Genomic DNA, 60,948 nt, shown 5'->3' on the forward strand with positions numbered 1-60,948 from the left:
GCCTTTCTTTTCGAGTGCTCTCCATAAAAATTCCATACCGGCCAAAAAAGTTTTGCTTGCCCGGTATTTGGTTGAAGTTGGCCTGTCTTTTACATACAGTTTGTGCAGTGGTTTTTAAATGTTTGCGGAAGAGCATGGGATAAGGAATAATCCAACCGGCACTACAGGATTTGTTTTTACAAACAAATGTCAAGGCAAAATGCACGAATCTTAAATTTTTTTAAAATTTTGGTCGGGTATGGACTCCATAAACAGTCTGGGCCCCCACGCATTACGGGGTCTGGCAGTATGGTAGTTATGTCCCTAGTACTAAGTTAATGGAGACAAGCGAGTTGACGAGAATCCTTCCGTAATGTTGTTGACATGGAATAAAAATGTGCTTTTTTAGATTTAGGACCGTAAAAATAAAAAAAAATAAAAACTTAAGCCTAAAATTCAGAAATTTAATATTTTTAGAATCAATGCTATAAAAGTTGCAGATCCAGAGAACTTGAAAATAATTTGTTGAAATTAAGGCTACATTTCTATTTATTTTCATCAAGCCTAAGTTATAACCCCTATGTTTCACTTTCGTAAGACAAACATTGATTGGCTGTACAGGAACTCCGTGATCGATTTCTAATAATTATTTGTTTACAAAACTTTGCAGATCAAGTTTTTAAATAACAATGCAAATTTAAACTCCATGACCTAGTTTTTCTTTTTTTATCTTACAATGTGTACAATAAAATTTATGGCAGCCTATCGAATAGCAGGATGCCATTGTTTATGTTGCCATTACACGTGAAAACCAAATTGTTTTTGCTTTTTTTTTAAATTTTTATTTAGTTACCGAAAATATTAAAAACATCAAAAATACATCTAATCTTTAGTAAAGTCGGAAAAAAAACAGACAGACAGGATTTTATAACCATATTAATTGTAACTACGCCGTGCATGATTTTTAAATTAATGTATGGACCTCTCAAATACCTTTGAGACTTTTCTCGCTGGCGTCCATTAAAGTTAGGTAGTTAGATCTAAATACAAATCATACATTTTAAAAATAGATTAGGATTAGGCCTCAATTTTCTTTTAAAGAAGCCTGTTTCTTTTACTATAGCCCTAGTCTTTAAATCTAGTTTCAAGTTGCATTTTATTTGGAATGACATATTTTTGTTTTCTGTTTTCAGTCACATGTGAAGCTACATACAACATGGATTATAAATCACAAAAGTTATAAAATGCTTCTGTACTCGTATAAATGTAAAATTTTTATCTTCCTCCTACTAACAACTTTATTGGTTATCTTCTTGACTGTATACACATGTACTGGACTGTCTTGCTTTGGTGTTTCTAGAAATCCACAATTTTCAGCTCAGATTGTACCTTCAAAGAACAAATTATTTGGATACAAATTTAATGCAAGTGTTTTAAATAGAATACACAAATTAGATTTGGAAGGGAGTGATATTGTTGTCTATCTTCATATTCAAAAGACAGGAGGAGCAAGTTTTGGGCGGCATTTAGTACATAATCTTGATATTGAGCCACCATGTCAATGTTTACCAAAAAGGAAGAAGTGTGATTGTTTAACTAAAAATGGAAAAATGTGGCTTCTTAGTCGTCACTCTACTGGCTGGGCTTGTGGTTTACATGCTGACTGGACAGAGTTAAATGACTGTGTGGATGAATGGTTTAAAAAAAATGAGATGCCACCCAGAAGTGAAAGAAGGTAAGTTTCATTATTCAGCTTGGACTATACATTTCTCTCTAGATAGCAATTTAGCAAAAGTAACCCATAATTCATATTATTAATCCTAAAAGTAAAAATGTGAAGGAACTGTCCAACCAATGATTTATGCGCTACACTGTATACTCAGTATACTCTAAGCTGGACAAAATAGAAAAGATAAGATCATTTGTAAATGATCATATGACACTACTAAAGGCGATGTGATAAGTATAAGTATTGTTTTAACACTACCAAAATAGACACCTTCAGAACGAGTATCTACATTTTTTATTGTTTTTGTATATAACATTTTATTGCTTAAATTCCACCCATGATGTCCATCTGATTGGCATAAAACTTTGGGAAGTTGTAAAAATACACCTAGGGAGGATTTTTTTTAATGAAAAATGTAAATATCGGAAGGGTGCTATTTGTAGAAGCACCCAAGTCTCTTCCCTGAGGTCTGTAGCACCTACATTTATTTTAAAAAGTTTCATGCACTTAAAATATGATAGGCTACTAAAATCGTTTACTTGAGAAGGATGTTTATTTTCTGATTTCCAGCTGCTATTTTCCCCTGCTAATTTAATATTCTCCTAATTTCTCCATAGATTTTTGCAAATTTTTGAAGTTTTAAAATAAAAAAAAATGCTGGAAATGACTTGTACCAAAACAGCAGTTACGGGAATTCCACAAAAATCTCTATTAAAGTAATCCTGACCTGTGGGACAAAATTAGTGAAATGAACAACAAAAAAATTGAAAAAAGACAAACATATTATGATCTCAAAGATTAAAGGAACATATAGAAAATGGATACAATGTAAAAGTAATAAAAATCTCATAAAGGAAAGGCAAATACAATTACCATGGCATTCTAGCCCAGAATGCTGAAAATTTAGAGGTCCAGTGTTTTATTGTTAGTTGCTTGAAAGAGTAAATTTAGTGAACAACTAGCCGGGACGGCTAGGCCCTGCACTGGCCTCTGTGAAAAACCGATCTGTAAGGGACCATGACTTGTGTGTTTAGTAATCAGCATGTACCCGGCATTGCCCGGATTGAGCAAATGTATTACTTTTTCAATAAACCCTAACCGAAACCAACCAAAAACAAAACAAAACAAAAAACTGCAAACATAACACAAATGCAAATAAAAATACAATCAAAGAAGCAAACGAAAACAAATCTAAACACAAACCCAACCACAAAGAAAACGCAAACAGAAACGCAAAGTGCTCACAGTCTAGCTCGAGGCGCCAAATCGCAGCGTGCTGGGGCGTCAGCGGAACTGCCTTTTTCAGCTTAGTAAACAACTTTAGTACCCCAACTTATTCATAGTCTTCTGCACTCACTTAAATGAAGGTAAGCACCATAGTGAACACGGGAAGGCCCAGGCGCCAAATAGCACCCTGTCGAGTGCCGGTGGACGCCAGGATTTGTTTCACTTAAAGACAATAGTAACCTTTCTTATCCATAGTCTATCGCACTTTTTAAAAGTAAATTATGCACCATAACACTCACAAGATAGCCCAAAACGCCAAATCGAACCCTGCTGGGCACCGGGTTAAGCGTCTGATTCAATTTAGTGAACGACTATAATAATAATACACCAAGCTTATCCGCAAATGGATAGATAGAAGTAAACATAGAGGACATTTAAGAGCGGCTTGTAAACTAATTGATTATAAATAATATTTAGTAAATAAAAGGCAGAATTTAAAATATGTGTGTTTTACTTACCACATTGCAGTTGATCAATCCACGCTAATTATGTAATTATTTTTTTCCCAACACCAAAACAAAGTAATGAAAAGGTAAAAAATCCCCCCCCCCCCCAATGTAATGTTCTTTACTTTAAATGGAAGTAGTTGTGGTTTCCTAATTTATCAAGGGACGTAATGAGTGCTAAAGGACTAAATGTAATTAATTTTCAGACAAAATAAGAATTTTTGTGAAGGGTGATACATTTTCTTTAATTGTTTTTAATACACATGCAGTGAAATAACACTATGAGTTTGAAAAATGAAATTTATTTTATAACACCTTCAATATTAATTTTTTTATATCATTAATTTAGATGATGAGCACTTTAGATATATCACACTATGGTGATGAAGTAAAAAATTTTTCTCTACTTTTTTTGTAATCCGCTGTTAGCCCGCCACATACCGAATTCAACTTTATATATTAGACTAAAATGCCCCATCTTATCCATAGCATATCGTGCTGAGAAAAATTGCAAAATCATAGAGTCAGTCAATCTCTTCCTCTGGGCATATCCCTACCACCCCCACATGGTCTGGTGAGCTGTGGTTCATGCTAAATGTTTACAATCGTATAGAGCTGGGTTTAGTGACAGCTATTAGAAGCAAATATTTTCAGTGACAGCATTGGTAATGTCGAATTTACAAATTATGGATGACTGAAAAGTAGAAAATGAAACAACTAAATCGTGGCGTATGATACACCGCGGGTCAGCTCGTTAATTATAATTAACATAAACTTTTTGGTAAAAACTGCTTAGCTTGATGGTGAATTATTTTCTACATTTTGTGTCTAATTTTGGAGTGGACGATTTAATTGGGAGAGATCACATTATTGCACATAAATCAGCCAGTCACAAATTTTTAGCATTACATATTAGAATTAGATTGTGTGTTTTGATTTTGTATTATAAATTATGTATTTTTCATTGCATATTCTTCTTCTGCCCTGTTATTTTTGTTATTCTGTTTGGATGTAGTGACATTATACAGCTAAGCCTACTAATTCTTTACTACTTATAGAAGTAACTAGTTAAACCACATAATAAATTTTTAAAATTTTGCAAAATTCCATTTCAGGTATCATTACATAACATTTCTTAGAAATCCTGTGGACCGATTTCTTAGCGAATGGCAGCATGTTAAGAGAGGGGCAACATGGAAAGCTGTAAGACTTCATTGTAATGGGAGAGATGCTACTTTGGATGAAGTCCCATTTTGCTTTCGAGGCTCAGACTGGTCAGGAGTGTCATTTGATGAGTTTTTGTCTTGCAAGTAAAAAAAAAAACTTTTCATCCTTTTAATTATTCAAATTTTATTATACTTGTTGTAGCTATAAGCCTGCCTGTATGGTATAATTATACTGTGGATAGGTTGGTCTAGCGGTAGAACACCCTCTTGCTAACCCTGAATTCATGAGTTCAGAACTGCCCTTCATATCCAAACTAGATGGTGTGATGCGCTGGGAAGAAGCAAAAATATGGCAGAAGCCTAGCTGAGGAGTGAAGATTTTGAGCTAGTAATTATGTATGAAAGAGTATAAATATAATTACTAACTACTCAGATCTTTTCTTATTATTTTTTCAGGCACAATCTTGCATTTAATCGGATGACTCGTATGTTGGCTAACTTGTCTAAAGTCAATTGCTATAAAAGAACAGGAATGAGTGAACACCTTGTGGGAGAAACTCTCCTTAACAGTGCAAAGGAAAATTTGATCAATTTAGCATTCTTTGGTTTGGTAGAAGAACAAGAAAAGACACAATTTCTGTTTGAAAGATCATTTGGGATTATGTTCATAGACAATTTAAAGCAAAAGTTAGGCACACACATATCTCAGATAAAAATTGATACTGAGATGAAAAATAAAGTTATTGCTTCTAACCAACTAGACATGTCTTTGTACCATTTTGCTAAGGATTTATTTTTTCAAAGAGTTGAGGATTTAGAAAAAAAGTTGGGATATACAGTTCAGGAGTATTTCGCACACATCAGAGATTCAGATAACAACAACGCAGAAATAAATAGCCAGGAAGAGGAGTATGAAGATGAAAATGAAGATACTGAAGATGATGAAGAAAATCATACGTATTATCCAAGTAAAAGTACATTTATTAGTTCAAGGTTGCGTGAATATCAAGATCACAGATGACAAATGACACTAATTTTTGTAATATAACTTACTGCATTTTTTATCTAAATTATGAAAGTTCAGCAAAAAGGTCTATTGATATTGATTTTGAGAAATTCACTATTTATCATTTATAATATAACCTTGATGGCTTTGTTTTTACTTCAACAATATAATTATATTACTAAATTATGAGGCTATAAATAAACTGAAAGCTTTCAGGCTGCAAGATAAAACAGATCTGTTAACATCTGATGTCACTATAATTCTGTTTAATTTGTTATTGTTAGGTGATAATACAGCAGGGCTTGGGTTGTGATAAAACAATATTTTTTTTAAAATCAACTCTGATTACAAGTTACAATTCACTTTTGCACAGCTTGCCTAACACCAACACTTAAATACTACTAGTGACTGCCTGCTAAAGGTTAGCATAAAAATGCCAATTATTTTTTAATAAATGCTTGATCAAGCAGCTTTTTATTTTGCTGTTATATGAGCGTTAATGTTTAATGATCACTTTGTTTAGTCTATACTTACACAAGCTACGGGTTATTTAATAAGATGGGAGACTCTATTTATATGGTGTTTACCTAATTTTGAAAGTGTGAGTCAACCTTCCTCACATTACAGGAAAAACTAATAAGCAAAACACTAAACAAAAACTCTTTAAAATTACAGCATGTAAAAGATCTAACTCCTCACATTTTCCCAATGCCTCTTTAAAAGCTGTCTGTGACCCCACTATATCTATTTTATTTGCTATGTGAAACTGTTGATGTTAATTTAAAAAATGCTGTGAAATTTTTTTTATCTTAAAAAAATGCACACATTTAAACTTAAAGAAAATTCTCCATGTGAGCACTACAGAAATGTTTGTGAAAGACCCTCATCATTGTGTTTTGTTTTCACAGGTCAGCATTTAACTCATTCATTAAATATAAAATAGGCACTCGTACTGGTAGTCAAAATACAAATGAAATTAGTTTGTTTTATTCCCGATTTGGTGTGTGTTTTTTCAAATTTTTACTGTGCAATGTAAAATACCCTGAAAAGTCGTTTTTAATCAGTAATAGCATTCTTGACTTTGATAATAATTTTTAAAATTTAATAATATGCTTATCAATTAATTAAAAGCTTTTTTTTAGCTGTACATAATTTTTTGTGACAAAATATTTCTAGTCATCATTGTACAATCATTTATTTTTCTTATACTTATAAATAAATCACTATATTCTTTTTAAAAAAAAATACTAATAATAAGTAAAGATTCCTCTTTAGACATAGTTATTCATCGTGCAGATGAAGTAGAGTTCAAATGTTTCTTGAGCTCGGCATATGAAAGGTGGGTGTAGTCAGCACTATGCCCAGCCACCATTACTTTCCTCAATGTAAGTACTAATCTCTGCTGGGTGGACATCCTACAGTCACAAGTCCGAACCATGATCCGAACTTGAGACCTTTGTGCCAGCATCCAAACACTACCATTTGAATAAGCCATCCCAAAAATACATATACTACTTTACTACTTCAGTAACTTTAGAAATCTTTTCAATACATCCTGCTACCAACACTTTCATTTTTGCTAAAAATATAGCTTAACTTAAGAAAACTAATTTTGTGTTTATTTTTAATTGCATTCAAAAGCTTGTCTGATAAAAGTTTTTATCCTTTTAATTTCTATGTTTTAGTATTTATTGTAAAGCAATAACTGATATAAAATATAACTAAGAAAAAGTTTTAATCTTTTTTTACAATTACTAATATAATTATTCTTTGCTTCAACACCCGTCATGACTAAATTTATATTATACTAGCCGTCCCGGCCAGGCCCTGCTCTGGCTTCTGTGAAAAACCTTTCTGTTAAAGACCATTACCTGTGTGTTTAGTAATCATCATAAACCAGGCATTACCCACCCAAACCACAACCAACCAAAACCAAAACAACAAAACGCAAAAATAACGCCAACACAATTACAAATACAAACGAAAACAAAAATCTAACAACAAACCCAACCACAAACACCAATACAAACACAAAGAAAAAACAAACAAAAAAAGCAAACAAAAACCTAACAACAACCACAAACACCAATAAGAACACAAAGAAAAAAACAAACGAAAAAGCAAACGAAAATAAACCAAATCCAAACGCAAAACCAACCACAAACACAAACCCAAAGAAAAAAACACAAACGAAAAAGCAAACGAAAACAAACCAAATCCAAACACAAAATTAACCACAAATACAAACCCAAAGAAAAAACACGAAAACGAAAAAAGAAACAACAAAAACGAACCATATCAAAACGCAACCACTAACGCAAACCCAACCTAAACACAAAGAAAACACAAACGCGAACATAAACGCAAAGTGCTTAGTCTAGCCCGGGGCAGAATCGCCTGTTTCAGCTTAATAAACGACTATAGTACCCCAACTTATTCATAGTCTTTTGCACTCACTTAAACGAATGTAGGTGCCAAACCAAACCAAATAAACAATTGCGAACATAAACGCAAAGTGCTTAGTCTAGCCCGGGGCAGAATCGCCTGTTTCAGCTTAATAAACGACTATAGTACCCCAACTTATTCATAGTCTTTTGCACTCACTTAAACGAACGTAGGTGCCAAACCAAACCAAATAAACAATTATAATACTCCAAGCTTATCCGTAAAATACCTACAACATTTGCACTTGATCAATCCCCGCTAATTATGCAATTATTTTTTTCCCAACACCAAAACAAAGTAATAAAAAGTAAATTCTTTTCCACTAATGCAATGTTTTATAAAGGTAAGTAATTGTGTTTTCCTAATTTATCAAAGGGAAGTAAGTGCTAAAGGACTAAATATAAATAATTTCCAGAAATAATTAGAATTTTTGTTATTTTTTTAAAAGTGTGTTTAATGAAAATGCCGACAATTATTACTATCTGTTTGAAAAATGAAAATTATTTCCCAACACTTTCAATCGTAATTTTTAAACTCATAAATTAAACTATGAGCACGATAATAGTCTAACACTTAAATCCATAGAAGTATGTCAACGACAAATAACTTATTTTTTACATACAGAATTGAGCTTTATGTATTAGACTAGTCGTCCCGGCCAGGCCCTGCTCTGGCTTCTGTGAAAAACCTTCCTGTTAAAGACCATTACCTGTGTGTTTAGTAATCATCATAAACCCGGCATTGCCCACCCAAACCACAACCAACCAAAACCAAAACAACAAAACGCAAACATAACGCTCACACAATTACAAATACAAACGAAAACAAAAACCTAACAACAAACCCAACCACAAACACCAATACAAACACAAAGAAAAAACAAACAAAAAACAAACGAAAACAAAAACCTAACAACAAACCCAACCACAAACACCAATACCAACACAAAAAAACAACGAAAAAGCAAACGAAAACAAACCAAATCCAAACGCAAAACCAACCAAAAACACAAATACAAACCCAAAGAAAAAAACACAAACAAAAACGAAAAAAGAAAGAACAAAAACGAACCAAATCAAAACGCAACCACTAACGCAAACCCACCTAAACACAAAGAAAACACTAACGCGAACATAAACGCCCGGGGCGGAATCACCTGTTTTAGCTTAATGAACGACTATAGTACCCCAACTTATTCATAGTCTTTTGCACTCACTTAAACGAACGCGCCTGTTTCAATTTAATGAACAATTATAATACTCCAAGCTTATCCGTAAAATACCTACAACATTTGCACTTGATCAATCCCCGCTAATTATGTAATTATTTTTTTTCCCAACACCAAAACAAAGTAATAAAAAGTAAATTCTTTTCCACTAATGCAATGTTTTATAAAGGGAAGTAATTGTGTTTTCCTAATTTATCAAAGGGAAGTAAGTGCTATAGGACTAAATAAAGACATAATTAGAATTTTTGTAAAAGATGATATTTTTTAAAAACTTGTGTTTAATGAACATGCCGAAAATTATTACTTTCAGTTTGATAAATTTAAATTATTTCCCAAAACTTTCAATATTAATTTTTTATAAATTATAATTTTTTCATAAATTTAGACCATAAGGACTTTAATTATCTAACACTTAAGTCCATCTAAGTATGTCAACGACAAACTTATTACATACAGAATTGAGCTTTATATATTAGATTCTTAGTCATGTCACCAAAAGTTAAGTGAACAGTTATCATTAAGCTGACTATTTTCCTTTCCATTTGTTATTGAATCCAGTAAACTTTACATTTAGATTAAATTTTAATTACTTACAGATGTAATATCTTACTAAATTGAAATATTCTTACCCCCACCCGATACTTAGATACTTACGCTGGGTGGTGTTAACTATACCGCACCAGATTTCAATGAACTTTGATGCAGACTTCAAAGACGTTTCTTTTTTATTGTTTTAACTTCAGATTTTTTGGTCGCTAGGCATGCTGATGATTTATCTACTTCTTTCTTTTATGTCGAGTTAAAATAACACCTTCTTCTAAACCACTTGAAATTAGTTCCCTTCGCTTCTTTCGTGTAGAACACCGAACACGCCCATTATAAATTATAAGACTGGTAGAGATTACTAAGGACGATATGTATTTAGTTGGTATTGACGTTAGGGCTTTTTTGATTAGTTTAATAGAATATTATTCAGTGTGAGTGTGGCGCGACAATATAGCGATGACGTAGCAGTGGGGTAGCTAGGATTTTCGGGCCCCTATGCAAACATTATTATTGGGCCCCTAAGTCAATCTGTAAATAGTGTATTTTATACGTCCTAATTGTGTATATATACGGCATTATTATGTAGTACCCCGTAACGTAAAATATCATTGATTATATATCACTTTTATATAAAAACAAATTAACAATTTAACTGTAGCACAGTAGCGTCACATGGCAGGGGCTCACAATTTAGGCGTGATACCGTGACAAAAACTCGTAAAATTCACTGTCAAAACTATTTTTATTTAGTTTAAAAAATTAAATATTAAGGAGAGGTGGTTACACTCCACCGGAAATGCAAAATTGTTAGACGGAATGGGGGTGACACTCACTAAACGCACAGGGTGATACCAAAATAATGAAATTATTAATATGTTACTTAAGTCCATTTTAGCTGCTTCTGTATGTTGGATACTTAAGATGGCCAAATTACTGACCCAAAGGGCATATCTACAACTTGTTTCATAACATCATAATAATGGCGGGTTTCGGAGCGGCTTATTGGCCTAATCGTATACTGCTGCCGGGGCGGCCGAAGGACACCTCTTATTTTCTTTAGTCATTGATTATAGTATCCCTCCGTATCACTAGGGCATGGCGCTCATTAAAACAAGTGTATGCGCCGTAGTGCTCACGGGCGGAGCCCTGGGCGCCGGTTGCTGCACCTGTGCAGTTTGACCGTTGAATTAAGCAGTAATGAGTAATCCTGACCCCTTGTGCAGGACACCCAATTAACTGACCCCAGGTGCTAAGAAAACCGCTGGGAAACTCAGTGTGGCTAACCGAACCGCCTTACTACTGTCAAGGGGCCGCTTTTGGAACGAAATTAAAAAAATATTTAATGGCAGAAAACTTTGCAGGAGTCAGATGAGTTTCTTCCTGGCTTCTCTTCGAGAGGGGAGGCACTGCATATTGATTAAAGAAAAATTAGATCAGCAAACAAACTAATAAAAAAATGGTTCAATTGTAATCATGGATGGATGGAATTTCGGTGAGGATAGAGAGTTGAGAGGGGAGGGGGTGCAGAGTTTCTTCCAGGCATCGCTTCGGGGGGGGGGGGGGGGGGGGGGGGGGCTGTGCCCCCCGAATTTTTTTTACCGCCACCCCCCCCCCCCCCCCCCCCCCGAATGAAATTTATATAATTTATATAGAAAATATATACTTTTAACAGTGTCCGCCCCCCCCCCCCCCCGAAGAGATGCCTGGAAGAAACTCTGCTTCGTATATACGAGAAAGTAAAAACAACAAACAAAACCAATACACATATCAAGTTTCCACGATTCATAGTCTTTGACAGACTTGCCAAAAAAGAAGGAACACTATTCATAAATTTCGTTTGGCGGAAATAAGAAATTTTAAAACTTGATTATTCCAAGCCAGAAATAAGTTCGAGCCTATTTGTGTGTGATTTGTTGTCTCATGATGAATATCCTTTGCAATGAAACGATTTAATTTAGAATTTATGTAGACAGTCTTCTAATATATATATATATATATATATATATATATTAGAAGACTTATTATATATATATATATATATATATATATATATATATATATATAATAAGGGCCCAAAAAATTCGAGTGAGGGGGGGGGGGGGGGCGTTTTAATACGTTTTACCCAGGGACGCAAAATAACCTAGCGCCAGTACTGACGACGACATCAAGGTATACAAATGATTCGACAGGATGACATTATTTAATTCTACTATTTATTGTACTTTAAAAAATACATAGGACGACTTGAACGAACGATAGTAAGACTGGACTACATTACGACATCCGCAATTCAAGACCAAACTAGTCATAAATAATAAATATATGGAATAAACTTTAAACTACCCCATTCGAGACAACAATGAGTAAATACAAGCAGCGGCCATGTTTCAAAAACAATAAAAGAGTAGTTTCCCTTGAAAAATTGTCTATTTGCATGTCTTTTGTGTTGATTTTGTGATTTAATATGATTGTTTTGTATTGTTTTAATATATGCCTGTATAGTAATTTTTCTTTTTTTTTTCAATATAGTTTACATGAATGACTAATAGACCTTTTTCAGACTTAATAGTGTGTATCCAAGATCACAACAATTGTTGGGAGGTCGAACTTTTGAACACTTTATTTGCAGTAATCAAATCAGTATTAGATCGCTCATAAATGACGTCGCTCTTAAGATAGTATAATAGTAAGGACAGCGTGCATTGTTACAGAACAAAAATATGAACAAATTGTTTCAGATAGAAATTGTGATTTGTGGTGGGAAGAGGTTGAGTAGAACTCAGCGATGTGATTTTGGAGACAGGTCAGGTTTTTTTTTAGTGAAAACAGGGGATGGTTGTGGGAGAAAGACCAGCTGTAGAAGTATGACACGTCATTCATTGGTGATCCATTTTCTCAGTGAGAACGATAGAACTATTAAGAAGGGTCAAGAAATATAAAAAGCATGCTGAGTCGCATTTCTTGAACCCCACCTTTTCATTCCCCCACTTAGCACATCGTCACCGAGTTAACGCTCGCGCGTGATGTCATGTACCGGTACCGCCAACCGTTAGGCTAATTTTATAGAAAAAAAACAAGCACTGGCGTTTTCACGCTTATGCGACGTTTAATTTGATTACATAAGTTGGTGTTCATTAAACAGCCCCTAACACCTATCACTCGTCCATTTAAACGTACGTGGTTATTTCTGCAAGCTTGCTGTCTTGAGACTTTTGGCCCTTTAAAAATGTATTAAGCTCTCACCGTATAGAACTAGACTACCTATATTAAGCTCCAAAAGAAGCTTGGTGAAAACAGGATGGCTTTCCGATTTTGAAGCTGCTCTGCGCTTTATAAAAAGCACAATAAACAATAAGATTACACTTATATTAAAGTAAATTATAGTTCTGAATCTTGATACATTAAAAGTGATATTCGGAAATTAAGAGCCAGACAGTCAACATGATATTTCAATTTAAGTCCAAGAAAATAAATTTCCCTCAAACTATGGAACATTTTCGCGCAGTTTTGCGAAATTGAATTTAAGTATTTACGTCATCTTACAAAGCGCTGTAGCCTACTGGTGCTCTAACGCGGCCCATGCTAAAGGCCGTATTCCTAACGCCCCGCATTAGACGCTGCTTATTCGTCGGCAAGCCTTTTTGACGGGGATAATGTGTTGAGGCCGTTTTGCCAAATGTCTTAAACTAGCAGGCTTGCAACATTTGTGATGATTCGTTTTGAGCAAGGTATACGTATACTTATGCTTATTTATCGTTATTTTGATTGAACAAAGCATTATAGAGGTTCTCCATCAACCACCTAGGTATTTTCCCCGTTCACCTCCTTTCATGAGACCGACACACTTCATAAATTGCGGAGCTGCCTGAGTTGACGTCACAAATCTTCACTCACTCCCGTAGCAAATCATATGTGACATCATTTATGGACAACCCCATATCACTCACTTGGGTACTTGAGTTTGACAATTTGACAACAAAGGATAACCAAAATGTGTCTGGCAGGTGGAGACTTGCGATCGACCATAATGACAACACGCACTTAAGGGTTGGACTGGCTCATTGTTTTAGATGATGTTTTACGAGGGAAGCTGGTGAATAATACATTTTGTCTCTCTTTATATATATATATATATATATATATATATATATATATATATATATATATATATATATATATATATATATATATATATATATATATATATGACAAACATTTAATGTTGTCAAAATTATGGTTAGAGATCTTAGATAAGGCAGAGTGAAGCGTGATTTTTTACATTATGACTTGTTGTGACATTGACAACAAAAATATAACGGAGGTTGGGGTTTAATTAAGGTAAAGAGAAGTAAAAAAATGTCATAAGTAACGATAGAATCACTAATTGATGAAAAGAAAAACCTGAAATAATAATCATTAAAAAAGTTTTAAAAAACCCACGTTTTCTGATTGAACTAAAAAGTAGAAAATAAATACTATACATCACAATAATGCAAGCGATCACTCTACTATAAGCGATCAAAAACGTGGGGCGCCGAAGTAAAAGTTATATTACTATTGATTAGATAATACTATTGACTTTTATTAGGGAGCTTGTAGAGAGTCAACAGTATTAGAAACTGTAAGAAAATCACGGCGCCCCACGTTTTTGATCGCTTATAGTAGAGTGATCGCTTGCATTATTGTGATGTATAGTATTTATTTTCTACTTTTTAGTTCAATCAGAAAACGTGGGTTTTTTAAAACTTTTTTAATGATTATTATTTTCTACTTTTTAGTCTTTGTCTGTTTGCATTAAAATCTTGCTATCTATTTTATCTTTTCACTTTTTTTTGGGTAAACGAAGACAACTCGTAAAAAGACAACTCGTAAAAAGACAACTCGAAAAAAAATCGTTGTGTGAATACGTTACTGACTAGAACACATAGATTTGAACCCGTGTCGAGTGGGATAGCAATCGTGTGCCCAACCACTCGACCATATCGTCTTCCCCAAACTGGCCTACATCCTGTAAGTTTAAACTCGGTTCAAAGTAAATTATTTGCCCCTAAGCCTGTGGCAACGTGGGATCGTTCGCTTCACTGCGCGCGAGGTACGCGTCGCTGGTTTTTTTACTAATGGCTCGCAGAGGAGAATTATATATATATAGATTATATAGCGGTCTAAAATGCTCAATAAAATGTTTCCATTGATCAATTTAGTAATAATAACAATTGCATATTCTATGGTCATCCAAAAGAAAGCTTCCCTGAAAATTTCAGCGCGCTAGCTAACTGGGAAGTGCCAGAAATTTCGATCGCAAGATTTGATTGGAAAGACAAACAAACACAGAAAGACACAGAGAAAGCAAGTTAAAGAAAACGTGGGAATAAAAATAGTGAACATTCAAACAATAGGCAAAAACTCAAACTATATAGTAATAGTAAGATCAAATAAACATTAGTAAAAAAAAAACATGATTTAATACATGGATACAAGTTGCATCTCGCAATGCTTCTAGAATTAATAAAGTTGTTTGTTAGGAAATTCAGTTTTTAAAGGGCAGAATTAAAAAAAAAAAATGCTGTGTAATACGGACTATACAACAAGACAATCATATTTAAATACATTTTCTTACGAATAGAAATGAAAGGGAAGCTACTCTAAATAACATTTTCTTAAGATGGCTGCTGTTTTTATCTCGAACAGGGTTGATAAAAATTAATTTCAGGATATTTAGATCTAAATTGATTTAACCATAAATGGTGATCTGTTATTCAATTATCTATAATATTTTATCAAAATATACGAAAATATACTTAAGGCCTAGGGCCTAGATCTATATTTAATGACATATTTATTAATTCACTCTCTCCCACATTACTAGTCTAGTTTTGGCCGAATTTACGACGCTAAACTAAGATTTTACCTAGATCTAGATCTAGATCTAGATCTAGTCTAGATCTAGATTCTAGATGTCTAGATCTAGATTCTAGATCTATTATTAATTTATTAGTGTAATCTATCGCTTTAGAATTTAGAAGTTAGGTACGTTAAAATCGGCCGAGGCTAGTAATGTAAAAAGAAGGTGCCATTAAATTTTAGTAGGGCTAATCTAATTTGCCCTAACCTAATATTATTACGCTAAATATTATTTCACATTTTAAGGAAGATTTATGTTTTGAAAGTTACAAAAATGTTTCAAAGTTTCATTCATGTAGGTAGATTGTAGATCTACCTACCTGTTTTAAAAAATTGTATTAAAACTTTCCAGTAATAAAAAAAGACTAGCGATGTTTTCACCAGATTTTGCACTGCTCTCTTTATCTATATTCTATACCTAACTCCCCAGTCACAATAAAATAGAGGGTGTTGGGAAATTGCAAGGCGAAATGACAAGGCGGTAAACTGCGAGAAGGGCCAGAAAACCGCCTGTCACATGACATTTTTGCCTCGCATTTTACCACCACCCAATACTTACACAGGGTGGTGGTAGGATGCGAAGAATCTGCGAAAATTTTATCGCGACCAATTTACAGTGATATTTAAATTAATTTGATGCAGACTTCATCAAAGACGTTTCGTTTACACTGTTGCTAGATATTCTGATGATTTGTCAACTTCACCATCTTTTGTGTCGACTTAAAATACCACCTTGTTCAAAACTGCCCGAAATACCGCTGACGATTGATCAACTTATTTCTTTTGTGTGAAACACAGTGGATGTCTGCTGCCACAAACATATATTGTATTGTTGTAAAGTAATTTAGCTTTATTACGTAGCAGAACGAACCCCTGGTGTGGCCTCTACCAACAGGCGGGTTTGTTGCATTGAGTTAAATATAAACTCAAAACAATAATATATTTAATAGTGTGTCATGCTTAATACATTTAAACTAATAAACTAAAGAAATAAGCTATCTCCCTTTATTTTCTTTAGTGATAATTAAATGAACTAATTAATTAAGTAATGAGATTACACATTTCCTGTATAATTTATTTTTACTATTAAAGAAACAGCTGCTTTGTTTCAATACCACCCACTCCCTTTCTTGACTCAAACGTTACATTTTTTACCCCAACTGCGTTAGTAATTATTTTTAAAAATGAGGTAGAGAAGAGGGGGAGGGCTGTATACTCATTGAAGCCGAGCAAAAAATAATTCACCGAGGTATTGACCTTAAATGAAGTTGTTCTTATAAATGTGTAAATATCATTTTGAGTACATTTCGGTAATTAATTATCAAAATGTTATTTATGTCACTCCACATCGAAAATCAGCTATTTCCGATAAATCCTTAAAAAAAATGACAGTGTGCCCTGACGGTACTTATAAGTCCACTAGTTAACATCGATCTAATACAAAGACATTTTTATTAAAATTGTACAACTAGAAGCTAAACACATTTGCCTGATTATTGAAAGTGCCAATAAAAAATATTTGGGGTTGAAACCTTGAAAAATAAGGTAAAACAAAAGGAATTCCGGGATGTGTGTGAGAAAAATTGTAAACTACGGATACAACAAGACATTGAAAATAACGCCACACCAGAAATTGTCAAAAAACACTGATCCCTCCAACTACCGGCAACTCAGGGGAGATAATACTATTAATTACATCAATAATTTTTAAAATTCTTATTAAATTAAAAATAATACAGGTACTTGATTAAAGTGGTACTTATAAGTACCGTCAGTAGATAAAGGGTTAATCTACAAAATACCTAGTCTTGTTTTTAGATGAATTAAAAAAAAAGTAGAATTTATTAGTTGTTATTTCTTTAACAGTTTGTGCTGTGTACACACTTTCATATGTTACAAGCTATCAGGCCTCATTGGACAAAGTGTTCTTCATTAAATAATCCTCATTTTACACATTGATGACTGGTACACACACAATCTAGTGTTTTAAAGAATACTAAGCAACATAGCTACTTTAAAGCTGGCATAAGCACGCATAGGGGCCACGGAACATAGGGGCCCTGTTCCCTATGAAAAACTGCATGTATAATTATTGAGGGAGTTAGCCTACAGAAAAGGTGTTGCTGGGTGTCACTTAACTGACAACTTAAATACAGATACAAAACATGCTTTTTTGTGAGTGCATCAATGTCATGTAATGTTATTAAACTGTAACTTGGGGATCTGGTTCCTGTAGATGTACATACAAATAACTTCGCCAAAAACCTCAACGGCCGGGGATATTGCCTACCCCACCATCACACAAGGGAGAACCCTAGTACAGGGGAGCACACCACAATGCTCCTGACACCCGGTTATACTCAAGGATTTCATCCAGCACACCCTGTGGCATCTAAACTTAAATGTGAACAAAGAGGCGTAGCGAGGGGGGGGGACGACATATGTCCCCGGGCGCTGACCTTAGGGGGCGCCTAATTGAAAGTTTGAGGGGGGGTGCAAATCGAAAGTTTGTCCCCGGCGCCGAGAAGGGTCGCTTCGCCTCTGAACAAACAACCAAACATACGAAGATCTGATAAATATATTGGCAACATTGTTTACATTTGAAATCGTCAGTTTTAGAAAACTATGTCTAAAAAATACCATTGGTTAATTGTTGATAAAACCCTAACAAAATGTTTCATCACTCTAGTGTGTAGGACTAGACAGCAGCAACGCGAGTTATAAAATAAAAATCCTTGATCATTCTCATTATTTGCTCATTATGATGATGTAACAAATTGTAGATATGCCATTTATGTCATTAATAATTAATTTGGCTATCTTAAATATAGAACATTCAAAAAAAGCTTAAATGGATCACAAGGAACTTGTATGTGGAAACACTAAAAGCTAGAAAATACAAGCAAAATAAACATTGAGTTTTTGAAATATTGTCTTTGATTAGTTGCATCACCAGACTTTGCATTATCTAGGGTGTCCCCCACCTTCCTCCAAGAATTTTTGGTGTCACCCCTCCCCCCCTACTATTTTAATATTTGAAGTGGATAAAACATTGTTATGACATAAAATTACAACTGTTTTGGTCACAATGTCACCTACCTAAATGGTTGTCACCAGATACAGATGGCACCCCTCATTCACCCTTGTGACATTACTTTGTTTGGTTACTAAGTCTTACAGTTAAATTATTTTTTCACATAGAAGTGATATACAATAAAAATAGCTTATGTCTATGTTACGGGGTACTACATAATAATACATTATAAATGTACAATAAGGATGTATAAAATACAAAATGTACAGATTATATTATTGTAAACCCTTCTCTCATTGGTAGTAGTTGTTTTTTTTATCTGCCCACATTTAATTCTCTTGTAGCCTAATGGTTGACAAAGGGGCCCACTGATAATTTTTGCGTAAGGGTCCAAAATCCTAGCCATAAAATACATAAGATGCTATCCCTAACATGCTATGCTTGGCTAAGATCTAAGAGCAGTACTGTAATATTACCTATTTAGGGATTGACTTAATCTTTGTTACTCCTTGTGGAGCATAAAGCCTCAACCATAACCTTCCATTTTGTCTAGAGCCCAGCTGTTGATTTCAGTCTCCCAAGGCACCCCTGCTGTGTTCAGTTATTTAAGAAAACTCCAGGTATTTAGCCTTCCTTGGGGGCTCCACTCAAGCTCCTGGCATGTCACATTTGAGTGAGCCTTTTGCAGTGTTACTTCCTACTTATTTGTACTATCAAGAGTTACTGCCTTCTCCTTTTTCACAAGTCTATGTTAGGCACTTTGTCCTGCCTCCTCAATTTCAGAATCTCTCTGTGACATTTGTTAATGAGGGTCTGGATCTTGTTTGTGCTGGTCTCTGTGACACTTTATGTCTCTGCTCCATTAAAACTGCCTTGACATTTGAATTAAGAATCCTAACTTTTGTTGTGTTGGAGGTGGCAGAATCACAAAGGGATTAGAAGTGTTACATTTATAGTGATAATATTACGATTGGGTGTAGATCTAAGAGGAATCAGTACCACTTCCCTTCCATCAAAGGTAGCAAATAGTCACAGGAAAAAAATCAAATTTTTTTATTTGTGTCGAATTGGCTAATAACATTTAGTCCTATTTACTACATACTAACGTGCTTGTCCAGTGCGTTGTTGCAGGCTCACACAAAATTTTAAGAGGATTTCAGCAATGATTTACCATTAATGTATTTTTAAATGTTCAACCTTTTTTTCTAAAACTGTTTTTTTTTTACGTGTCAACAATGCTATGTTAGACCTTAGATGTTGGGTGGGGGGGGGGGCAATTTGGTTTATACTCCTGCCTAAAATGCTTGTAGATGTGTGGTATGTACACCTACAGTACAGTGTACTTAACATTAATCACCCTGCATAATAGTGAGGTAGAACATATCTCAGCGACTGTACATGAATCAAGGGAGTTATGGGGTGCTCTCATAATATCCTACCAAAAGGTGCTGGTTGCGTCTTTAGGTTCAGTTTAGTCATCGGATGTAGTAACCTACCGTGTCCCTATTGTAGCGTCCTATTTAAAACCGTAGTTCTCACATGGAAGCCTGCAAAGGCACTGATGGACGTGTCTTGTTTGTTTTATCTGGCAGATATGCCTGTATAGTTTTACATTTTATTCAAGCAGTACCTCTGATCCTCTAAGCAGGGACCCAATCAATGGACACCAAGTGCTGTGGTAGCCAAAGCGCATCTGACTAATAAAAATAAAATAATTTTCTAATTAGCTTTAACTCCCCTTAGTTTCATGCTTATATGATGAAAGGAGTAGCAATGCATAAAGGACATACACACAGATCAACATACTTTCATTTTAAGTATGTAGATTGGAAAGTTCGAATAAGCATAAATTAAGTTAAAATTAATGTCGTTTAAAAAAATATCTTTTAAGTAAGCTGTATTTTTATAGTATTGTCGTAGTCTGAAGTATTTGCTGTGTCCAACGTTTTAATAGTATTTTGTAAAAATACCAACTTTGTATTCACCCAATATGAGAAGAATAAAAAATTATGTAGGATCTGCTTTCCTTAAATCAGCTCATCAATATTTAAACAACATTATGGTTTGGTTTAAGTCGATGTGTGGTTTGTGGTTATGGTATGTTTTCCCCTTCTATTATTTGTTTCTTTTATTTAATTTTATAATAATTTAAGCTTATGTTACAAGAGATTAATATATGTATGTGTGTATGTATATATATATATATATATATATATATATATATATATATATATATATATATATATATATATATATATATATATATATATATATATATATATATATATATATATATATATATATATATATATATATATATATATATATATATATATATATATATATATATATATATATATATATATATATATATATATATATATATATATATATATATATAGTGCTTTTTTGTGACGGTGCACACATGCACCTTTTTCAATGTGTGGAAAATTATTACTTTTTTTGTATTTTAACGTTTTTTTATTTATTTATTACATTTTTAATTATATATATATATGGGCCTATATATATATATACTAGCTGTATACCCGTGAATCTTTTTTAAATGTACCAACTTGGGAACAGAACAAAACACACAAACACAAAAGAAAACGGAAACTAAAACAATGCAAACGCAAAAAAACACAATCGAAAACATAAATGCAAGTCTCAAACACAAAAGAAAAAACAAAGGCAAACACAATGCAAACACAAATGCAAAATAACAAACGAAAACATAACGCAACACGCATAACATAAACACAACTTAAATGCAAACATAAACACATAGTGCTCACAGTCTAGCCCGATGTGCCAAATTGCACCCTGCCGGAGCGCCGGCCGAACCGCCTGATTCAATTTAGTAAACAACTATAAATACCCCAACTTATCCATAAAATAAACAAAAGGCAGTACTGAAAATATCCATGTTTTACCTACCACAGTGCACTTATTCAATCCATGCTAATTATAATAATCCAACAATAATGTCCGCTTGGACATCTGCATAATTTACATTAACATCTTTCTATTAGTGTTAGTTTAATTTCTTTTAAAATTACCTCCCTTGGCATAATTATTAAACATTTTGATTAATTAGTTTTTTCTAAGCAATAAGTTTAATATGTTTATGCAATGTGCGTGTATTTAATAGTTTGTTTACGTTATGCAAAAAAGTAAAAACTGTGGCAACTATACAAAAAGTTTTAAGTCGTTATATAAACAAGCGCTGCTCTATTACTTATAATAAGACAATGCAGTGCAATTTAAACTCTATGGTTGAAGTTAACTTTTATGGTTCCAAAATCTATAGCGACAATGGTAGGAAGGACTGACACACTACTCTTATATTATATATGTATATATATATATACACACACACATATATATAAACATACAAATATTATATATGTGTGTGTTAGGCACTTTGTACATGATCCTTCTGAAGTTTAAAATTAATGTTAACAGTGAATTGTAATAGCTACTTTTTAATATTTATTTCATTTACTTTTAGTGTGGTTAATAGAGAACCACCTAATGTGGAGGTGTAGCATGGCTGTTTCAATGCAACAACCTTTGGTTTTACCTGGTCAATATGATTCTGTTTTTAAAGGTAAATACTAACACTTGTGAAATAAAATTAACAATTCAATCTTACAATACTTGATATTCTAAGATTGCCAACAGGATATTGTATTATTTTGTGCTGATATCGTAAGCAAGTTATACTAACAGAGCAAAGTTATGTGGTATGTAATCATAATGATGAACATCTAAGGATGTAAGGAAGGCTTCTGATAAGAATTGGGGCATCAGGCATTTTAGTCATTGGTTTAGTCATTGTATGTAATGTCAGTAGTTTTAGGTTGCTCTTTAAAATAAATTTAGGCACCATAGTGCTCAAGGGGAAGTCCTGGTGTTCCCTGTCACCCGATTGTCATAGCGCTGGCAGATGCGCCTGATTCCATTCAGTTATCTCTCATGTAGTCCATCATATTTAAAACCAACATAGACACCGGTGTTCTCACTGGGTCGCCAGCTGATGCATATGGTACAGTTTGACAGTTGAATCAAGTAGTACCTCTGACCCCCTATGCACGGCAATCAGTCAAAGCTCTCTAGGTGCTAGGATAATCACTTGAGAACTCTGGGCATTCCGCTTCACCTTCAAAATTTAATTTATTGATTACGCTTATAGGAGTATTCTCAACAACTTCCTAAAGTTTCATGGTGATTGAATGAAAGGTGTAGTAATGCATAAAGGACAGACACACAGATTCATACTTTGATTTTTATCTATATACATGATATGTTTTAATACCAATTCAATATCATTTTTGAACTACCTTTAATTAACATCCTGGTTTTAAAACTATTTTATTGTATACATTTTCTTTTATAGTTGATTAGCTGTAATATAGATTTTCATTTATAGTTGATGTTATGCTACATGCTCCACTGAGATGTTGTAAAAAGTCTCTGTCAGATGTTAAAGTAGATTTGATGATGCTCAGTTTGCAGCTTGATACTTTATGCAAACAAGATTTGGTAAGTTATTATTATATTAACTTTTGCATAGAATTTACTGTTTGAAATAAGTTGAGGAGAGCCAGCTATTGACTTTTTAAAATGTATTTTGAATTTATCCAGGAGTACTTGCCTCACATGCTGTTTTATTATTGTTGCCGACAATATAAAGTTTAACATGCCCTTTAGATTCTTAATTCAGTTTTTCATCTCCCTCAACCCTCTTTACTTTTGGTACCTTACTCTAATGAGGAAAACGTTGGGCATAATGCTGAAATGAAAGACACTGATGAATTCTATATCTCCTATAGTTCATTAGGTCTGAAAGTGAAAGGGTATCTTAGTTTTGCAATTTTGGCCGGTTGTCTGTGTGTATGTGTGTGTGTCTCTCAACATGATACCTTAAGCATGGTTATAGCTAGGTTGATGGAATTTCAAATATAATAATTATAATATATAATAATTATATCAAATTTGTAGTTCTGTATCAACTTTTCAGCCATTTCCGATAATCTGAAGTGGGACTTATTCTACTTTTGGTTTTTCAAAAGCCTATATAACTTGAGTATTGTTTCAGATAGATAAACAAAATTTCAAATATAAGTAAAAGATCTAATTTTCTGCCTTCTTTCAAATTTTGAATAATTTCCGTTGACCGAAAGTAGTTATTTATTTCTGATTTCTCAAAAAACACAAATGAATTTGTTAAGTACTAATAATCTTCACATATTGTTTGCCGTTCACTTGGTGCATAATTCTTTTTTCTACGAGATTCTATTCTATTTTAAAAAGTTTCAGTAATAGTGATATCTATAATAATAGTTTCGCTGTCTGTCTATGTTTGTATGTATGTATGTATGTATGTATGTATGTTTGTATGTATGTATGTATGTATGTATGTATGTATGTATGTATGTATGTATGTATCTATCTATCTATCTATCTATCTATCTATCTATCTATCTATCTATCTATCTATCTATCTATCTATCTATCTATCTATCTATCTATCTATCTATCTATCTATCTATCTATCTATCTATCTATCTATCTATCTATCTAACCTAACCTAACCTAACCTAACCTAACCTAACCTAACCTAACCTAACCTAACCTAACCTAACCTAACCTAACCTAACCTAACCTAACCTAACCTAACCTAACCTAACCTAACCTAACCTAACCTAACCTAACCTAACCTAACCTAACCTAACCTAACCTAACCTAACCTAACCTAACCTAACCTAACCTAACCTAACCTAACCTAACCTAACCTAACCTAACCTAACCTAACCTAACCTAACCTAACCTAACCTAACCTAACCTAACCTAACCTAACCTAACCTAACCTAACCTAACCTAACCTAACCTAACCTAACCTAACCTAACCTAACCTAACCTAACCTAACCTAACCTAACCTAACCTAACCTAACCTAACCTAACCTAACCTAACCTAACCTAACCTAACCTAACCTAACCTAACCTAACCTAACCTAACCTAACCTAACCTAACCTAACCTAACCTAACCTAACCTAACCTAACCTAACCTAACCTAACCTAACCTAACCTAACCTAACCTAACCTAACCTAACCTAACCTAACCTAACCTAACCTAACCTAACCTAACCTAACCTAACCTAACCTAACCTAACCTAACCTAACCTAACCTAATCTAATCTGTCTATCCATCTGTCTATCCATCTGTCTATCCATCTGTCTATCCATCTGTCTATCCATCTGTCTATCCATCTATCTATCTATCCATCTATCCTTCTGACAACAACGCTATTGAGAAAACACAAGCAAAATAAAAACTTTTATAGTAAAACAAAAACGAAACATGACGTCACATTGAGCATATAGTAGGAAATAGTCGAAAGCCTTGAGAGTGCACACAATAATATGACATCATTGATTCTCGAGTAAATATTGAAACATTTTTTTCTAATCTTAAAAGTGGTTTGCATGAAGAGTTTCTTCCATATAATTCTTCGGGAAGGGGCGAAGCCCCACCCCCGCGTAAGAATATCTAAGCCCCCCCCCCCCAACTCAATAGAAATGTCGTCTTCGATACTCTATAATAAAACTACAGCCTAATTCATGTGTTTAATCTAAAAAGTGGTTTGCTTGCAGAATTTCTTTCATGCATCTCTTCGGGTAGGGGCGAAGCCCATTTAACCCAACCCCTCACCGGCTAGAATGTCTAAACCCTCCCCCTAAAAAAACGAAATATAATTTATATAGAAAATATATTATACTTTTACCAGTGTCCGGCTCCCCTGCCCCGGATAAATTTATTTGCCTCTGCAAAAATTCAAGTGCCCACCCCCAGAAAAATATCTGAAAGCAACACTGTCTGCGAGAGTGAGGTTTATCGGCCAAAAGTAGGAAACGATGTAACGAGTTTAAATTATAGAAGTAGGCTCTACCTTCAGTTTGTATGATCTACAAATACGACCAGTGTTTCTTTCAGACTTTTTCCTCCCCTGAGAGGGGTGGGGGAACTTGAAATTTTGTAATCTAAAAAGTGTTTTGCATGCAGTTTCTTTCATGCATCTCTTCCGGTAGGGGCAAAACCCCTCCCAGGCTCTACCTTTAGTTTGTATGATCAACAAATGCTACCAGTGTTTCTTTCAGACTTTTTCCTCCCCGGAGAGGGGTGGGGATGCTTGAGATTTTCAGGGGCGGGGTGAAATTTTCTGTGAAAGGGCGGACTGGAAAAAGTATAATTATATATCGTCAAATGAAACGGTAGAGGTGCTTTGGTGTGTGTGTGTGTGAGGGGGGAAGGGGGGGGGGGGCTGTGCAGAGCCCCTTCCTCCCAAGTAGTTGCCTGAAAGAAACTTTAAACGTGACTTTTGTCATGATTGAGATTAGATGCAAGATGCATGGTTTAGATAAAAATCCGTTTTCAATGTCATTTTTCGTTTCCGGTTAATTTAATTAAGGTGGTGATTTTGGTTTTGGTTTTAGTTTAGAGAAAAGAGACAGCACTATCAACCTAGCGCCCGTTGTATCCTTCCTCAACGGGCCATTTTTCTCATATAAGAATATTTGAGAATGTTCAGGGGAGATCACTCCTGCTTATTTAGTTTTATCATCAACCAGGTAATAAAAAGTAATGTAAAAATTGATATGAAAATATTGTGTAAATGTAGTAGAGCAGTGAAATACATTATTTTTGCTGATTTTCTTATTGCAGGGACAAAAAAAAGTCTTAAGTATATATGGAAACAAAAGTAAGTAAACTTATTTTTAAAACTGTTTACCAGCAATAGAATCTGTAGTGACAAAAATATTCACTAAATTAGTGTTATTTTTAAAATGAGCTCTACTCAGTTATAATACAAGCATTCATCTTGGAAATTTCCTCCTACAAAGTTATCATTAGAGTCAACATGTTTGCACTATGATGTCTGTTGGCTCCAACTTCAACTTGCTTTTCTTTCTGGATTTGCTTTCATAGCCTTTTTAAAAAAATACTCAAGAACAATCTGCTAGGTAGCAGTTCTTTGATTTCACAGTTCTCTTTCCTAGATAGGTTGCTGTAATGAGCCCTATCTTCCCAAGAGGGTCTAAAATCTGGTTCTTGAGAGTTAGCAATCGTGCGCCCTTCTGCCTGACAACACCTCCCCTATGGGGCTGTGCTAGATCAATGTATTTGATGTTGAAAGTAAAAAATAATTGGATAAAAACCCCATATATTTTGTTTTTTCTAACTTGTACATAGTATAAAAATAAAACTACAATGTAATTATTTAATTGTAATGAGCTATAGCAATAAAAAAGGCAATCCTTTTTTTATTTTTAATTTAATCTACCAAGATTCATTTTTAACAATAAATGTAACTGTAGTCTCTAGTGCTATACATTAGTATCGAGTTTAACTAGTACCTCATAGAACAAATATCCATCATCAGTTATCTTAGATCAAATACTAGGCATCCGTATCCTGCACACAGCTAGATGTGCAACTAATGTCTTTTAAGTCGATAATGGCCTGTCCCATTTCAGGTGTGGAATGTCTCACTAACATCAACATGCTCCTATATAGAGGCATGCTTTAGAAAAGTACCTTATAGCTCAAATATCATTGTTATTAACCGCTTTGCATTTTAAGTAAACATTCTATTCATTGATAAGTATTTTCAAGGCTAGTATGAAATGTAGATATTTGATAGATTAAATAGCAAAATGTTTAAAATGACAGAAGCTACATGAAGATATACAATATGGACATTAGATTCTACTGTTTGCAAATGTTTTAAAAACAAAAATGGAAAGATAAAACATATTTAAAAGTTGTTTGGATTAGGTTTAGAGTTACATTATGGTTGGGGTTAGTTTTAGTTTATGGTGATGTTTTGCATAGTGTTAAGATTCAGGTTAAGTGTGTTACATTACTTAAACAGACATGGTTCTTAGTTAATTCTATTACTTTATTCTTATATACACAAAGCTCAGACCACACATCCTGACCCTGACTCTACCTTATGTTAACTTAACTAACTATAAGAAGTACACATCAACTACACATCACAGAAGACACAGTGAATACTCAAGGGACGTAACCATGATATACATAATACTAACAAGAGATAATATAACAAAGGGTCTGACTTGTATTATTGTTGCACAACAGAAAAATGTGCTAACAGCAATAATGCACCTACATAAATTAATGGCAGGGAGGTGAATTACCTGTAGCAGTTTTTCAGACCTCTTTTATTTATTAGCAGCTAGTTTATATCTGTTACTGTAATCATTGATTTAGAAGCTATATGTAAGACCATGTTACAGTCCACTTTTTAAAAAACTTTACTGTGTATAATACAGTAGTAAAGTAGCTCAAAATGAGCATTTTAAGTATTGACTCCCTTTAGTGGCTCCTCCATGTTTGTTCAGCAGGCATTCAATCCCCCCTCCCCATTTAGAGCTACACCTCATGTCGGAGATCCATTGTAGACATTGCAACTTGGTTGATGCTCTAGGTATATCTCCTCCTTTCATTTAAAAAAAGTTGCAGTCACTATGGGCAAAGTGTAGGCCTATATAAACTAACTGCAATAAATCAGTGTTTGTTATTCTGTTCCATGTTTTTCATTATTTTTATTGCTTTTATTAATTATTGTAACATCAAACTGTATACTTTATACTATTTTAAAAAAATTCTTTGTACTATTTTTTAAAGTATTGTTTCATTATATGTTTTTATATAGATTGTATTTTTTTTATGTGTGTTGTAATTTTTTCATTGATTTTATGAAAATTTTGCCTTTTCTCTGAAATAAACAAGTTCTTAAATGTCAATGTCAATCATGTTTCATACCATGAACACTAAAGGGCTGTCACATAGGACTTTCTTTGTTTTCAACTGTACCTCTATCATTATTTGTCATGAACAAATATTGAATATTTAGCTTTAAATCAAAGATTTCATTTCAAGTTAATGCATTTTTTAAAAACATATTTGCATGATTTTCATTTTAAATTCCTAGAATGTTACATTTATAATTTTAAGTGTGACTTCACTCTTTTATTAAAGTTTTAGACTACTGAAAATTCAAAATTAATATGCATAAGATTTTCCATATCTACTATGATAAATATTAGAGGTGGATATAATATAAATAGAATGTTTTTGTATATTTTCAAAGGCTTTACTATTAAGTTATTAAGTGATCATTTTGTAATTTTTAACATGAATAAAAAAAAAACACAATACACTAATAGTAAAAAAATAAAGTAAAAACATTTTCTTTTTATTCATGCAGTCCAGTTGATTGGCAAAAACATTCAGGAGCTACTACATTTGTGCAGTCATTTACCAGCTTTTCTGGTTAGTGAAAAATTGTCCTAAATTAAAACATCTTTAGGAATCCATCTAGTAAGTACAATCTCAGACCTGAATGTCAATATACTAGATCATGACTCAAATTATTTAAATGTAAACGTTGGCACCACATTTCTTATTTATATATGTGTGGGTATGTCCTTTATGCATTACTATATCTTTCATCCCTTCGCAGTTAAACTTTTGGGAGTTGTTAAGTATGCAAAAAAATTAATTTAGGCCCACAAGGGCTCAAAAAGGTCAGCAGAGGGCCCCAGAATAAAAATAAGAAATATTATTGAATTTCAAATATTCAGAGGAATTAACCTTGCTTAGATATTTTGCAAAAATATTAATGGTTGTTACCCTATGGGCCTACTATTTTAAAAATAATGATTAGTAGTACCTTAAGTAAAAATATGATAATTGAAAATCTGTTGGTGTGTTTGTCTTGATCCCCCGCGAGCACTATGGCGCCAACATTTATTTTCAACAGCACAATCCGATAGGGATAGGGTGGCACATGCCATTCAGTAATTTAGCTGAACCACGGGCTGTAGCCAACACCCCAGCAGTAATGTAACCAGTGACTCCTCAGAGCGCCCAGCGATGCCCCTGACACATGGGCGGTCGCTGAAGGGTCTCAACCACACTGTTACGGATGGGTGACTCAAGACTTTCATACAACACGTAATAGGTGGTAGTGTGAAAAAACTAGCGCCATAACAACTCAGATCCAAGAAATATAGTGCCTGCCATAAATATATATAATGTACACTAATATACTAGCGATCTTGTCAGCAGGCTGATGCAATACTTTAAGAAGATTACATCCATGCCTTACCAATTATGTAGTTTTGTTTTCTAAAGCTATTTAAAGCAGGCATTATATTTTTTGGATCTGGCAAATATTGTTAAATAATATGATAAAGGGAAATGCAAAGAAAAAAACTGATTTTCTAAAGTGTATTTCACTTTTCACTTGAAAACCAACTGACTTTATAGTTGACACAAGATGCATGTGTTGGTGTAGAGTCAGTGCAGGATGGAAGAGTTAAAGAGAGGAGATTCACTTTGTTCATTGTATCACTGCTAATGCTAAGATAACTCATTACACTCTTACCTCTATACCTTTACACTTGTTCCCTAAACTTAACATAGCTTAATTAAACCTCCCCCAACATAACTGAACCTACATGCTTGTATATAAGCTGTTCTTACTTTCACTTAATTTTGCTTTGGTCTTTGCTTTTTTCTGTCACGGAATGTTTCAAGTCTCGAGTTTGAACCCTCGGGCAGATGAGGCTCTTTAGCTGGGAAGAGCCACTCTTCTGGGAGAGACAACTCCAAAATCAAACAACTGTTGCCTTGTAGTTTGTTCTTGGTTGGACAAAGGCTATGGAAGCAAATCCAAAAAAGAAAAGCAGGCTGGAATCTGAGTCGATGGCCTCAATGGCGCATAACCAGTTGACACGTATACTTAATTGTGTTGGAGGCTTGGTCGAGTCCGCAAAAAGCTCATGGTTGTTAAATTAAAAAAAAAAGTCTCGAGTTCAAAAACTCTGGCAGATAAGGCTCGATCCCTTCCAACACTTAAAATTAAGAACAAAGAATGAGTTAGATAAGTGTTACTAAATAGCGCCTATGCTTGTATTTCAAAGGAAATTTAAGCTTTCTTCACAGCTCGTATCTAAAAAAAATCTCATATGTCAGGACATTCGAATGTAGAGGTACCACTGTATATATATATATATATATATATATATATATATATATATATATATATATATATATATATATATATATATATATATATATATATATATATATATATATATATATATATATATATACATATATATATATATATATATACATATATATACATATATATATATATATATATACATATATATACATATATATACATATATATATATATATATATACATATATATATATATACATATACATATATATATATATATATATATATATACATATATATATATATATACATATATATATATATATATATATATATATATATACATATATATATATATATATATATATATATATATATATATATATATATATATATATATATTATATATATATATATATATATTCCTGACTATGCCCTTGTGGCACATGATTTGGAATTAAAATTTGTATTTAACCAAAAAAGTAAAGTATTCTTGATTAAATGTCCCCCTACCTTTTCTTTCCCCAATCCAAGTCACCTATAAGAGCAGTTGCATTTTAAAATATTTAATTTTCTTTTTAGTGGAAGTTGCTTTGTTAGTTTCAGTTATTTTTTTCCTTTAAAATATTCTTATTTAACATCATAACATTTTGTTTGTTTACTCATATTAAAAATGATTCCTTAACATTTTGTTTGAGTCCTGAGATTTTATTCTCTACTATACGTCCTTTGTTTTCATTTATGTCCCAGAAAAAAAATGAGGCATAGTGTGGTTTGTAGTAATTTGTAGCTTCTGATCATGCCATATGTATTCTCTACTTTTAGTAGAGAGTTATTACAAATTCGGTTCTTTTTAATTTCAGAATAATTTTATGTTCTCCTGATTTTACTCATTATTAAGTTTCATTTTGGAATATGAATACAAGAAAGTAATTTTTATTTTCTTTGTAATTAGGTGTTTTCTCAACTGGGATTAGCAGAATTGTTTCCCCATACAGCTGCTTTTTTAAGGCAGTTGAATGTTTTAGATGTGGTCTGCAGTGAATCTTCAATGAATAGTGGGTATCAAATTCTCAAACTTAACAGTTAAATGATATAGAATATACATTCTTAAAATATAATTTTAAATGATACAGATTTGGTAACTTTGAAAAGCTTCATCATAAACCTTTTTGAATCTGCTATAATTGTTTCTAATATTTAAGCCACTACAACTAAATAATTAAAAATTCAAAACACAAATGCATTTCTTTTTACTAGCTTTTGTTCAATAGCTTTAAGAAAAACTATTTTTTCAGAGTATTTTAACCAGGTGTCATCTCTCCATCATATTCTCTTTCTATCAAGACAAATACATCATGATGTAGCTAACCAAGTTAGGTTAAAGTATTTGGCACACCAGCTAGCAGCTCTTTATGTAAGTACAAGAATAGTCACATACAATATTTATTTAAGTTCACTAAGTAGCCTGTATTAGACTATATATTTATGAAATAATAATTAACGAAATGTATAAGAAGGGTTTCATCAATGCGTAAACAATCCTATATTCTTATACGCGCGACCTTGTTTTCTAAAACTGAGTTATTTAAATGTAAACAATGCCTATGCTTGAATCATAAATATTGGGACACGGGTTTACCTACACTACTACATAAACCTTGAGTGTCGTTAACTATTCACCGAAATAATGGAGAACACACTTTGGTGACTGCCCATGTGTCAGGGAGACCCTCAATTACACAACCACAGAGGCGCCGAGTACGGCCCCTGTCTCCTTAAAACTAACAGGCACCATAGTGCTAACAGTATAACCCAGAGCGCTACAAATCAGCTGGATTATTTTCTTTGATGCGTACACTGTTATAAACAGTGTGACTGATGCAATTTGTTAGTGTTACTAATGGTGTATTATTAGAAGCTCGATCTCAATTTCTGATTGGATTGCAAAATGACGAAACTGGTTGGATTTTTTGACGGACAAAAGGAAACAACCCAGTTAATAATCTAACCTTGGTTAATTTATCTGAATATTAAAAATATGCATTACACAGCCTTCAGCGGCTCATGTGAGCCTTTGGGGGCCGAAACTAAAATTTTTGTTCACAGCCAAATCGCACCCCACCAGGGCGCCGGCGGACATGCCTGATTCATTTAAGTGAGCGACTATAACGCCCCGTCTTATCCATTGTCTGTTTAGAACTAACGTAGTCACCATAGCACACACGGAAAGACCAGGACACCAAATCGCATCCTGCCTGGGGCCACCCGTGCGAAATTAAACCCCCCCCCCACCAGACACCTTCTCAAGAGTATTAATCAACTCCCTAAAGTTTTATGGCACTCAAATAAACGGTGTCGAACCATGTCTGACTTTCATTTTGTAATATACCGTATATAGAGCAGAATCGCACCCTCTGGGGGCACCACCCTTGCGAAATTAAAAAAGATTGTATTACAGAAACTTCTCCTTGAGTGTTGTGATCAACTCCCCAAAGTTTCATAGCACTCGGATAAAAGGTGTCAGATGGCATTCGACTTTAATTTTAGAAAAATCGCACCCTCCCGTGGCGCCGCCCTTGCAAAATTAAAAAAGTTTTTTTTTTTTTCACAACCCTTCCCTGCAGTGTTCTTATCAACTCCCCAAAGTTTAATGGCAATCAGATGAATGGTGTCAAATAGCAATCGACTTTTATTTTTATGTTCCGTATATAGAGTAAAAACAAATCGGGCCCTGCCGGGCCTGCAAATTTGAAAATGTTTTTTGCACCGAAACCTCTCCAGGAGTATTCTCAATATCTTCCCAAAGTTTCACGGCGATGTGATGAGAGGTGTAGTAATGCATAAAGAACAGACAAACAAACAAACACACACACACACATACATTGCTTTATATATATATATATATATATATATATATATATATATATATATATATATATATATTTATATATACATATATATATATATTTATATATATATATATTCATATATATATATTTATATATATATATATTTATATATATATATATTCATATATATATATTTATATATATATATTTATTTATATATATATATTTATTTATATATATATATTTATTTTTATATATATATATATTTATTTATATATATATATATATTTATTTATATATATATATATATATATTTAAGTATCTATATATATAAATGAAAGTATGTCTGTGGGTTTGTCAGATGTAGGTTGCTATTCTGCTTCCAGGCGCTCTCCCTTTACCACCCCCCCCCCCCCACTTCCCTCCTCACCAAAACACTAAGCGCCTATGTTTGTTTTATAGAGTATGCACTATGGATACTATTGGCCACTACAATTGTTCATTAAATCTAATCTGGCTCGTGAACTAATGCCCGGTAAGGTGTTGCTGAGGGCCTCAGGCGTCCCTGTGAGCACTGGAGCTTCTGTTCAATTTTTAAAAATGTGATACACTATGGGTATGGTGGGCAATCATAATTGTTCACTAAATAGAATCAGGTGCATCTGCCATTGCCCTGGCATTTGGGTAACCTGCAGCACTTAGGGCTCCCCTGTGAGCACTATTGCACCTTCATTCATTGTAAAAAGCACCCTACAATAGGGACATGGTGGCACACAACATTGACATTTGATAATTAAACTGAACCAGGAACCGTATCTGCGGTAGTGTAACTGGTGGCTCATGTGCGCCCCAATCACCTGAGTGGTCACTGAGATGTGTTCTACATCTATTATGGAGAATGACTAATGTAAACTTAATGCTTTCATACGTCTCGCCCTTAAACAAGGCCACGTGTCTAAAAATACACAGTTTGTAGTGCATAGCTGACCTCATGCAGAGGTCATTGAAACAGATGAACTCTATTTCATCTGCCCCTTGTGTCTTAGGCAAAAAAGGGAAAAGATGATAATGATGATATAACTTTGGCTATGAATTGGTTTAGGGATATGGATAAAGACAGGGTTACATATTGTATCATATGTATTCAGCAAAACATTTCTGTTAAAATTTAGGTTTAATTTTAATTTAATACATATGTATGAAATTCTTAAGACCTTTGGACTTCAAGTTAGGTTTTATTATTGTTTGTGAACCTGTACATATTATTTAACATCTAAAATCTAATAGGTGCTGGTTGCTTTTATTTTGTGTTTGTGTGTGTGTGTTGCTGCTGGTGGCCGGAAAGAACCGCAACGGAAAAAAGCGCAACGGAAAAAAGCGCAAAACAAAAAGCGCAACGGAAAAAAAGCGCACACGGAAAAAAGCGCAAAGAGAAAAAAGCGCACACAGAAAAAAGCGCAAACAGAAAAAAGCACAAAGAGAAAAAAGCGCACACGGAAAAAAGCGCACACGGAAAAAAGCGCAAAGAGAAAAAAGCGCACACGGAAAAAAGCGCAAAGAGAAAAAAGCGCACACAGAAAAAAGCGCAAAGAGAAAAAACCGCACACAGAAAAAAGCGCAAACAGAAAAAAGCGCAAACGGAAAAAAGCGCAAACGGAAAAAAGCGCAAAGAGAAAAAAGCGCAAACGGAAAAAAGCGCAAAGAGAAAAAAGCGCACACGGAAAAAAGCGCAAACGGAAAAAAGCGCAAACGGAAAAAAGCGCAAACGGAAAAAAGCGCACACAGAAAAAAGCGCAAACGGAAAAAAGCGCAAACAGAAAAAAAGCGCAAACAGAAAAATTCGCAACCAGAAAAAAACAACGAAAAATGTGCAAAAGAGAAATTTAGCACAAAGACCATATGGACTAGATGACACATTTATACATGACTGTTAGGTTTGCTGTGAGAGTGTCGTGTTTGATCATGTGATCTACTACCATTTAAAGCATACCACTACCATGTGCATTTCTATCACCATGATACAGGCGATAATCGCTTTACACAATGCCTATTATTTTCTTGGTCAATAATTATTCAACTACTATTCTCGTATAAATAAACATAAAACTATCGACATTACACGAAGTATCTTTCACATTTTCCCTAGTCCGAACTACCTAGCTTGCATACCATAACAACCCGTTCCTATGGCAAAACTTCACTCTCTTTCATCCGCGTCATCAAACATGCATTCGTCATATCTCTCGTAACAACATTCATTCGCACCACAATAACCATTATGTATTTAATATTTTTTTCACATCATGACGCACCTACCTACCTACCTACTACCCACCTACCCACCTACACACTTACCTATCTACCCACCTACCCACCTACCCACCTACCTACCTACCTACCTACCTACCCACCTACCTACCTACCTACCTACCTACCTACCCACCTACCCGCCTATCCACTTACCCACCTACCCACCAAAAAAGTATCGTCGAAGTTCGTAAGTAACTGTACTAGACATCTTTTTTTTAAAATGAAAATTCAATGACATCATTGACATATGTTACAAATGTGTTACATTTTGCGACAACCTTAATTAGTGCGTTGGGCTTGTATGAAAACTCACTTCGAGCTAACTCAATTACATGCTATTTATTTTAACATTACACGGTAAGCGTCAGCCAACTGTTGTGATGTGAGGTGAGGACAGGTTCGACAATTAACCAACACGAAAGTACGAAAGAGACATAGACTGCCTATTAGATAATGGACCCCTTAACTTTCCTAACCCCACCATTTATTATACCGTACCTATCCTCTAAATTTCCTGCGCTAAATGTCACTTCCCTCCCAATCGTTCCTATTCTACAGAATTGTGTGTACTATTTATTTAAATTCTTTAATCTCAATATAACTAAAATAGACTTTTGTTTGAAGGGTAGTGAAAACATGTAAACAAAAGGGACGCTACTCTAAAGCTATGCGAATACTTATTTGCAGTGGCGTAGGCAGGGGGGGGGGTCATAACCCCCCATAGACCCCTCGGTATATATATATATATATATATATATATATATATATATATATATATATATATATATATATATATATATATATATATATATATAAAGTGTGAGGGGGGGGTGCAAATCGAAAGTTTGAGGGGGGGGATGTGCAAATCGAAAGTTTGAGGGGGGGGGTGGAAAGTCTAGAAGAAACACTGCATTTAGCCTATATAACTGAAGAGCTATGGTTGTTTATATCATTTTGCATTCGTCCGGTAAACATTTCAGTAAAATACATAAAAAAAACTTCCATAACCTTTTTATAAAGAAACAAAGAGAGATGAAGTTTTATAATAACATCAGGCTTTGACTTACACCTACTCCAATGGCATCTTCATTTTTAAACTGATTAACTATGTAATGTAGGGCTCTACATGAGAGGGTCAACACGACCATTATATTCTGTCTAGCCATTCAGTAGTTCATCCCAAAGCACGACGACATCAAGGTATACAAATGATTCGACAGGATGACATTAATTTGACTATTTATTCCATTACAAAGGACGACTTGAACGAACAATACTAAGACTGGACTACATTACGACATCACTCTAACACAACAAGAACAAGTATACTTTTTAACTTCTTTCCCCGACAACAACGAACTTACACTAAAACGTCTCATTCTTGCGAACCGCGTAACTATTCAATGCGTCATTAACTTTCGCACTAATATTCGTTCACACAAATCCTTGTTTAAACATACATCAAAACTATATATATATATATATATATATATATATATATATATATATATATATATATATATATATATATATATATATATATATATTAGTTCGGACTAGGGAAAATGTGAAAGATACTTCGTGTAATGTCGATAGTTTTATGTTTATTTATACGAGAATAGTAGTTGAATAATTATTGACCAAGAAAATAATAGGCATTGTGTAAAGCGATTATCGCCTGTATCATGGTGATAGAAATGCACATGGTAGTGGTACGCTTTAAATGGTAGTAGATCATGTGATCAAACACGACACTCTCACAGCAGCCCTAACAGTCATGTATAAATGTGTCATCTAGTCCATATGGTCTTTGTGCTAAATTTCTCTTTTGCACATTTTTCGTTGTTTTTTCTGGTTGCGAATTTTTCTGTTTGCGCTTTTTTTCTGTTTGCGCTTTTTTCCGTTTGCGCTTTTTCCCACGTTTTCTTTAACTTGCTTTCTCTGTGTCTGTGTTTCTGTGTTTGTTTGTCTTTCCAATCAAATCTTGCGATCGAAATTTCTGGCACTTCCCAGTTAGCTAGCGCGCTGAAATTTTCAGGGAAGCTTTCTTTTGGATGACCATTGAATATTCAATTGTTATTATTACTAAATTGATCAATGGAAATATTTTATTGAGCATTTTAGACCGCTATATAATCTATATATATAATTCTCCTCTGCGAGCCATTAGAAAAAAAACGAGCGACGCGTACCTCGCGCGCAGTGAAGCGAACGATCCCACATCGCCACAGGCTTAGGGGCAGATAATTTAGTTTGAACCGAGTTTAAACTTACAGGATGTAGGCCAGTTTGGGGGAGACGATATGGTCGAGTGGTTGGGCACACGATTGCTATCCCACTCGACACGGGTTCAAATCTATGTGTTAACACGGGTCTACGACAAATTCCCGAAAGACACTTGCCCGAATGCCGTTTGCCCGAAGGCCGATTTCCCGAATGGACACTTGCCCGAATGCGACAAATGCCCGAATGGACACTTGCCCGAATGCGACAAACGCCCGAATGGACACTTGCCCGAATGCGACAAATGCCCGAATGGACACTTGCCCGAATGGACACTTGCCCGAATGCGACAAATGCCCGAAGGGACACTTGCCCGAATGCGACATATGCCCGAATGCCACTTGCCCGAAGGCCGTTTGCCCGAAAAATTTTAACATTATATATTACCAAATAATCATTCGTTATCAATTTAAATTTGAAATGTTGATAAACAAAACCTATCTACGCAAAAAGAAAGGAAAAAAAATATTATATATCACCATGCAGACATTTTAAATTAATTTGTATTTGCTATATAAAAGTTGTAGAAACATACTTTCTCTTCCAACAAGACAAAAAATACAATTTTCGTTTTTCACAAGTTTTTAAAATAAATTTTGCTTTCTTTATTAAGTATTCGCTTTAACTAGTTTAACACATTGTCTAAACAAGGTGCATTAAAATGGAGATCAAACTTATTTCACTACATTTAGTTTTTAAATTCGCCGCCTAGACCACGCCTCGTTCTGTTGTGAAATGATTACCACACAAGTTAACCATAACAAGATAAATTAAACACACGCGCCTCTGTTCAATCTTGCGAGACGCCGCGCCGCCTACACCGTGTCATAAGCGCTATATAACCACCGCAATACGGTCGGCTATACAAGGTGTTCAAAACTTACATCAAAATAATGTTAGGACATCGCCGCCAACATCACCTTACATTTATAAAAGAATAAAGTTTTTTTTTACAGTAATTTCTCAATTTAAAAAAATAAATACAAGCTAAATTTTAAAATTACAAAGAAATTTTTATAAGGCTTAGAATTGTGTTTATTATCAAAATATCAAACTTAAATTGATAAAGAATCTCCAATTTGGTAATATTTTTTAATATCTAATATTAACATTTTTCGGGCAAACGGCCTTCGGGCAAGTGGCCTTCGGGCATTTGTCGCATTCGGGCAAGTGTCCATTCGGGCATTTGTCGCATTCGGGCAAGTGTCCATTCGGGCATTTGTCGCATTCGGGCAAGTGTCCATTCGGGCATTTGTCGCATTCGGGCAAGTGTCCATTCGGGCGTTTGTCGCATTCGGGCAAGTGTCCATTCGGGCATTTGTCGCATTCGGGCAAGTGTCCATTCGGGAAATCGGCCTTCGGGCAAACGGCATTCGGGCAAGTGTCTTTCGGGAAAACGTCCGGCTCCCGTTAACACAACGTGTTTTTTACGAGTTGTCTTTTTACGAGTTGTCTTTTTACGAGTTGTCTTCGTTTACCCAAAAAAAGTGAAAAGATAAAATCGATAGCAAGATTTTAATGCAAACAAACAAAGACTAAAAAGTAGAAAATAATAATCATTAAAAAAGTTTAAAAAAACCCACGTTTTCTGATTGAACTAAAAAGTAGAAAATAAACGCTATACATCACAATAATGCAAGCAATCACTCCACTATAAGCGATCAAAAACGTGGGGCGCCGTGATTTTCTTACAGTTTCTAATACTGTTGACTCTCTACAAGCTCCCTAATAAAAGTCAATAGTATTATCTAATCAATAGTAATATAACTTTTACTTCGGCGCCCCACGTTTTTCATCGCTTATAGTAGAGTGATCGCTTGCATTATTGTGATTTTTTAATGATTATTATTTCTGTGTGCGCTTTTTTCCGTTTGCGCTTTTTTCCGTGTGCGCTTTTTTCTCTTTGCACTTTTTTCCGTTTGCGCTTTTTTCTCTTTGCGCTTTTTTCCGTTTGCACTTTTTTCTGTTTGCGCTTTTTTCTGTGTGCGGTTTTTTCTCTTTGCGCTTTTTTCTGTGTGCGCTTTTTTCTCTTTGCGCTTTTTTCCGTGTGCGCTTTTTTCTCTTTGCGCTTTTTTCCGTGTGCGCTTTTTTCTCTTTGCGCTTTTTTCTGTGTGCGCTTTTTTCTCTTTGCGCTTTTTTCTGTTTGCGCTTTTTTCTCTTTGCGCTTTTTTCTGTGTGCTCTTTTTTCTCTTTGCGCTTTTTTCCGTGTGCGCTTTTTTCCGTTGCGCTTTTTGTTTTGCGCTTTTTTCCGTTGCGCTTTTTTCCGTTGCGGTTCTTTCTGGGAACCGTTGCTGCTTGGAGCATACCTTTATGCATTCTGTTTAAGTTGTAAAATTTAAATACACTATTCAATTATCATATTTTCATTTATCATGGCTGTAAATTGTTAGCTGAGTTTATTCAGTGGTATAGACTTCAGGAGCAGAGGACTGCACATTGAGTCAGAGATATTACCTGAATCGATTATTACACTGCACCACTGGCTCACCCATGACCACTATGGCACTTAAATTCACTTAAAAGATTGACCTACTTTAAGAATACAGTGGACTACTACAATCAATGACTAAAGCAAACAAGGGGTAGCTCACAATAGTGCCCCACATCCCCTTACACCTGGACAGTGCCCTACCTCAACATTTGTGGAGAGTGATCAACATGCACTCAAGGTTTACCCTCAGCTCACCCAGAGGTTTTTTTAGCAGTAGTGTGGACAAACCAGCACCACCACAACTAAGATCCAAAAAATTTAGTGCTTACCATTTCTATAGCTGATGGCACAAATTGATATTCCATGCTGATATTTTTAACTGAAGCTAATACAGAAGTGGGGCTTAATACCGATTTAGTAAATAACTTGACAACTTTTGGTTGAAGCATTATTTTGTAGTTGAATATTCCTTTTTACTTTCTCGTATATACGAAGTATGGAGAAAGTCTTGTAATCGTGCAAAAAAAAAAAAATCGAGATTTTTGCAAATCTCGACGTTTTACACCTCACTGATACGGAAAAACATAATTTTGCAATCTTGTCCGTATGTCTGTGTGTCTGTCTGTCTGTCTGTCTGTGTGTGTGTCTGTGTGTAAACACGATAACTTGAGTACCGTTACAGCTAGGTTGATGAAATTTCATATATAAGTATTTTATCAAAATCGTAGATCCGTATCAACTTTTTAGCGATTTTCGATAACCGGAAGTGGTACTTTTTCTACTTTGAATTTTTCAAAAGCCTATAACTTGAGTACTATTTCAGATAGATAAATGAAATTTCACATCTAATTCTCTACCTTCTATCAAATTTTGAGTAATTTTCGTTGACCGGAAGTACTAATTTACGCTATTTCCGATTTCTCAAAAAACGCAAGTAAATTTATAAAGTACTAATAATATTGCGCACTATTATGCACATTTTGTTTGGTGCGCAATTTTTTTTTCTATGAGATTCTATTCTATTTTTAAAAGTTAAAGTAATTAAAAATCATGTCTACATTCCAAGTTATATAAGAATATTCGAGAAAGTTTAGGGGAGATCACTCCCGGTTTATTTTTAAGAAGAAACTTGTTCTGTAAAACATAAATGTAAATTTCAGTGAAACAGTTTTTTTTGTGTAATCACCCATGGAAGCACAGTCTCTTATTTAATCTTTTAGGAAAATCTTAGAAGCCATTGACAGTAAAAGAATAAACCTGACAATTCTTCAATTATACTGCTGAGTTATATATTTCATTTAATAGCTTGGAATTTTGTTTTACAGCATGGTATCAACTGTATTTTGTCTCAAGATCAAACATTACACAGACTGAAACAAAATATAGAAGATAACTTTAAGTCAATAAAAGAGTTCATGGCTGAAGTCTTAGAAGATGAAGAAGTTATGCTAACAAGTGAAATAACAGAATGGTGAGTACTTTTAACTGTTAGTAATTATATTATAAATATCTAGTATTTAGTATATATTTAGTATATATTAGATTATAAATTATATACTTAATTGTGACCCTAACCACTTTATCCTGTAGGCCTATCTCATATCACACTAACAGTTTTAAATTGTTTCTGATTAAATATCTTTTAACATAGTATACATTCCTTTAACTTCTTACTGGCTCTGTGGGTTTGGGTCAGTAAAGCTCATGGTTGCTAAATTGAAAAGTCCAGAACAACTGATGCCTTGTAGTTTGTTCTTGGATGGATAAAGGCAATGTAAGCAAATCCAGGAAGAAAACAGGCTGAGAAAATTTGTCAACTGTCTATATGGAGCAAAAAAAAAATTGACCATTGAAAATTGGTCATACTTAATTTAATGTTGAGGGAAATACCATCAAACATTACAATTAAATTGAAGATTTAAATTCTTTTTAAATAAAAATATCATTTTATAAAAAAAATGAAAGTAAATAAAATAGTTACATTTATTTCTAGTAAATCAAATATAAATAACCTTAATAATAATTTTTTTTTTAAAAGCGCTGAAAACATTTTGCTTTGTTTAGTCAAAGCGTTGGTAGCTAAATATGTAAGAGATTTCATGAGTGACCTGTGTTTTTATTAAAGAAAGCAAGCTTGTTTTTAATTTTTCAAATTTTTTGTTTTATTTCCTCCTTTTTGGTACATTATCTGCCCGCTTAGGTGAAAAACCAATAGGCTGTGACCAACAGTTCAGAATTCCTAGAAATTAATCCTGTTATCTCATCTTTTATTATTTAATTTAGTGGTCTTTTAATTATATTTTAATGATTAGGGTGGAAAAAAAATATGTTTGCATTATTATCTGAGATCAATGTATCTGGAAATAGTTTCATTAGAAGTGGGTTAAAATGAAGATTTGCCACAATCGATCAATCAAACAATAAACAAACATTGTAAACTAAATAAAAGCTTTTAAAAACAATGAAATAAGTTAGGTTTTGGACCACTAAATGAGCAAAAATTAACCCATCATGTTTTAAATTTCATACAGGGTTCTTGAGCTTACTGACAGTATCACTCAAGTTATTTCTAGGATGCCTAAATCCATTACAGATGATGTGCTGCCTTTTGCCTTGATTTTGTAATTTAAGCAACAGTTTCCTTTTAGTCATTGTTGGACTCTTTTGAAAAATAAATGTCTCTGTGTCTCCCAAATACTGAATAAAATTGCAAATCAAAATATATTCTCATATATTTTAACTACTACATCAGCTAATAAATTGGCAAATCTTGTTACAACAAATGTCAAAGTATGCAATTTATGCAGGGATGATTAAATACGTCATTGGTATTTTTGCCAAATTATTTAAACAGCCTTTTCTCATTATATCATTAGACTACTTGATCGATAACTATATTACATGTGTTGTTTTTTTTTCCCATGTCATTATTAAAAGCTTTGTAAACTATAAAAATTTCCCCATTAACTTAATAATCATGATTAATTTGATAATATATTAAAATATCTTGACTCTATCTTAGATCAAAACATTATTATGTAGTAGACACCACACTTTTAAAAGCAACTTATAAAATAAGCACTATCGTCTTCATTCATGTGAGCTCCTTGTGGAGCAAAAGGACGCTACAGTCCTCTCCATTGTATTCGGTTCTGGGCGATTCCTCAAAGTTGGGCCCACGACAATCCGGCTGTTTCTGCTTCACTGAAGCTCTCGTTGATTCAATGTGTTAGCGTTTTCTGAGGCAAAGTTGTTGTTTTATGGGGTATGATTGCAAGCCCTAAACCCAACCCTCCCTCTTTATTCGGGATTGTTGTTAGGTTTTTGTTTTCGTTTGTATTTGTAATTGTGTTAGCGTTATGTTTGCGTTTTGTTCAAATTGTTGTTTTGGTTTTGGTTGGTTGTGGTTTGGGTGGGCAATGCCGGGTTTATGATGATTACTAAACACACAGGTAATGGTCTTTAACAGAAAGGTTTTTCACAGAAGCCAGAGCATGGGCCTGGCCGGCTAGTATTATATTAAAAATAGTATTAAAACATCAGTTTATAGGCTAAGAATTACGGAGGTGTAAAACGTTTGATCCCAAGGTTTATTCAGGTGAACCTAATAGGCCATATAGTTAAGTTTTATGTCTGTGTTAAAAATAAATTTTAAGTTGTGACATCATCCATTAGTGCTGTCTACATGAAGTACGAGTTTAAAGTGACTTTTGTGAATTTCCACAAGGTTAATTTTACATCAATATATTACACTCAGGGAAAAATTCATGCTGCATACAAAATATACACATTTAAAAACGAATCTGTGGGTATTTAAATCACAATATATATATATATATATATATATATATATATATATATATATATATATTTTGAATTAAAATTTGTAAGCAAAATAATGAAAAGGGGGGGGGGTCAGAATTTCTTAAAGGCAACTTATAATATATACGCTATGTATGACTACAGAAAATGTTTTCTGACCTTTTCTTAGTACTTTGGCTAATTTACAAATAAACATTGCATGTAAAATTAAACAAGCGCTTATCATAATTTTCTTCTTCTTTTAAATGGGTTTAACTTAACAGGCTCTAGGTTATACTTTACATTTTATTAATATAATCGAATTAAAATTTGAGAGAGCCAATATATTTTTTCATCGATTCAAAATAAATACTTTTTTTTTTACTCAGTAGGCCTAACTATTTATTTAATAACTTATTTTGTACTACTATCTATCAAACGTTTTACACCTCCGTAGTTCTTAGCCTATAAACTGATGTTTAGTAATCATCATAAACCCGGCATTGCCCACCCAAACCACAACCAACCAAAACCAAAACAACATAACGCTAACACAATTACAAATACAAACGAAAACAAAAACCTAACAACAAACCCAACCACAACCACAAACACCAATACAAACACAAAGAAAAAACGAACAAACGAAAACAAAAACCTAACAACAAACCCAACCACAAACACCAATACCAACCAATAAAAAAAAACAACAAAAAAAAAAACGAAAAAGCAAACGAAAACAAACCACATCCAAACGCAAAACCAACCAAAAACACAAATACAAACCCAAAGAAAAAAACACAAACAAAAACGAAAAAAGAAAGAACAAAAACGAACCAAATCAAACCGCAACCACTAACGCAAACCCAACCTAAACACAATGAAAACACTAACGCGAACATAAACGCAAAGTGCTCACAGTCTAGCCCGGGGCGGAATCGCCTGTTTTAGCTTAATAAACGACTATAGTACCCCAACTTATTCATAGTCTTTTGCACTCACTTAAACGAACGCGCCTGTTTCAATTTAATGAACAATTATAATACTCTTAGCTTATCCGTAAAATACCTACAACATTTGCACTTGATCAATCCCCGCTAATTATGTAATTATTTTTTTCCCAACACCAAAACAAAGTAATTAAAAGTAAATTCTTTTCCACTAATGCAATGGTTTTATAAAGGGAAGTGATTGTGTTTTCCTAATTTATCAAAGGGAAGTAAGTGCTATAGAACTAAATAAAGACATAATTAGAATTTTTGTAAAAGATGATATTTTTTAAAAACTTGTGTTTAATGAACATGCCGAAAATTATTACTTTCAGTTTGATAAATGAAAATTATTTCCCAAAACTTTCAATATTAATTTTTTAACTCATAAATTTAGACCATAAGGACTTTAATTATCTTACACTTGAATCCATCGAAGATCCACGACAAACATATGTGTTACATACAGAATTGAGCTTTATATATTAGATATAGACCAGGGGTCGGCAACCTTTTGAAGCGGAAGAGCCAAAAGTTGCAATTTTCAAAATTTCCCTGGTTTTAAAGAGCCACTAACATTTTTTTTATTTCAAATATTTTATTTTTTTATTAAGATTATTAGTATTTGTTCAAGGAGCTGGAGAGCCGCATCTTGATATCAAAAGAGCCGCATGCGGCTCGCGAGCCGCAGGTTGCCGACCCCTGATATAGACTAAAGATTAAATTTTAAACTGACACAAACATACGTGCAAACTTGAACTCAAACACAGCAAATTTAAACTGAAACTTTACCTCAAAAATAATGCAAACATAAACACAAACTTAAACGGAAACAGACGCAACATAAACACAAAGAATAACTCAATAAATAATGCAAACCTAAACACAAGCTTAAACGCAAACATGAAAGCAAACGATAATGTTAACGCAGACACCAACACATTAAGGACATTTAGGATAATTCTCTATTAATAATACTATTATTAATAAAAGTGTGAGCGCTTTTCTGTTTGCGCATTTTTCTGTGTTCGTATTTTGGTCTTTGCACAAATTTCTCTTTGCGCAATTTTTGTGTAAGCGTTTTTTCCTGTTGCGCATATTTTTGGTCACCAATTTTTCAGATAAAATTAAAATATTTGAAGGATAATACATTTTTTTTTCACTGTATGCAAATTAAAATGTTAAGTTGTAAACTTCTACACACCAGTTAAGATTTTAGTAGGAAAATCAACACTTTAAATTATTACACATTGGTGATCAAGTCGATTAAAAAAACCTATATGCATGGCTTTCACTAGTCACAGAGTCAATTTCCTACTAACAGTAAAGACCACCTACTCCTGATCACCATGCAACTTAGGGAATTTGTTGAGAATACTCTTGTGAAAGTTTCTGCGGAAAATAAATGAAATATCGGGGAGTCTGATGGTAATTAATGTTGACTCAATGTCTGTTGTTTTTTACTGATGCAGCATGCGTCTGCTATTATAACAGATAGCAATAAGTGTAGATGGAAATTTAGATTGCATAATGTGTAATAATTGAATGTTATCATAACGATTATCCTTGGATTTCTTTTCTTAGAGTTATAGTATTGTATCATCAATATAAATTTAATAACAACACAGAAATATTAAAACATAAAAAGTAGGTCAGAATGGCTTGGTTAATAATTGTATTAAAGTAAAAATTTGTGTCTTTTATTGAGCTCGTGATATAAGAAATCGCCAACAGCAGTGTAACAAAAAATTGTCATTAACATGTAAATTATAAACCATTTTTAATTAGTAAGATTTATTTATTGGTGATCATTTTTTTTTCTCCGTTTTTATTTATATATTTTTAAATTTTAGAAGCACAGGAATTAAAATATTTAAGCCCTCAAATTAAAAGGTAAAAATTCCACCTTTTAGTTTTTTAAAAAGGTATTTGCAGCTGCCTTTCTTCTAGCTATGAATGATTTTCAATGAAAAATATACAATGTTCTATTCTAGCTTTAAGTAGTTATAATTAGTTGTGGAATTATATAATGTAAACTGCATAGCAAAAGTTGAATGATTTGTTTAGATATAACAACGAATTTTTGGTATTGGTGGCGTCCGTGTGCTATAACTGAGGGTGTCAACCAACCCCCTCAACAATTTTACTTTTTTTTTTTAATTTGGCGGTCTTACCCCCCCCCCCCCCCCCCATTGTGACGCTACTGCGCTACTGCTTGGTATTCATCTACCTAGTGTGTTGTATTAAATTTCTGCACACTTCTTATTCATAGTCTAAATGATCTGATTCTGTATAGCCATATTTGTGTTTGTGTGTTTCAAATAAATTGTAAAGCTCTGAACAGTACGTCTCATGTAGTTCATTAATCTGTTCTCCACTTGGGTCTGGAACTGGTTGGACAACTATTGGAGCACCAACTGATGGATGAAAAACCAAGTTAGTTCAAACATTCATATGTAGTTTATATAAAACAGTTTAGTCAATTAGTAAGGGTTTGTGTTCTCAACATAAAAAGTAATGAATAGTGCACTAAATAAATATATAAATAAATAATTATATTATCATAAACAGTTACAACACACACCAGATAAACTCATTACAAAGCATAGTAATTGAAAGTATCTTTACCCACGGTAAACACAGGTTTTCTATAGGGCAAAAGGCCAAATGTGTAATTAAAAATGCCCCGTCCATGAAATAACGCAGGTGAAAATCCTAGAAGATGTGTTAAAAAATTTTGAAATCTTCTCACGAGAGATCCATCAGGGTTGGGGATTTGCTCATACAAATCGTTTTCTCCAAAGGCAAAGACAGGAACAATACTGGCTCTGAATGCATAAATAATAAAAGCACATTCACAATTATTTTGTACAAAGCAATAAAAATCTGTGATTGGGGTCTCTATATTTATATATATATACGAGCGGACTCGCGGCGTATCATATGCCGCTATTTGTTTTATTTTCTACTTTTCAGTAATTCATAATTTGTGAATTCGACAGTACCAATGCTGCCACTAAAAATATTTGCTTTAAAACACTATCAGTAGGTCGTTAAGGACGATACCCCCCCCCCCACCCTCCCGTAAAAGCAGCCTCCTCTTAGTTACCTCTCCTAAGTTTAAAATCGTTTCAAACTAAATTATCTGCCCCTAATAGCCGTCACTAAACCCGGCTCTACGATTGTAAACATTTAGCGTGTACCACAGCTCACCAGACCATGTGGGGGTGGTAGGGATATGCCTAGAGATCAAGACAGGGGGCTGCTAGGCGCGCTTACAGCTTGGTGTTTTCTGTGGTCTCCATGAAAAGAATTATATATATAGATACTAGCGTATCAGTCTGACGAAATATATAAGAAGGGTTTTATGAATGCGTTATCAATCCTATGTTCTTAGACGCGTGACCTTGTTTTCTAAAACTGAGTTATTTAATGTAAACAATGCCTGCGCTTGGATCATAAATATCGGGACACTGGTTTACCGACACTACCGCATGGAAACCTTGAGTGTACGTTAGTCACTTACCGAAATAATGAGGTAGAACACATTTCGGTGACCGCCCATGTGTCAGGGAAGTAGAGGGGCGCTCTCGGGAGCCCCCGATTACATTACCGCAGAGGCGCCATAGTGCTCGCAGGGGAACCCGGGGCGCATCGGGTCGTGCAATCTACGGGGTGCTGGCGGTTGCGCCTGTTGAAGTTTTAACGCTGAATATAGTAGTACCCGCTATGCAAGACGCACGGATGCCAAGTGCTAACATAGCTGCTCTGGAACTCTGGGCGCAAAATTGTGTATTGACGAAAATCGACCTTCCCGAGCGCCGCTCATATCAAATTTAAATTCTTTTATTAACTGAAACCTTCCAGGGAGAATTCTCATCAACTCCTTAAAGTTTTAAGCACTCAGATGAAAGGTATCGAACCGCATCTTACATTTTTTTTAAATATGCCGTATATAAAGAAAAAATCGCACCCTCCGGGTGCGCCAACCTTGCGAAATTAAAAAAAGATTGTTTTACAGAAACCTCCCCTTGAGTATTCTAATCAACTCCCCCAAGTTTCATGGCGATCGGATGAACGGTGTCAAACGAAATCGACTTTTATTTTTATATACCGTCTATAGAGAAAAAACAAATCGGGCCCTGCCGTGGCGCCACCCCTGCGAAATTGAAAATTCTTTTTTCGCAGAAACCTCCTCTGGAATGTTCTCATCAGCTCCCCAAAGCTTCATGGCACTCGGATGAACGGTGTCGAGCCATATCCACATCCGACTTTTTTTTGTTATATACCGGATGAAAGGTGTAGTAATGCATACAAGACAGATACACAAAGAAACCGAAATAATGAGGTAGAACACACTTCGGTGACCGCTCATGTGTCCAGCTCTCGGGAGCCCCCAATTACACTACCGCAGAGGCGCCGCGTACGGCCGCTGGCTACTTAAAACTAACATAGGCGTTGTAGTGCTCACAGAATAACCCATAGCGCCTAATAACATTCTGAAACAATGAAACAGATTGCGTCATTCGCTAAAGTGACACAAATCAACATGATTTTTTTCTTTAACACGTAGAATTTGTTAGCGTTACTAATGGTGTATTATTAGAAGCTCAATCTCAATTTCTGATTTCATCGTTTAAGGGCATGGGCGGGTGATGAGTACCAACTTCCTTATTTCCGAGTCTAAAGATATAATATTTGGCTAATAGTTTAAACTCAGAGGGTTAAGCGTAAAAATATTTGCTAATTGCAACATTTGCAAACTGCCGAAACTGTACAGAAGGATTTCCTCGCGTTACAAATGGGGGGGGGGGGGGGTAATGTCATCCCAATGTTTTGTTACACCTTACCCGTGCTTCAGTGCTAGTTTGCAAAATCCTTTTCGACTTTTAACTTTGAGTTTTAGACTTCGGGGATGTGCTTCTAAAGCTTCTACAGCTCCACCTATCATTATTGCCAGTGCATTTCCTGTACCTTCTTTTGTTAAAATCCATTCTATGCTTTCTCTTGATACCTCAACAGCTCCTAAGTTTGAAAAGATGATTTCCTTACTTCATTTAATCTTATTGAAAATTTCAGTGAAATCATTAACCAGCAGTTTATTACAGAACGCGACCACAAGGCAGGCGTTTCATTAACCAACAGCGAAGTAAAAACGCCAACCACAAGATAGGCGCACCCATTATACTTACACGTTCATTATCTGATTTATTAACTGACTTGTATTAACTTTTTACTTTTATTTTCCCCAAAAAATACTGTTACTGGTCAAAAATGCTTGCTGAAACCAATAGCCCACTCTGACCTCACCCCAGCAATCGCCTTTAAATTAGATTATTCTATCTAATTGATTTATATTATTAGTATTCCAATACAATAGACATTCTGAATGTATAGCCTTTAGAACATCTTCAATTCCCCTTCCCCCACCTTCTTCAAAGGTGTGTAACCGCTTCTAAATAACGTCTAACGCTAATCGTATTTGTATCCCGACATACACACGTTCGAGGGGATCAAGACGACTAAAATCATCCTAAATAATTTAAATATTTTGCCAAGATATATTTTGTATGATATCATTTGATGTTTAATTTCCCATGATATTTTTTATCCTGAGATCTTTTATTCTGAGATTGTTTGTCATGGAACCTTTCGTGCTAGACACTACAACCGGAGGTAGTCCCGGTGCCACACCACAAGAACAAACAGAAGATCGAGTTCTTGTGGTGTTTGTTAATTTAAAACAAGTTTTTTTTTTTTTTTGTTAAAAAAAAAGATTTTCCAAAAGCTAACTTACCCGATAATAAAAAATATTCCCTAAATATTGGGAACATAAACTGTCCTGAAAGAACACATAAGAACGACTGTAGACCTGGGAACAGCTCACTAAAACCAGTTCCTTCAGAGGCAAAGTTAACAAAATGGCTCTGACACATGACTCCATGAGGATGGCAAGCAAATATGTAATTCTTGGCTGGCGAAAGGTCGTGGGTTTTAATAAGTTTCAGAGGGAAATAATCTGCTGACCAACGAAACAAACTCCACCTAAAATATAAAATAGAAATAAATCATTTTTGTAATTCTAAATATATTTTTTTTTGGTTTCGAAGAATTTGTTTTTGCTTGATTGAATAAACTTGGCCTCTAGTTAATAAATAGATAACCTTTAAAATCAAACTAACGTTACCTCCGCACCCATTCAGATCTTCTCCCGCCGTGTTTGCTGGTGTCCCGATCATAAAAGTACCACGCCAAATAAGCCAGAGGCACAAAGTAATAGTTGGTAAAGAGTAGGTACAGGAATACAAAGAGCATCCCAAAGCCAAAAAATAGAAATGCGTAGGTATAATGTAATGCTCCGACTGTTTGAAGTCTTCTTTCCATTGGGATCGACAAAGGCGCAAATTCAATTCCTAAAATTTTCATTCTAAAAGTAAGAAACAAAATGTTACCTGTAAAATCGTTATCAAGAAGTGCCGCTTAAGCATAGAACTATAAATAAATGCCCAATGTTAGACAGCTAATTGTAATGCACGTGTTAATTATGAATTTATCTTTTTAGTGGCGGGTGGATACTATCCACTGGATAGTTATGTCTACTTACATCACTTTATGACGTCCAAATATTTTAAATGTTAAGACTTCCATTTTGGACGCAGCGCGCCCCAAAAAAAATATTTAATTGACCTCCCAAAACTTAATTCCCATAAAATTATTCAATAGCACTGCAATTATAAAACAATGTAATGATTAATGATCTCTGTTATTTAATATTAAATATAGCATTTAGAATGTGCCGAGAAAAATAAATTCATTGTTTTAAAATTTTAAATAATTGCTAAGCTATTGTTTTATTTTAATGATTTTTATTCCATATCAACCAAAAACAAATGCACAGCATTTAACATTTTAATTTTGTTTAGAAATTAGCCTACTCGTCACTCGTTACTGCGCTCTCATAAGAAAATAAATTCGAGGACACTCGGTATGATAATACTGTTAAAGTGACTTTTATTTTGTGATTTAACCATGTAATAAATGATGCTCTTTGCACCAGAATATATAAGGACATATCAGCGCACTACTACATGGTATATGGAGAAATTTAATATCCGATAGAATTTATGACTTTATGGGCCCTGGTAAAAATGATGAACAATGTCAAGTAGTTTATAAAGATTGGCTGTTTCTCTCAGATACCAACAAAGGGTTATCAGTTTGGGCTATTAGGTATTCTTAGATATGAAATGTATAACTTTCGGTTAATCAACACTTGAGTTATCCGAGCGTGATGTTTCTTGTATTTAGTTTATAGGGTCACGGGGTTGTCCACACTACCGCCCAAACGCCACAGGGTATGCTATGTGAAAACCAGTGTACGTTGATCAGCCTCCGATATTTAGATTTTTTTTGCCAGAAACCTTCGAGGGGTGTACTCAGGGGCGTAGCGAGGTCGGGTGTCACCCGGTGCGGCACTTAATGGTGTCACCCCCCAGAGGCGCAACGACCCTTCCAGGGGACAAACTTTCAATTTTCGATTTACACCCCCCCCCCCCTCAAACTTTCGATTTGCACCCCCTCCCCTCAAACCTTCGATTTGCACCCCCCCCCCTCAAACTTTCGATTTTCACCCCCCACCTCTTAAAAGGCTATTTAACACTCTAATTAATCACTCTATTAAGTGGAATTATCATTTTTCTCTATATATTTTGCTATTTTTTGCCTTGGTGTCACCCCCCTAAATGGTGTCACCCGGTGCGGTCCGCACCCCCCGCACCCCCCTCGCTACGCCCCTGGGTGTACTTACCAAATTTTGTTGTTGATTGCATCAATAATCCAGTAATGTCTAAAGAATAAAAGAATAAGCAACTGGTGACACTACCGCAGGGGCGTCAAGAGGTCGCACAAGGTTCGATTTATTCGTCGATTGTAGTAACCTACTGTATTCATAGTGTATGACCCTCTTTAAAACCGACGAAGACGCCATAGTGCGCATGGAGAGACCGGGGCGCTCCAATTTACACAAGTATAGCCTGTCCGTTATTTAAGTACTATTCTTATATATTATGATCAGTGTTCCCTCTAAGGTGCGCGATTGCGCGGCCGCGCAGTAGTTTTGTAAAATTGGTATATCCTTGTAGTATAAGACTTTTAGAATACCGCGCACACGAAATACAAGTTGCAAACTAGCCTTTTCCCCTTAGAGGGAATGTTGATTATGATAGCCGTTCCGGAACTCTTATTAATACTAATAGTTTCGCTGTCTGTCTGTCTATCTGACAAGAACGCTCTGTCTGACAAGAACGCTCTAGAGAAAACACAAGCAATTTAAAAACATGCATAGTATTTCGAAAAACGAAGTATGACGTCGACACATTTAGCGCAGAGTAGAACATAATCTCAAACCAGAGAGTGCACACAGTCATATGACGTCATTGATTATCGCGTAAACATTGAATTAAAAAGGAAATGTTGTCTAATCTAAATGGTTTGCGTGAAGAGTTTCTTGCATACAATTCTTCGGGTAGGGGCGAAGCCCCACCCCCCGCGTAAGAACGTCTGAGCCGCCCCCACCCCCTCCCCAACTCAAAAGAAATTTCCTCATCGATACTCTATAATAAAATTACCGCCTAATTAATGTGTCTAATCTAAAAAGTGGTTTTCTTGCAATGGGACGGTAGACATGTTTTTTTTGGGGGGGTGGTGGGGGGTGTGTGTGGGGGGGTGGTGTGGGGGGGGGGGTGGTGTGTGGGGGTGGGGGGGGGTGGGGGTGGTGTGTGGGGGGGTGGGTTGGTTTCAGTGTTTCTTTCAGACTTTTTCCTCCCCGGAGAGGGGTGGGGGGTACTTGAAATTTTCGGGGGCGGGGGTAGAATTTTCTGGGAGGGGGCGGACACTGGAAAAAGTATATAATTATATTTCGTTGAATGGGACGGTAGACATGTTTTTTTTGGGGGTGGGGGGTGGTGGAGGGGTGGGGTGGGGGGTGGTGTGTGTGTGTGGGGGGGGGGTGGTGTGGGGGGTGGGGGGGTGGTGTGTGGGGGGTGGGTTGGTTTCAGTGTTTCTTTCAGACTTTTTCCTCCCCGGAGAGGGGTGGGGGTACTTGAAATTTTCGGGGGCGGGGGTAGAATTTTCTGGGAGGGGGCGGACACTGGAAAAAGTATATAATTATATTTCGTTGAATGGGACGGTAGACATGTTTTTTTTTTGGGGGGGGGGGGGGGTGGGGAGCGGTGTGTGGTGGGGGGTGGGGGTGGTGTGTGGGGGTGAGGGGTTGGGGTGGGGTTGGTGTGTGGTGGGGGGTGGGGGTGGTTTGTGGGGGTGGGGGTGGGGTGGTGGGGTGGGGGTGGTGTGTGGGGGGGGTGGGTTGGTTTTAGTTTAGAGAAAAGAGACAGCACTATCAGCCTAGCGCCCGTTGTACCCTTCCTCAACGGGCCATTTATCTAGTTCAATAATAATCCCCTAACTTACATGCCTCAACCAATAGCTAAGAAGTAAGAATTTATTCTGTCTGTTAAACAAAAATTTTAAAAATTGTATGACGTTTACAAGATACTGCCTACGTGGATTGTTGAGTTTCCAGAAAAATACGCAAACGGAAAAATAAGCAACGGAAATTGCGCAAACAGAAAAATGCGCAAATACAAGTTAATCATATTACTACAATTTTGTCATATTTCGTGGATACATTTTAATGTTTTATTATGCTTCAATGTACATGTGGTCACTCTTTGCTAATATCTACGAGTGAGAAATAAAAATAATACTCTTGCGCATTATTTTGTGCGTAGTTTTCCGTTGTGCAGTTGTCCATTGCACATTTGCCCGATCACCGGTTTATTGACCTGTGACGAGGGGCGGATTAAGCTTGAGTGGCACTTAAAAGCTTTTTACTAAACAGGTTTTTAAATTTGTTTTCTTTTCTACTTTTTAGTATTTAGACATTGCAAAGATACAGAGGTAAGTCAGTATTTACATTTTTAAATGTGTGTACAACATGCATTTACTGAAAAAATTTAGGCTACTGTATACCAAACCTAAACCCTAACAACCAAAAACGTTTGCTTTAAACCCGATCAACAAAAGACAATTGTGGTTCAACGCCTAATTTCCGAAAGACTCTTACCCAAACGCCTTTTACCCGAAAACCGTTGTCCCGAAGATTTTATTATCTTGAATCTTTCACACATTTTGAGTGATTTCCGGAGGCCAGATATAGTTCTATACGGTATTTCCGATTTCTAAAAAAATATCACCGATTTGTTTCAAAAGTTTTATGTAGGTAAAGACTAGATGATTATGAACTGTGACTTGTGACTTAATTAATGTGAATTAATTACTTGTTTTCTTTATAAGGTACTAATTTTCTGCGCTTTTATACACATATTTTATACGGTCATTTGGTGCGCTTTTCATTTTTACTTTCTCGTACACCAAGTAAAGAGGAAGTATTTTAATTGTACACAAAAATACTGTATTATTTAAATTGGGCAAAAATTCTAAATCCAAATGTATCAAAATCTCTGTGTCTTATGCGTTACCGAGTAGGAAAAACTGGGCGTTGCTATTTTTGGATGTGTGTTTGTCTGTGAACTCGGTAACTTAGAACCGTTACAGCTAGGTTAGCATAAATCATATAAAAGTATTATGTCAAATTTATAGTTCTGTATCAGCTTTTTAGCGACTTCCGGAAGTGGGACTTGTTCTACTTTCGGTTTTTCAAAGTACTGCTTCTGTTAGCTAGACACAATTTCCCTTATACGTAAAAGATCTAATACTCTGTTTTCTATAAAATTTTGAGTAATTTCCGTTGACCGGAACTAGTACTTTACGCTCTTTCCGACTTCTTAAAAAAAAGATATATGCCATTATTTTTAATTTTTTCATTTGTCTTTCGTCTGTCACGGTCGGCGCAAAATTTCGAACACTTCTACCGGTCTGAGTTATTTTAAAACTTTCACGTTGGTCAAGACATGGAGACTATGTATTGTGACATAAAATGTTACTTAATTAGATGATTAATTAAATTAACTCTTTTAAAAATTAAGCAAAGTTTTCTTTATAAAGTACTAATGTTTCGCACTATTATACACGCTGTTTTTTTGGGGCGCAATTTTTTTTCCTACGAGATTCTATTTACAGCGTCAGTTTGCTTTGCATGTTCGCTTTAGTATTACAGTTTTCATCGTCGGCTTGTGAGGACTGATACAGATTTACAATTGTAATATTTCTTTCTTACTTTTTTATTTTAAAAATAATTATCATTAAAATTTTAAAAAAAAAAAAAACACGTTTTCTGATTGAACTAAAAAGTAGAAAATAAATGCTATACATCGGTGGCCGGAAAGAAGCGCAACGGAAAAAAGCGCAACGGAAAAAAGCGCAAAACAAAAAGCGCAACGGAAATAAGCGCACACGGAAAAAAGCGCAAAGAGAAAAAAGCGCACACGGAAAAAAGCGCAAAGAGAAAAAAGCGCAAAAAGAAAAAAGCGCACACAGAAAAAAGCGCAAACAGAAAAAGGCGCACACGGAAAAAAGCGCAAAGAGAAAAAAGCGCACACGGAAAAAAGCGCAAAGAGAAAAAAGCGCAAAGAGAAAAAAGCGCAAAAAGAAAAAAGCGCACACAGAAAAAAGCGCAAACAGAAAAAAGCGCAAACGGAAAAAAGCGCAAACAGAAAAAAGCGCAAACGGAAAAAAGCGCAAACGGAAAAAAGCGCAAACGGAAAAAAGCGCAAACGGAAAAAAAGCGCAAACAGAAAAAAGCGCAAACGGAAAAAAGTACAAACAGAAAAAAGCGCACACAGAAAAAAGCGCAAACAGAAAAAAGCGCAAACAGAAAAAAGCGCAAACAGAAAAAAGCGCACACAGAAAAAAGCGCAAACGGAAAAAAGCGCAAACAGAAGAATGCGCAACCAGAAAAAACAACGAAAAATGTGCAAAAGAGAAATTTAGCACAAATACCTATATCGACTAGATGACACATTTATACATGACTGTTAGGGCTGCTGTAAGAGTGTCGTGTTTGATCACGTCATCTACTACCATTTAAAGCGTACCACTACCATGTGCATTCCCCTCACCACGATACAGGCGATAATCGCTTTACACAATGCCTATTATTTTCTATTGATTACCCATGGGGTAATGTTTACAAACAAAAAAGTATTTGAGCTTTTATCTAACAACCGTTACGGTGCAACATCTTAAAATGGGAATATTAGCCCCATTTTTTATTTTAAAATAAGTAATGCCTTAATGTCTGCTGAAACGAAGGATGCAGCCAAAACATTTTTAACATTTTTTAAGTTAAATCATAGGTATAATTTGATTTTAAAATCTGAAGAGTCTGACAATTGTTTGGACATTGAAAAACTGCCTTGCATTAAATTCAGGTATAAATATTGTAATAAAAAACCTTAATATTCTACACACACATCTTGATTAGGTTGTATGTCCAATAAAATGTAATTATTTCGGGTTATTGTTTTAGTTATAATTCTAGGCTTATTTTGTATGTTTTAAAGTAGCCCGCGGCTTTCTATGTAGGTGTTGCCTTCAACTACTTCACGCTCTGATGGTGAAAAATGTACTGTGAAAATTTCAATCTGGGAGTGGGGGCCGCTTTTAAAATGTAGTAAGCCGCTCCGACACGTCAAGCTTTTTATAGACCAACACCACAGGCTATAGTGCATGCAGGACCACATTCTGTGCTGAACTAGATCTACAAGCTTTGTAGGAACCCCAGACAAATACACTTACAACTTGAATAAGCACAAAGGTCAAGGTTCGCTCTGTAAAACTAAAGCAAATAAAAATACCTTAATTTTATTCCCGATACACGGATGTTTCTGGAAAATTGTTATGCTTCACAGAGTATATACGTAAAAAGCACACAGTAATAGCACACCCGCCTAGAATGAGAACGTTGTGTTTCAATCAGACTTCAATGTTAGGTCAACACAAAAGCTGATGTGTTAGCGCTGGTTTGTTCGTGTAGTATCTGGTGTGTATACACTTTCAGTTGAAAGATAACTCTTATCTAGCTTGTGCACCACACACGTCGCATGAACTATTGCAATTCTTAAAAAATATAATAGTTATAAGCCTATTACGCTATAATTTTTTTTAGTAAAATTTAAGTAAAACAAAACTTCTAATTCATCAGGTGTGCATATGAGACTCGCATACTTGTATGTACTAATCTGAGGTGGCGTTTAAATTAGATCATCATAGGGGGGGGGGGGGCACTTGGAATTTTCGGGGAGGGGGCGGACTAAAATTTCAGGGGGGTGGGGGGGGGGGGTGACGACGGGGACGGGACATTGTTGAAAGTATACATTTTATATATAAATTCCATTTCGTTCGGGGGACGGTAGACTTTCTCCGGGAGGGGGGGGGGGGGGGGAAGGGGGGCTAAGAGATGCCTGGGAGAAGCTCTGTTTTTAACAATCACTTTGCCTTTGTACTTTCTCGTATACAGAGTATAGAAGAAGTATTGTAATCGTGCACACATATCACATGAAATTTTGACAGTTTTCACCTTTTTACACCTCAGTACTTCATCATATACGGAGTATAGGGGACTTATTTCAATCAGGCAAAACTTATAAATGCAGATTTATCAAAATTTCATAGTGTTATATAAGAATATTCGAGAAAGTTTAGGGGAGATCACTCAATTCGCTTTATTATTTTGGTGTCACACAATTGACGTAGAAAACAAATAAGTCTGTAATGCCAAGTAGCAGTCCAGATTCTTTATTTCGACTGTATATAATTCAGTTATGAGCTCTTTATATTATTACCTATCACGTTTGCGCCCTTTTTTTTGGGTCGGCGCATAACGTAGGTCATTTAGTTTTAGGGAGGGGGGGGGGGATCAAAATCCGACAAAAAAAAATATTTTTTTGCACCTTGATAGACTAGTGGTTATGTAAAAACAAAAAAACTGATTGATTGCAGCAGTGATTGTTCTACAGTAAATAAAAGGCATATATTGAGAAAAAAAAACTACATAAGTTGTATGAAAAATAGGCGAATCTTTAAACCACTTCCATGACTTAATCTCTCCTTTAAATAGTTGAATAAACCCAATTAAAAATAGTTTTTTACTGAGCGAATTAAAATAAAAAATTATTCTCTTAAAAACTATTAAAATTAAGCATCCTGACGAATGACTAAGCTATAGAAAGGAATTTAATCCAAACTAATATATATGAAAAAAAAAAAAAGTTATTTGACTCGCCAAATAAGAAGGAACACTATACATAATTTTTTTGGGCGTAAATAAGAAATTTTAAAACTTGATTATTCCAAGCCAGAAATAAGTTTGAGCCTATCTGTGTGTGATTTGTTGTCTCATAATAATTGCAATAAAACGATTTAATTTAGAATTTAGTGAGACCGTCTTCTAATATATATATATATATATATATATATATATATATATATATATATATATATATATATATATATATATATATATAAACAAATCGCGCCCTGTCGGGGCGCCACCTCTGCGAATTTGAAATTTATTTTTTCACAGAAACCTCCCCAGGAATATTCTCAACAACTTCCCAAATTTCACGGCGATGGGATGAGAGGTGTAGTAATGCATAAAGGACACACACACACACAGACATACATACATTGCTTTTTATATATATAGACTAGCGTACCCGTCCCCCGCGCGTTGCCGCGGGGATAGAAGAAAGTATGACGAAATGTATTAGAAAGATTTCACCAACGCGTTACCAATCATATGTTCTTAGACTCGTGACCGTCTTTTCTAAAAGTGAGTTATTTAAATGTAAACAAAGCCTGCGCTTAAATCATAAATATTGGGACACAGGTTTACCTACACTACCGCATGTAAACATTGAGTGTACATTAATCACTCACCGAAATAATATGTTAGAACACACTTCGGTGACCGCCCATGTGTCAGAGACGTACAGGGGCGTTCTCATGGCCCCCACCTCCCCCCGATTACACTACCGCATAGGCGCGGCGTACGACCCCTGGCTCCTTAAAAGTAATAGGCGCCATCGTGCCAAATGGTTCCCAGAAAGAACCGCAACGGAAAAAAGCGCAACGGAAAAAAGCACAAATCAAAAAGCGCAACGGAAAAAAGCGCACACGGAAAAAAGCGCAAAGAGAAAAAAGCGCACACAGAAAAAAGCGCAAACAGAAAAAAACAGTGGTATAATGAACTCCCCAAAGTCTCATGGCTATCGGATGAACGATGCCAAACCAAAATCGACTTTTATTTTTATATACGGTATATAGAGAAAAACAAATCGCGCCCTGCAGGGGCGCCACCCCTGCGAATTTGAAATTTTTTTTTCGCAGAAACCTCCCCAGGAATATTCTCAACAACTTCCCAAAGTTTCACGCCGATGTGATGAGAGGTGTAGTAATGCATAAAGGACACACACACAGATACACA

General features: G+C 34.8%; 3 protein-coding genes across 9 annotated transcripts; 2 read left to right on the forward strand and 1 right to left on the reverse strand.

Moving 5' to 3' along the window:
* The first annotated feature begins 1,223 nt into the window (after positions 1–1,223).
* Positions 1,224–8,481, forward strand: LOC131946617 (heparan-sulfate 6-O-sulfotransferase 2). The gene is made up of 3 exons (XM_059307533.1): positions 1,224–1,714; positions 4,557–4,751; positions 5,064–8,481. The coding sequence occupies exons 1-3, from the start codon at positions 1,224–1,226 to the stop codon at positions 5,626–5,628; spliced, it is 1,251 nt and encodes a 416-aa protein (XP_059163516.1). The 3' UTR covers positions 5,629–8,481.
* A 6,978-nt stretch (positions 8,482–15,459) lies between these two features.
* LOC131946622 (uncharacterized) lies at positions 15,460–43,433 on the forward strand. Of its 6 annotated transcripts, XM_059307585.1 has the most exons (10): positions 15,473–15,576; positions 22,282–22,380; positions 23,203–23,315; positions 26,270–26,404; positions 26,499–26,535; positions 29,071–29,135; positions 31,793–31,895; positions 32,136–32,254; positions 42,039–42,184; positions 43,245–43,433. In XM_059307585.1, exons 4-10 carry the CDS (start codon positions 26,357–26,359, stop codon positions 43,336–43,338), a joined length of 612 nt encoding a protein of 203 aa, XP_059163568.1. In that variant the 5' UTR covers positions 15,473–15,576; positions 22,282–22,380; positions 23,203–23,315; positions 26,270–26,356; the 3' UTR covers positions 43,339–43,433. The 6 variants fall into 6 exon arrangements, with proteins under 6 accessions (XP_059163540.1, XP_059163568.1, XP_059163566.1 ...); XM_059307557.1 differs by lacking the exon at positions 26,270–26,404 and having other exon boundaries at positions 15,460–15,521; XM_059307583.1 differs by lacking the exon at positions 26,270–26,404 and having other exon boundaries at positions 23,189–23,315.
* A 4,253-nt stretch (positions 43,434–47,686) lies between these two features.
* Positions 47,687–58,535, reverse strand: LOC131946662 (2-acylglycerol O-acyltransferase 1). Of its 2 annotated transcripts, none has more exons than XM_059307588.1 (6): positions 58,319–58,535; positions 51,691–51,930; positions 51,301–51,548; positions 50,354–50,528; positions 48,132–48,331; positions 47,687–47,920 (listed from the first exon to the last, which is right to left on the reverse strand). In XM_059307588.1, exons 2-6 carry the CDS (start codon positions 51,927–51,929, stop codon positions 47,766–47,768), a joined length of 1,017 nt encoding a protein of 338 aa, XP_059163571.1. In that variant the 5' UTR covers position 51,930; positions 58,319–58,535; the 3' UTR covers positions 47,687–47,765. The 2 variants fall into 2 exon arrangements, with proteins under 2 accessions (XP_059163571.1, XP_059163570.1); XM_059307587.1 differs by lacking the exon at positions 58,319–58,535 and adding an exon at positions 52,108–52,166.
* Between the last annotated feature and the right edge of the window lie 2,413 nt (positions 58,536–60,948).

The sequence above is a fragment of the Physella acuta genome, unplaced genomic scaffold, assembly GCF_028476545.2.
Source record: "Physella acuta isolate Inbredline_101_S28 unplaced genomic scaffold, ASM2847654v3 ptg000053l, whole genome shotgun sequence".
In the NCBI taxonomy this organism is placed as follows: Eukaryota; Metazoa; Mollusca; class Gastropoda; family Physidae; genus Physella; species Physella acuta.

Coding starts and splice junctions, on each gene's coding strand:
- LOC131946662 (XM_059307587.1), bottom strand. CDS start 52,151: ATGGAAGTCTTAACATTTAAAATATTTGGACGTCATAAAGTGAT. Junction 48,332..50,353: donor AAACTAGCACTGAAGCACGG/GTAAGGTGTAAC, acceptor TTATGCATTCAG/AGCCAGTATTGTTCCTGTCT. Junction 47,921..48,131: donor AAAACCTGTGTTTACCGTGG/GTAAAGATACTT, acceptor TTCATCCATCAG/TTGGTGCTCCAATAGTTGTC.
- LOC131946622 (XM_059307557.1), top strand. CDS start 22,305: ATGTGGAGGTGTAGCATGGCTGTTTCAATGCAACAACCTTTGGTTTTA. Junction 22,381..23,202: donor ATATGATTCTGTTTTTAAAG/GTAAATACTAAC, acceptor TTTCATTTATAG/TTGATGTTATGCTACATGCT. Junction 29,136..31,792: donor GTCATTTACCAGCTTTTCTG/GTTAGTGAAAAA, acceptor CTTTGTAATTAG/GTGTTTTCTCAACTGGGATT.
- LOC131946617 (XM_059307533.1), top strand. CDS start 1,224: ATGCTTCTGTACTCGTATAAATGTAAAATTTTTATCTTCCTCCTACTA. Junction 1,715..4,556: donor CCACCCAGAAGTGAAAGAAG/GTAAGTTTCATT, acceptor ATTCCATTTCAG/GTATCATTACATAACATTTC. Junction 4,752..5,063: donor GATGAGTTTTTGTCTTGCAA/GTAAAAAAAAAA, acceptor TTATTTTTTCAG/GCACAATCTTGCATTTAATC.